The sequence below is a fragment of the Lissotriton helveticus genome, chromosome 1_1 (genome assembly GCF_964261635.1).
Source record: "Lissotriton helveticus chromosome 1_1, aLisHel1.1, whole genome shotgun sequence".
NCBI lineage: Eukaryota > Metazoa > Chordata > Amphibia > Caudata > Salamandridae > Lissotriton > Lissotriton helveticus.
The window spans coordinates 1,423,404,387-1,423,476,475 of record NC_136057.1 but is presented as its reverse complement, the minus strand read 5'-3'; the positions used below and the strand labels follow the sequence as shown (position 1 = coordinate 1,423,476,475).

Here is a 72,089-nt window from a genome sequence, read left to right as displayed (position 1 = left end):
TCAAACTTTTCCTCAAGGTTATGTATTGTTTGAAAGAAATTCATATTTGTTTGCCCGATACTGATCCGGCGAGCCTGTCAATTGTGGCTGTGATTGTGAATATGATCTGGAACCTGGATTCAATGTGGTCTCCTGCCGTTTAGACTTTGACTTTTTAGCAATTTTGTAGGCTCTTTGTTTATGGGCAATGCCTCTTCAAAAAAAATCTTCCTTTTCTTTTAAGGCCCTCAGAATCGGTGACGCTGTATCCTGTATCTTTGCTGCAGTAGCTCTTATGCCGCCACTACTGCCTCTAAAGTAGTATTTTTTTTCTTAAATGGACAACAGCTTTGAAGGATGAACAGCAGAGTTAGCACAGCCTATATTCGAGCTGCAGGTTTCGCACATGCTTATTTTTTAACAGATGCTTCAGCGAAGCCGCATAGCAGCACGAGACTCTTGCAAACTGCAAGGATCCAAATAATACCAATAAAGTGGATACATGTACACCAGTACAAAATCATAAGGCACACTACGACAAACATTCTGAAATATTCATCTGATATGAAGTACCCCACTATAAAAAAAACTCAATGAAAACTCTCATCTTGGCCAGAGTGATCATTAAGCTGCCCCTCTTAACTCGAGAGTTCCATGAAATAACACAAAAAAACTCCTACATTAAGCTAAGACTTAAGAATTAAGGATCACATAAATCTGACCCAAAAAACTGCAATGAACCATTCATAAGAAATTCAACGACAGAGCAACCTTCATACAAATTTCTGATTTTCTTGAACAAAACTGTTATTTTTGACAAACCGGTTGGGTTCCACTCCAGAAGAGAGGGGGAATAAATTGGGGTCAGTTGCAATCTGGGGTGAATTGAGGACTATGGTAGATTCCAACCATATGTTTGCCCTTCTCTTATTGACCTTTTCCTGAGCATTTAACTATGTGGACCAACAGTTATTGATCCAGAGCACTGGCAGTCAAAGTACATACGGTAAAAAAAAAAAAGTGCTCATCGATATGGCTCCACTGTTCTACACCCCACCATTTACTCATCGAGTAGGTGTCCCCCAAGGCTCAATGTTCGCTCCTTAATGTTTTACTCTCTACCTGTCCCTACTCACATTATTCATCTTACATGTTACCGCAACTCTGACAACACCAGATCCTCTTATCAGCCCAGAGGCTATAAGGTAAGTCAGGCCTTCAACAGTTCTTGATGGCATTAGTCTCTGGGATGCTAGAGTCACCAGAGTCTTAAAAAACAGAGATGAAACCGGTGGCCATGAGCATTCTAACCTCTCGCTCAAGCCACACTTCAATGAAGTGACCAAGAACACATTCTTCTCCATCAGAACCCTACGCAGAATAATCCCTCACTCTGGACCTAGGTGTCTGTACAGACTTGCAATCTCAGGGACATGCTTGGAAAAAAAATAGGATGATTAGCAACCATCAAGTTTAGAAAAGCTATATGAAGACCTGGTTGCTTCCAGAAACCCATCAACTGGGCCTAGCTCAGAAGAAATGCTGGTCAGTATATGCACGCTGTGATCCGATCTCACATACTCCTGCTACACGGCTCTCGTAATAATGCTTCTGTACAGCCAGGGTTATAAGTGTGCCTGGTCCCGCCAGGTCTCGCACCCATTAGTAATTCAAAACAAACATTGACCCAAGTCCCTATCAGGCCCAATATTCATGTCCTTAACATTACTGGCTAATAACACTGGTCGTTTTTTTTATCAATTAATGTAAAAAAAGATAAAATATTCCAGGTAAGTTATTTAGTTCTGGTTTATATTTCACGTTTTACTTAATCTTGCCCCAAAACGCGGATCCGGTGGCACTCTCGAGGGAATCACAATTTAGTTAATATGTTTAAGCCATGCTCCTAATAATGCGGGCCACGCCCCCTTTAAAGACCCTCCCACCCCATACTTTCTGCATCCTACTTAAAGCCGTGCTGTACAGCGGCGCTCAATGTACTATTCTCACATCAGGTCTCCACTGCTCACCCAGTACATCTTTTAAGGCCACCACTACAACCAAACCCCTTTCCACAATGCAAGCAGAAGGGCGCTCAGGAACCTGCATCAAATCGGAGTATTTCACGACGTTTGCCGGAGGTAACAAGACGGAGGGCATTGCTGTGGGGAGGGGGGGGAGGAGAAATGCACACGGCGGGCAGGGGAGGGGGCGGAGCGGGGAGAGCGGCATGAGGGTGTGAAGCAGCCGGGGCCTTTGAAGTGAAGCTAAGCTTCACTTCAAAGGTGTGGGAGGAGTGCGGCTGAGGGAACAGACGGCGATTTGGTGATGTGCACGCGCATTTTAGGTCAATGCGCTTGCGCATTGACCTAAAAGCCACGGGCACAGCACCAAATCGCCACAGTTAGGTAAACTTTGTTTAAAGCCCTATAGTCTCGCTTCTCTCAATGCGCATGCGCATTGATAGGTCACGAGACCTAAAAAGTGCTATATAAACTATTCAACCTGCGCAGATACATATCAGACCACCCAGAAAGCTATTAGGCCTCGCAAGGGATAAGAAAATTGTATGTCTTACTTTTCTCTTTATTCCATGTCATATGTTTATATTTTCAGTTATATTTGCATTATAAATGATAATGCGTTTTCTAATTGTATTCTGTCCAACCATAATAAACGTCATTTTTGAAACTTAAAAAAAAAAAAAAAGTTGCAAAATAATTTACTGGGAAATCACAAAAATATACAATAGCTACATGTGTTTTTTTACCACTTTTCAGAAGAATAACATCTAAATTTACAGAACGCTGTATTAAACGTTTAACTAAACTTCGTGAACGCTATTACATCCAGGAAGATTTCCACGTTTAAACAAGCATTGAAAATGCAATAGGTCTCGCAATAGAAGAGTTTGACATTTTTCGTTTTGCATATGGATGAGTGGCGTTGCGTGCATGAGTGGCGTTGCGTGGGTGAGTGGCGTTGCGTGGGTGAGTGGCGTTGCGTGGGCGAGTGGCGTTGCGTGGCTGAGCGGCGTTGCGTGGCTGAGCGGCGTTGCGTGGCTGAGCGGCGTTGCGTGGCTGAGCGGCGTTGCGTGGGTGAGCGGCGTTGCGTGGGTGAGCGGCGTTGCGTGGGTGAGCGGCGTTGCGTGGGTGAGTGGCGTTGCGTGGGTGAGTGGCGTTGCGTGGGTGAGTGGCGTTGCGTGGGTGTGTGGCGTTGCGTGTGTGTGTGGCGTTGCGTGGGTGAGTGGCGTTGCGTGGGTGAGTGGCGTTGCGTGGGTGAGTGGCGTTGCGTGGGTGAGTGGCGTTGCGTGGGTGAGTGGCGTTGCGTGGGTGAGTGGCGTTGCGTGGGTGAGTGGCGTTGCGTGGGTGAGTGGCGTTGCGTGGGTGAGTGGCGTTGCGTGGGTGAGTGGCGTTGCGTGGGTGAGTGGCGTTGCGTGTGTGAGTGGCGTTGCGTGTGTGTGTGGCGTTGCGTGGGTGAGTGGCGTTGCGTGGGTGAGTGGCGTTGCGTGGGTGAGTGGCGTTGCGTGGGTGAGTGGCGTTGCGTGGGTGAGTGGCGTTGCGTGGGTGAGTGGCGTTGCGTGGGTGAGTGGCGTTGCGTGGGTGAGTGGCGTTGCGTGGGTGAGTGGCGTTGCGTGGGTGAGTGGCGTTGCGTGGGTGAGTGGCGTTGCGTGGGTGAGTGGCGTTGCGTGGTTGAGTGGCGTTGCGTGTGTGAGTGGCGTTGCATGTGTGAGTGGCGTTGCATGTGTGAGTGGCGTTGCATGTGTGAGTGGCGTTGCGTGTGTGAGTGGCGTTGCGTGTGTGTGTGGCGTTGCGTGTGTGTGTGGCGTTGCGTGTGTGTGTGGCGTTGCGTGTGTGAGTGGCGTTGCGTGTGTGAGTGGCGTTGCGTGTGTGAGTGGCGTTGCGTGTGTGAGTGGCGTTGCGTGTGTGAGTGGCGTTGCGTGTGTGAGTGGCGTTGCGTGGCTGAGTGGCGTTGCGTGGTTGAGTGGCGTTGCGTGGTTGAGTGGCGTTGCGTGGTTGAGTGGCGTTGCGTGGTTGAGTGGCGTTGCGTGGTTGAGTGGCGTTGCATGTGTGTGTGGCGTTGCATGTGTGTGTGGCGTTGCATGTGTGTGTGGCGTTGCATGTGTGTGTGGCGTTGCATGTGTGTGTGGCGTTGCATGTGTGTGTGGCGTTGCATGTGTGTGTGGCGTTGCATGTGTGTGTGTGGCGTTGCGTGTGTGAGTGGCGTTGCGTGTGTGTGTGAGTGGCGTTGCGTGTGTGAGTGGTGTTGCGTGTGTGAGTGGTGTTGCGTGGGTGAGTGGTGTTGCGTGGGTGAGTGGCGTTGCGTGGGTGAGTGGCGTTGCGTGGGTGAGTGGCGTTGCGTGGGTGAGTGGCGTTGCATGGGTGAGTGGCGTTGCGTGGGTGAGTGAATGGTTAGCTGTTGCTTATGCGACGTATAGCACTTAATACTAAAGTAGGCAGACCTTCTTAGCCTTTGTGAGAATAATAGCAAAATAAAAATAAAAACCAGATCAAGTCAAGGACGCAAACGGCACCATGCTATTGTTTATTTACTCAGATGATTTGCATAAAAATGTAACTTGTGAGCACGTTTCTCTAACTCTCCAATAATCCCATTACAACACTTTGTACAAATGAGATTGGGACTCATCCTTCCGAAGTCGAGAAAAATGTGCAACGCTGTGTTGAAGTTAATTTTTTTAATTAACAAAATGCAAATAATGTGGAGAGATTTCAAGTGATTCAGGAATGGGCGCCCTTGTAAAGAGAAAGTACGGCCGGCCTGGGCAGTGATAGGGGAGGAGGGAGGAGAAATGCGAGTCACGGCAGCAGCAGCCTTTGATGTGCCTGCCGGCCGGCCGTGAATAATTAGGGGGTGAGAAATGCGCTCGGAGGGCTGCCTTTGATGTGGTAATGCGAGGCAGGCAGGCAGGCGGCTGGTGGCATTGTGCACGCGCTTTTTAGGGCTTGCGCAAGCGCAATGACCTAAAAAGCACATGCACTTGAAGGAATCGCCAGTGGAATCGCCAGTGGATAAACACTGGATAAGCCCCTATAGAGCTTCGCCAGCTATGCGCTGAAGCGCATCAGCAGGCGAGCCCTAAAAACAAAAAGAAAAAAAAACACTTCTTCAAATCGTTGAGGAAAAAACTTCCCATAGCCCCCCTACCCGAGTAAGCTGGGCTGCGCCAACTGTACGTCGGTTCAACGGATACTATAAGCTGATAGGACCAAGGGTAATTATCACGTCACCCTCATGTACTCCTGAAGCGCCGGGTAACACTGGGGCATACTTACTCACATGGCAGACATCCCTCTGCAAGAGTGGCACGCACAGCTGACCCGTGTCAACTCTGCATCACTGAGCTTTCAGTAGCATTAACCTTTAGGCATTTAATTGACTTGCTGAGGAGTCGTCGCCTTCCAGCCTCTGAAAGGAAGGGACAAGGGCTCTGCTCTTAAATGAGGATATCATGACACCTAGCGGCTACTCGGGAAAGCACTACTACGCTTAAGAGGGGGTGCATTCTAAAATGTCATTTATTTAACCCCCTGATGCGAAAGCACTTTCGAGATTACGTATTTAACAAAATTATTCAATGCTTAGCCATCGGGGACACCTACAAAATAAAATGTCAAATTCTCTGTAGAATCAATAACTCAATTATCCAACATGCATTTCTTGCCCTCAAAGCACTCCTTAAATATTTGTATTCGACCTAGCGCAAAAAAGCCCTGACCCCAAATAGTCCTGGCTCCTCAAAACGAAAAATTAAAACTTTGCAAATTAAAATGGCTTATCCTTCACTTTAAAATGTTAGCCAAAACACTTTTAATGGTACTCCTTAAAAAAAATGAAACTATATTTCAGAAATCAACCGGTGCTACCCTTGTTTGCCTCCTACACGTCAGAAACACAAAACGAATTGTTCTTCAATGTTGCTCACAAAGAATGAAAGTGACTAAGTTCCCCACAAAACATTCGGTCGCTAGGAGCAGAATGACTACGGAGACCTAAATTCCAGATTTCTACCTAACTCGTTTTTAGCTGCCCGATTAACTTGCCTATCTCCAAACAGGATAGTATTTGGAGGCAGGAAAGGGGGAGATTTTGGGAAATAAATCCACGTAATTTAGTTTTTCCAAAGACTTGTACAGAAATGGAGTCCATTTTAGCGAGAGAAAGCTACAATAAACCCACTTGTGGTGTTTCATGCGGGAATCTCCCGCCTTAATCAGGTGAATTGGTATTATGAGTCTTACATCAATGGGCAGACATGTCAAACGAAAGAGGGCTAGTTTCACTCACTGCCCCTCCGAGGCAGCAGGCATTATGCCCGATCTCCCTTTGTTCACAGCAAATCATAAGGCCAGGATAAGAATGTTTTTTTACAACCCTCCTCTCCCCCCAACCACTTTAGGCATTAAGTATCCTCCTCTGCCACTTCCCCAGTCCTGTCACTGCAATTCCAGCTTCAAGGTGACCGGCGCTTTCTCAATGCCCTACCTAGCGAAGCTCCGAGCAGGGGGTATTTTTATTTCAAATAAATACACTCGACACATCAAACCATCCTCTACCACTCGTAATCAAAGAGCAAGCCAATATGTGTAAAGTGTTACAATGCAGCGCGTAGTAGCATCTGGGCACTTTGTGGCAGATGTATGTACTGGACCATGGCGATAACAGAGTTGATAATCAGGGGAAAACCAAACAACAGAGCAGCTGAAGGACTGCATGTAACTCCAAGAGCCCGCCTACATCATGTTAGGATGAGCAAGCATTCTGGGGGACACCTTCTGGAAGGACCTGGTTGTTCCCCAACCCAACAGTGCACAGGTCACATGAGAGGAAAACATACCGTATCCGCAAGCTTGACTAGCTGACAAGTCCTTTTCATCTCACACACTGCAACTACAGATACAGGATATCTGCAAAATGGCTGAAATACGGATGTATGACACTACAACGCATGCTTTTACCACGCATATCGCTTTGGGGTGCTGGATAGTGAATAGTTTAATATACTATTCCAACTCCAGTCCCCGTGGATAGTAGGGAAGGTGTTGGATAGTAAATGAAATCTATTCCCTATCCTAGAGCGTCCCCCAGTGCAATGCGTTGTAATGGTTTTCGTTGTAAAACCTGCGTTGTAATAGCACTGCGTTGTAAAAGTTTCGTTGTAAAGGATGTTTCCCCTGAAATACATCTCCAAACCTCACACTTGACACGTAATGTTTACCACACAGGCCAAGTACAAACCCAGCCTTACCAATCATGAGGAACATAGCACAGGTACGAATCTCTTGCACGCTTCCCAAGGTTTCCCACATCACACCATAAACTTGGCTTCTACCAAGCACAACACATGTAGTAGGCAGAGGCAGATTACAAGGAGGCTCTTTGGGGCCCTGCATGAAGCACTATATGAATGACACACTACAAACTAAAGCCATAGAGCAGAGGATCCCACTTAACTCTAGAAGGTGGCCCAGAATGGAGTATTCTTAATATTGCAATACAATCCGGTTGCGTGCATTACATAGGTTGTCTGTATTTATTATTGTTTGACCTGGTACTGTTTTTTCCATCAGCTGTGGTGCATCCAGTTTCTGCGACTATCACATTAGAAACACGTTTCAAATATTCTCCTATTTGCTCTTTCTGAGCATCCAAACCGAGCCCTCTTTATGATATCCAAGTATTTAATGATTTCTGGTGGGTTAGTCTGTACTGTGTTGGGTGGGCCCACAAATTGGCACCAGGCCCTTCTGCTTCGCGCCCTCCAGTTATTGTTATGGGCGACAATTGAGTTTAAATTTATAGACTAACACTGGCTGCAGAGGGCGTATTCAGTACATCTACCTTGGACATCAGTGGTCCTGAGCAGACTGTGCATCGTCTCCGTATGTGCAACTGGCAAATGTATTGATTCCTTCTCCGTCCTCAACTTAATTCCCATTTCTCCGGTCATGAACATTCACACAATTCAAGGAGGCGTCTGCCGCTCTTTCGAGTACCCCTCTAGGCCTAGCAAAATTCAACACATTCTCCTCATCCAAGCTCTGAAAATGACTGAAGGACCTCACTGTTAGGGCTGAAACAGCGACATATCCAGGTGGAATTTGAGAAAAAGAAAACATACATAAATAACCTATTCCTGCTTTACACATATATCAAAATATTTCAGCACTTGTTCATAAGGTTTTAATTGGCGTGGAAACTACGCTTGATAAGGTTCTCTCTGTTTGGAGCAGCGCTCAAAGATTGACCTGTAATTCATTTACTTTCCAATTCAACTTATTACAGTACTTTGTATTTCTTTAATTTGCTTACGTCTACGAGGTGTGCTCACTGAAACAATAATCCTTCATAACAAATCGTGTGCTTGCTATAGAAACAAGTCTCATCATTTAAGGAAAGTGAAACCAGACCAACCACTACTCTACTCAGTTCCATGGTATATATATGGAAAGCCTATAACTTGCACCATCTGATTCAAGAATTAACACCAATCATCTATGGAAAAGACTCTACAGTTCTGATATTTAATTCCGCTGATCTAATACTGCTGCAGATACAAAATAGAGGCAGAGAGCGGACAGGCTGCCTCCATCTTGGTACCATCCTCCTGGACATACTCGCCAAGCCCCTTTTGCAGAGCTCTCCATCACATAATTTGCAGGAATCCATCCCACACAAATGACTAATCTTTTAGGGCTGGCATCCTATCATGGCCCCCGTCTCAAACAACAGCTACCGGCAAGAAACCAACCAGAGGATGCATGCCTTACATAAGAGTTAGCTATAACTTAACACTGGTGCAAATGACTATTACAGAAGGAGGCACTCTCAATCTCAGAAGAGAATAGCCAATACATAAAAGTATATCAAATATTACCACCAGTTGTTACCATACTTCCTGAAGTTGTGGTTTCATTTGCAATCACGACGTTGCCACCCAGGAAGTAAAATTTTAAAAAACCACTCCCACTTTGTTGCTATTGTCAAAATATGCTGAGAAGTTATTACAGCGTTAGGTTCCTGCTCCTGTATTCAAATGCTTTTCACTGTGAAATACTAGCACTATACCCAGTGTTCACCATTCCTGCATCTTATTCTGCCTCCCAAAGGGTGTCACAAGGCATGGATCTCATACGAAGGCACAAACCAGTTTTTTCACTGCACAAATACCCAGTTACACGGCTGTATCCAGGACATGCTTCTAGAGGCAATAACTGATTGATAAGATACAATTGTTACTTTAAATTTGCTGGGTGTGCGTACCAGCAAACTGGGGGTATTTTGCTGGGAGGACTGCAATCAGAAGTACTTGAGTGCTATGCAAGGCTTGGTTCTTTGGTATCACAGCCACTGCCCTTTCTACCCCAGGTCATAAAACCATATATAGGGCAAAAAAGAAATAAATAAGGGATGCAATCCTGGTCCTTTTCCCCTAGCCCCAAGACAGCAACAAGCCAATGAAGGGCGGCACGAGTACGGTTATGTGGCCAGGCCTATGACATTGCAGAGAGTCCAACCGGTGTGCGTGTGTGATGTGACTGTACTAAGGATAACCCTGCCACTATTCTTTTAGGTACATCGATGTCCATGTTTGCAGGATGGGGTCAAATGTGGAGGAAACAAGCTCCCGCCCTGGCCTGCTCCAAGGGGTTTGTTGCAAATCGGATCAAAAACACACCATTAAAGGCTTAGCGTGCCCCTCAGTTACACAAGCTACATAAAAGGGATCAAGTGGAGTAGTCCTTTTGTGAGGCCTGAATACGACAAGCATTGGAACAGCCAATAGGTTTCGCAGTCAAATCTACTGGCTGGGCCAATGCATTTGTGTGTGCATATATACTTGTATATTTTTTTACTGGTAAGACAGAAGACACAGCACAGCGGCCATCTCTGAATGGCTTTCCAAAAGCACAAGAAAAAACATCTTCCAAGATGAACACCACATAGCTGTACACACATTGGCCATCTTTAAATGTTTTTTCTAATGCCCATTATAAAAAAAAAATAATGTAAAGAGGGTCACCGGACGTGCGCACATATGTGGAGGTCATCATGTGGTTTTTTAGTTCATTAATAGTTTACTATTCAAGATGGCACGGACTAGTGCATTAAAAAACGTAATCACGCTTTTTGCCGTGCAATATGGAGAACAAGTGTCCCAGTACCTGGGCGGAGCTGCTGAGCCCCCTTGCAAAAAAATAAATAAAAAACCAAATAAAAGCATTAAACCAACAACAGGGAAGGGAAAGTAGGTAAGGGTAGTATGGCTCCAAAACCCATGCAGCTGGCTGTGCAACTATAATAATCACATACACACGTCACTGGAGTTTGAAGGACAGAAAGCAACGTTGGAGAAAGAAGACCAAAGGGGTGAATGGAGGGTGGAGGAAGGGGAGAGCAATGGAGGATTAATAAATGTAAATGAAAATACGCCCAAGGAGTACTGAAAGAGAAAGAAATTGAATAAGCAAATGAGACTGACACAAAAGGCAACCAATGGGCAGACCTAAAAACCACTAAGAATTTGTATTGTCCCAAATACATCTTCCAACAACATGCCACTATAGCGGTCTGTAGGCAAGGGCTACAAACGGGCAACATCAAGAAGCCTTGGCCATATTTTATCTTAAGTAGCAACATTTCAAAAGCAAGGGGGGGTGCACGAGGCAACAGAAGCTAGAAATAGAAACAATAACACATTCTCTCACTATAGCCTGCAACTTAGATTGTTTCTTTCTAAAACCAACCACCACTTTATCAACATCGGACCCATTTTGCTAGATTAGAAGACCCCCCACCCAACCCAACGCCGAACCCGCCCCGGCCCAGCATCCATTTACAGCCTTGCTCCTGTTCCTGTGAGAAACATTTCTCAGTCTGGGACCTTAACCTTGTGAGTGTTGCATGAGGACTAAAAAAAAAAAACCAAAGAGATGGGCGGATTGCTTGAATTAATCTCAGCCGCCTGTAACTACTATGGTCAACAATCCAGGTCATAGTTTTTTTACCCACCAAGCCACTCCAGACAGAAACCTGCCATATGAAAATCCACCTTGGTCATGCTCCAATAGGAATTTCCAGTGCAAACTGCCAAATCAGGTTCCTTCTGAGTGGGAACACAGCAATCCCAGCCCCCCCTCTCAATGAAGCTCGACTCCCATGGCTCTGAGCACAGGACCCATGGCTTGACTACTTTAGAATGCAGCCTTGATCCTGAATTTTCAGGACTAGATAACAGGCCCTCATTGCCCTCAGTGTCCCAAGTGGATCACTCTTGGGATTCCTCACCTCAGATAACTTTGCGCTTGCGCCTCTCAGTCTCAAATGACAGCCACATTGCTGGGCCCTCCTCCCTTCGATCACAGCATCCTAATCGCATATAACAACCTCAGTTGAGGGCCTCTCATGCACATATATCATTCTCACACCTTAGATTAGTCTGGATTTTTGGTCTCCTAGACTCTGACTGCAACATCACACATGGCCCCCCAGTCTAACCCAATAGAAGGCTGTTGACTACTGGTTAACCCAAGCACATATTACAACCTCAGATCAGAGCCTCCATCCTAGACATCCCCAACCAGGCCAACCATTGATTACAGCCTCACTCTCGGGCCTCTCAGCCTCAAATTGCTCCCTTACTCTTTGGCGCAAGTCTTAAATTACACCCTCACTTTTGGTCCTCCCAGCTCAGATAATATACTGTCTCTCGGGCTTCCTGAATTTAGGATTACAGTTTGGCTCTCCAAACTCAGATTACCTCACTTGAGGTCCTTCCACCTCAGATTACAGCCTCACTCCTTGGTTGAACAGCCTCATTTTACAACTCCACCGAGAGACATCTCAGCTGTTGGATCTCAGCCTTTGTCTCACAGCCTTAAGAAATCTACGGTGTCGGGTTTCTCAGCATCAGATTAAAACCTCACCTCTGGGCACCACACTTTTTGATTTTATGGTTTGCAGCACTACTGAACTTTACTAAACTGGGAGATGTACAGCCTCAGCCACCCCTAGATGGTGCCCAATACTCTACCAAACACAGGACTGGCAGGTACTTCACCAAGTCCAGAAACTTACAGAGTGTCTGTGGAAATAAATAACACCGGATCTCAGTATGGATCCAGGGAGACTATCCTCTGTGTGATAGGTGATGTAGCTATGGAGTACCTGGTGAAGTGGGAAAACGACTGGCCACACAGTTGGAGTTCATTGTATGGGAGTGAAGGAGAGACCACCTGAAGGGGGCTCACAGACTAAAAGTGGCACAATCACAAAACTTGCTGCAAGATGAATGCAAACAAAACAACAAGCAAAGCAGAACTAACAAAAGGCAAGAATCCAGGAAGAGTAAAGCAGCACTTTCTTCAAGGCCTAGCCTTGTAGGAGACTATCATCACAGCAGTAAACGCAGGGTGATCACTAAGCATTGAGACTGTTCTCGTGTTTGCAGCTAAGCACGTCAATCGTGGGATAGAGAGTTTGTCATGTTGAGTTAAGTAGATTTGTAGAGAGCACCCTCACCTCGACGGGTGTCTTGGCGATGAAAATCATGCAAGCATGCATCCTGTGCTCTTTCAGGGGCAGGGAGAAAGGCACTTCCTTTCTCCGGGGCAGCCCTCTATCTAGACAAAAGTGATACCTTATGATATGCGCTGGGAGTCTGAATTGGTGCATTTCGAATGGCACTGGACACGGACCGATGGATAAAAAACAAGGACCTCAGGGGCTTAAAGTGCTGAAAATGCACTGATTTTGTGCAGACTCTGGGAGTTCTGCGAAAATAACGCAACCTCCTTGGGAAGGGAAACCAAGTGCTGCTAATGCGCAACGAGCTGGCGACGGCATTGAATGCATCCAAAGTAAGTAAGACCCTTGTAAGGTGCATACAGGATATATGTGTGGCTGCTGAATGCACAATTGATAGCAACATCACAGCCACACAAACAGCTCTCGTGAAAACAGGGAATATTATTCCAATTAATGGGATAATGGGATTGCAGGGAATTGCTGCTGAAAAGAGTTTTTGAGAAGGAGAGTGTGTATTGCCCTACTCTTATAGTGACAATCGCTGAGGTCGCTGCTACAGTAACACTAATGGGACGGGGAGCTACAGGTAACACCGGGAGCCATGAACAGAAAGTACTAATACATGACACTACCGAAAGCTTAGGTGACAAGCAGTATAACCTTTACAGTGACATCTGATTGAAGGGACTAGGAATGCTACTGCATTACCAGCCTATGGGGAGGGGCAGCAATGCATTGCTCTGCTAAATACACCAGAAGGCCAAGCCAATTGGCGTTTGTAAAATAACAGCAGCTTGTGGAAGAGGAGTCCATTACCTGCAGCGACATCTGTTGGCTGGTTCTGGAAGTGCTGCTGAATTTACACAGCCCACTGTGGAGGGTCGGCAAAGCACCACTACACTAAAGTGACACCAAAGCACTTTAAAAAGGAATGAGAATCACACTCAGACTTAGACTGGAAGATACATGCAGACATTTGGGCACACTTCGTTCGGGGAAAACAATCCTTCTGCAAATGGTTTCAGTGATGTAGCTGCAGTGAAAATGAAGGGGAGGGGAAGAAAACTTATCTTAAAAATCTTTTAATCAGACTGGAAACAAAAATGCAAATTCATTTAAAATTGACAAAAATAGGTTTCATACAATAAAAACACCAGGTTGTCTCAGCTCATTCAGCAGTAAAAAGAGCTAGCGGTTAGTAAAGAAAAAACATTAACAGCAAAAACACCTGGAGCACTCGACGGAGCGAAGGGACAACTTCGCCCAGGCAACGTCTGCATGGAATGGGCAAGGTGTTTGTGAGCCAGGGGCATGACAAAAGAAAATGGAACAGGGCAACAGCAGAACAAAACAGAGGCAACAAAAGAGAAAAACAAAGGAGGCAAAAAAAAGTGACAATGCAACAGAAAAAGGTGGTGGAAAGTAGTTGGCTCAGTGCTAAGGTGGTTGGCACCTGAGCTAGGGACAGTCTGCTTGTTTGCCAATGCTACCAGCGTGTCCCCATATCTCACCTCCAAGCTTAATGGCCCGTCTGCCAAGAAGACAGCACGCTCTGGACCAGGACTTTAAGGACATCATTTAGTGTGTCAAAGTGTTAACTGGGACTCAGGGAAGTAAAAGGTGTCAACGGAAGATCTCCAACTAGCTATTTGGAGGGAATGTAAAAAATATATCTACTCTATCAGTCTACTATTTTTTCTACCACATTTTCTTTTTTCTCTCTAAAAATAAAGTCCCTTTTCTTACGCACCTCCCCAAGCTGCAGTGAAGAATACATTGGGCGTTTTGGTGCAGGTCAGCCCAATATACAGGTCACTTGAATACCCTCAAACTAGTGGAGTTCGGAAGATATATCTAATCCACTAAATATCTCGCCTGCATCCTCTCCAGGTCATCAAAGTAAATGACCAGAGAGAAGGTACCATATCCCCTTCTCATGTTGATGAGGGCAGATAATACAACTCCAAAAAATGTGTTAACTGGGAGGAGCGAATGAATTTACAAAGTGTGCAAACTCTTTGCCAAATAAAAACTTTGGTGCTAGTAGGAAAACAAAACGTTCGGAGGACCCCCTAGTAAAACCAGAGCATCACAACCCAACTTCAGTCACAACTACATAAACAGCAACTTATCTTGAAATTCAGTGTAAAGCAAGAAAACGTTCCCGCACTTCTAATTCCCCTTTCCGACCCAAGCAAAAAGTAAAAAAAAAAAAAAATCAGTCAACAAGGCTCCTTCTTGCCCCTCCCTATCCCCCCAAAAAGGTACAAAAATAAAAGCTATCACCCAGCTCTCTGGGAGAAGTTCGATTGCTTACGTTTTTTTTGAAGGCAGACAAAGTCTTTTCAGGAAGAAGTTTAAAAGACGCACATGTTAACATTTTCACATTTTCCCTTTCGGTCTCACTCGCTCTCTGGTGCTTTTTGCCCCAAGGGGTTTATATTTCAGTTTTTTCACTCCACCAGCAAATGCATTTTTTCCCTCCTTATTACGCATTAAAAAAATCTTTTGCATTCAAAAAGCAGTCCACATTTCCAGCCGATGACCAACTTCCCGGAGTGCAAAACGTCCACAGAACAGGGAAGGGGTTGGGGGGTTTGGAGGGGATGTTGGGGCTGGAGCTGCGACCAAAACAACACATTTGAAGGGGGCATCTTCTCTCCACCACTCAGTTTCCAACACACCTCTCTAATGCCTGCAACACCCAGACCACATATTTTTGTTTCTTTTGAAAGGTATGGTGCTCATCTCTCAGACTCTGAGAGAAAACAAAAAATAAATGGAGTAGTGTGACACTGGTGGAGGGGGCGGAGGCACTGCATTGTGCAATGCGATTGTTCTTCTTAAATCGCATTACTGCAGGGCTTCGGCAGCATTGGCCGCTGCGGCGTCCACTTCTGAGCCAGCAGCATCAAAGCTGTGGTCCACACCCATGAGGTCCGGCTCCAACTTGCCAGTGTCGTTGATGAAGCTTGTGTAAGTGTCACCCTCGGCCATCAGAAGCTTCAGTTTAGGGATCCAGCTCTTGCGCACCACGCGCCGCGCATTAGTGCACATATCCGCAGCGATGGCATTCATCTCGCTCTCTTTGAAGTTTTGAGCAAAGTTCTGGCAATAGACTGGAGAAGAGATGGGAAAGTAATAGTGGAAAGGTCAAAAACATCTTCAACTATGTAAATGGGTTAAGAGAAACGAATCTGAAAACAGAACATCCATATGCACTTCATTTTTTTTTTTTATTTTTTTTTTTTACACATTTTGGCGTTTGTATTGCACACAATGCATTAGAATAAAACTCCTATTTCAAAGGGAACAATAACATATGGGGAAATAATTAATTACCGCCTGTAATATAAGAGTGTCATCATCATAATATTAGCTCCCGAATACCGCCCCTGCAGAGCTTTAACACGGTCAGTACTATTTCTATGTGGCACAGTAGACCAAATTATGCTTCAAAGTCATCTAAATTACATGGCTAGAATGCAAATAAGGTACAATCTCTCAGTAGCTTTTTTAAAATCCATTTGAGACTAAACCTTGTGTTGTACAATCTGCATTCTATGTAGCAAATGCAGTAAACCCATAATTATGTAGTGTGCCCTTTCGTCAACGAATCACCTAAATTCATTGACCTCTACCCTTTCCCATTGTTTTATTAACAATTTATTCAAGAATAGCAAAGACTGAACATTCTAATTCCAATCAGTGCCATTGTTAGCTACACTTTAAAGAAAACTGTTTTTGTACCCCGAGTACCTGCCCCCCCCCCTAAAAAAACTGCAACTTAAAAAAAACATACATATCGGGTACCATGTATTGTGTGACATTTACAAACTACTCTGATTTCCGACTTGTGGTTTATGATGCCAACAGAAAACCTAGGAACACAATTTTGAAGACATTTTCTTATTTCCCAAACCAATCAAATACGGGGAAACATGCTAAAAGGCAACATTTACAGTTTTCCCCCAGTTAGCCAATATGTTAAATCAGCAGTACACGTGGCTGAGAAACAACAATTAGAGTTTAAGCTACACAAAATAATATCAGGAAATGGTGCTCCAATATAAGCCAGACAGTACACATAGTAAAATTCAACCCTTTAAGAACCCTGGAACGCTGCTCTATCCCAGCAGAGTGTAAGGCAGACTAGGTGCTGTGGGCACAGGTAGATTGCAGGCAATGCTACTTTAACTATGACAGAAGTACAAGAAATAGCTAGCTTTGCCCAGTGCTTAATTTGAGCCAGTGGTTTTTAGTGCTCAGAACCGGCACTAAATAATCAACACCGGCGCTTCTCATGTGCACCAGTTAAGGACCTGTTCATTCTGTTGCACAAATTTAGATGAACCCTTGTGATCCCAGCCCCTTCTGTTGCACCACTTTAGATGAATGCTTGTGATCCCAGCCCCTTCTGTTGCACAAGTTTAGATGAACGCTTGTGATCCCAGCCCCTTCTGTTGCACCAGTTTATATGAACGCTTGTGATCCCAGCCCCTTCTGTTACACAAGTTTAGATGAACGCTTGTGATCCCAGCCCTTCTGTAACACAAGTTTAGATGAACGCTTGTGATCCCAGGCCCTTCTGTTACACAAGTTTAGATGAACGATTGTGATCCCAGCCCCTTCTGTTACACCAGTTTAGATGAACGCTTGTGATCCCAGTCTCTTCTGTTACACCAGTTTATATGAACGCTTGTGATCCCAGTCCCTTCTGTTACACAAGTTTAGATGAACGCTTGTGATCCCAGCCCCTTCTGTTACACCAGTTTAGATGAACGCTTGTGATCCCAGGCCCTTCTGTTACACAAGTTTAGATGAACGCTTGTGATCCCAGCCCCTTCTGTTACACAAGTTTAGATGAACGCTTGTGATCCCAGCCCCTTCTGTTACACCAGTTTAGATGAACGCTTGTGATCCCAGTCCCTTCTGTTACACAAGTTTAGATGAACGCTTGTGATCCCAGCCCTTCTGTAACACAAGTTTAGATGAACGCTTGTGATCCCAGCCCCTTCTGTTACACCAGTTTATATGAACGCTTGTGATCCCAGTCCCTTCTGTTACACAAGTTTAGATGAACGCTTGTGATCCCAGCCCTTCTGTTGCACCAGTTTATATGAACGCTTGTGATCCCAGTCCCTTCTGTTACACAAGTTTAGATGAACGCTTGTGATCCCAGCCCCTTCTGTTACACAAGTTTAGATGAACGCTTGTGATCCCAGCCCCTTCTGTTGCACCAGTTTAGATGAACGCTTGTGATCCGAGGCCCCTTCAGTTTAGATGAACGCTTGTGATTCCAAGACCCATTCTGTCGCACCAGTTTAGATGAAAGCCTGTTATCCCAGCCCCTTCTGTTGCACAAATTTAGATGAACCCTTGTGATCCCAGCCCCTTCTGTTGCACCAGTTTTGATGAATGCCTGTGATCCCAGCCCCTTCTTTTTTTACAAGTTTAGATGAATGCCTGTGATCCCAGCCCCTTCTTTTTTTTACAAGTTTAGATGAATGCCTGTGATCCCAGCCCCTTCTTTGTACAAGTTTAGATGAATGCATGTGATCCCAGTCCCTTCTTTTTACAAGTTTAGATGAATGACTGTGATCCCAGCCCCTTCTTTTTACAAGTTTAGATGAATGCCTGTGATCCCAGCCCCTTCTTTTTACAAGTTTAGATGAATGCCTGTGATCCCAGCCCCTTCTTTTTACAAGTTTAGATGAATGCCTGTGATCCCAGCCCCTTCTTTTTACAAGTTTAGATGAATGCCTGTGATCCCAGCCCCTTCTTTTTACAAGTTTAGATGAATGCATGTGATCCCAGACCCTTCTTTTTTTACAAGTTTAGATGAATGCCTGTGATCCCAGCCCCTTCTTTTTACAAGTTTAGATGAATGCATGTGATCCCAGACCCTTCTTTTTTTACAAGTTTAGATGAATGCCTGTGATCCCAGCCCCTTCTGTTGCACCAGTTTTGATGAACGCTTGTGATCCCATCCCCTTCTGTTGCACCAGTTTTGATGAATGCCTGTGATCCCAGCCCCTTCTGTTGCACAAGTTTAAATGAACGCTTGTGATCTCAAGACCCATTCTGTTGCACCAGTTTAGATGAATGCCTGTGATCCCAGCCCCTTCTTTTTACAAGTTTAGATGAATGCCTGTGATCCCAGCCCCTTCTTTTTTACAAGTTTAGATGAATGCCTGTGATCCCAGCCCCTTCTTTTTACAAGTTTAGATGAATGCCTGTGATCCCAGCCCCTTCTTTTTACCAGTTTAGATGAATGCCTGTGATCACAGCCCCTTCTGTTGTCCAATACAAAATAATTTTACTGTCGGCCATGTTGCAAACTGTGGAGAAGTCGCTGAGAATCCAGATGCAACTGGCCTGCAGCAAAAGCTGGCAGGTCTCCCTAACCATCAGGCAGGAAGGCGTCCGTGCAAAGCATTTACTGTTGATCATACTGAATGTTTTTAGCTTTCACAGATTATTGAAGCCCTGGATTTGAGATGGACTGAGAGTTCACCAGTTCCAAGTAGTCTGCGATCTACTTCTTTCCTAGTAGCGTTATCATGGCATGCTTTATTGCCCTGGATGCTTTGCCTCTTTTGAAGTATGCATTATTAACCAATGGGATGTCAATAGTAAGAGTGCCAAAGGGGCCACAGACTGCAGTTTATATTATATTGTATTATAACATGTATATAGCGCTTACTACCCCGCTGTGTGGGTGCTGAAGTGCAAGCCCATGCGGGTGCGCAACGTTTTGAAATAATGTGCCACATTACACTTTGACTATAGCAAAAACAAGGGTTTTTTAAATTAGGGGGATGGGCGCTCAGCTACTATCTCCGCCTGGATCAGTAAGAATGTCAGTAGTAGGTGTTGGTGCATATAAGCGAGGGGATAAGCCCTATAGGCTGGCTGCTAAAGATATTAAAGAAGATGATCTTTCACAATTGCGTTCAAGATTTTGTGCTTTCTCCGACAGCTACACTTGTTTAATTTGTTGTTAAAGTGTCCACTGAGACACGAACTTACTTAATAGAGAAGAAATTACTATTTCAGCGACCCTACAAGATAGTTGGGAGCTGAATCGAAATAGACGCGCCTGTATTTTCTTTGAACGTCGCGGTTTCAAGGGAATCTTGGACAACATTGTGTTAATGCCCTCGAAGGGGGTAATCTTGTTTATTTCACGAAGAGGCCTTGCGATGCGTTCTTCGCTGTCACAAGTTCAGCCAGATCAAGGGTTTTGAACAGTCTGTGCTTTCGCTTGGCCACGTGTCTATTATGATCAGTGCAGTTGGCCTTTCTGGCTCTCTGCAATCGCCCGCGTTATTTGCTCTTGGGAGCGTCGGGGTCGGTTTTCGTCCATAAATTCCATGGTCATTCGAGCGTTGTTCTGGTTTCCATCGCAACCGGTTCATAGCAGATAAACCCGTCCCGATTCACCTGTTGGTGCCTTCACATCGCACTTTATCTGATCATGCATGAAAAGAGGAATCAGAACACTTTTACCCAAAGAACACAGAGCTAACAAGAAGGGACAGTCTGCCCAACAGCTTTAAACTACCGGAAGTTAAATATTCAACTTTGCTTGGTCGTCTTTCAACGCTAAACCAATTCTGAGAATGAGATGCTCCTCAATTTCCCTTCTATTTTGAACTGGTCTTTCCTTGATAAACAAATGGAATTTTAGAAGCATAGGTATATTTTTTTTAAATTAAAGATGCGAGTAAACAATTTGCATTTCAACATCCAGGTCCCCTAACACGATCACGGAACGTCCCAGTCAGGCAAACCCATGCCTGTGTAGAGGAGGCAGGGCCTGTTTTGTTCCCATGAATCCTCATGAGGTGCATCAGCTTTTGTGAAATGGCTTGCTACTAAGTAAGACAGTGGGGCAAGGAATACATACAAATGCTTGTTATTCACCCGAGCATATTTCAGCGGGACAATGTGCATGTACTCCGCCTCAGTACTCAAGATATAGATCTACAGATGTACAACTCAGTGGGAGGGAAAATTAACAACATAGCTTTTTGAGCCACAGCCTTAGGATTGTCTTTTCGCCTGCCTCCCTCTTCTTTTCTGACCTCATTTTTGCAGTTTAAGGACTCTGTGCACTGTACCACTGATAACTAGTGCTAAAGTGCATGTGCTCTTGCCATTAAACATGTTATGATTGACTTACACCCGTTGGGTATATTTAATTTACCTGGAAGTCCTTTATAAAGTGGTACACACCATATACCCAGGCCCTGTAAATTAAATGCTAATAGTGGACCTGCAGCGCTGCTAGTGCCACTCACACAAGTAGCCTTTGAAACCGGTCTCAGGCCTGCCATAGCAGGGCCTGTGTGTGCAGTTTACTGCCACTTCGACTTGGCATTTAAAAATAGTTGCCACGCCTTAGACTACTCTTTTATTACATACAAGTCACCCCTCAGGAAGGCCATTGGTAACCCACGGGGCAAGGTGCTATGTAAGTAAAAGATAGGACATGCACTTTTATGTTTACATGTCAGGGTTGTGACAGTCTATTTCATGTTTCACTACTGTGAGGCCTACCCCACTCATAGGCTAGCTAGTGGGAATTCCTTAATACACTGTAAGCTGTAATTCCTGATCAGAGAGCAGTAGCTTTTTCATGTTTCATATGTTTGGAATGGGCTTCATAAATCCTCTTTACTTGTTAAGTTAGATTTAATATTGGGGTTTTAAAAATGCCACTTTTAGAAAGTGGACATTTCTCTGCTCCTAGGTCTTTTGTGCCTTACAGCTTGCCTCCAATACATGTCTGGGTTTGGCAACAGCTACACTTTGTGCATACCCTCTAGATAACCACAAACAAGGTGAGGCTCAGCTGCATTCTGATGGGTCTTCCTGGGCAGGAAGGAATGGGAGGGGCTGACACTTCAATAGGTAGTATCTTGTCTAAACTCACTTCCTTAGGTAGTACCATGTCCACACACAAAGCGCCGCACTGATACCCACCCAGCCACCCCCCGCCCCCTCCCACCCAGGTTAGCCTGACAGACAGGGCTGGGCTGAAAGGGATTGTGTGCACTTCAAATGCCAGCCTTTGATGTCACCTCCATTTCAAGGGCACTTTTTGGGTATAAGTAATGGATTTATGACTCACAAAATCAGACACTTCTGGACCTACCTGTAGCTGGGGTGTGCGCCATCGCAGTCTGTCCGAACTTGGTCTTTGCCCTGGTCCAGAGCAACCTAAAGTAACTTTTTTTGCGCTACGTGTTCTAAGCGATTTACTGCATTTATTTCTTCATAATTCAATATCTTAAGTTCTATACAATGGACTTTTGTTGTTTTGGTCTTTTTTTTATTTATAAAGTCATACTTAATTTTGTGTGCACTGTTGTGGAGTCTTTTTCTGCTGTTTTCACTGGGTGAATTATTACACAAATACATCACACATTGTCTTCTAAGTTAAATCTGCCTGCTCGGTGCCACCTATCAGAGGGTGAGCACAGGATAATTTAGATTGTGTTGTGACTTACCTTGCATAGGACTGTGGTCCCTACTTGGGCAGAGTGCATACCTCTGCCAACTAGAGACTCACATTCTAACAATAGTCTTGCATTTAACTTCAAAGTATCAACATATTTGAAAAAGCCAACCCCTGCATGATAGAAGCAAACTCTTCATTCAGACTCTGCATCAGTCATAGACCAGGTCAAGAAGACAGCCGTCCTCAGTCTTTGCCTACACAAATATTCCATCTGTCTCACCTTGTGCTCCTTTTAAAACCAACACATGCTAGCAGCCTCAGCCCACTCGGTCTCCTCCTCTTGGTTATGGGTTGACCAGCAACTAGAGAAAAATTGCATCTTCTGCAAATGGCCTTCTCATACCATTCAAGGCTCAAAGTATTACGAATACTTCACTTTAGTCCCATATTTCTACACTAGGTTATCAGCAACAAACCAAAGTAAACCTCTAACTAAGAGAACTCCAGGTACCTCCAATTATTAAATGCCCCTGTACTCCTAGAGTCCATTAAGCATCACTGCTGCACTAAACATCGGCACTCTCACCCCACAGACAATGCACATCCCAATAGGGCCATATGTGTCTGCTCCGGCCGCCATGAGGTTGAGGTGGCTACTCCAGGCAGCTCATATTTGAACCATGAGATGCTATTTCACTTTTCCTGTGCTTAATATCTTCCACTCGTCAGACTCCATTTTAACCTAAAACACCACTACACGTGATGGCAAAAGCGGGAGTAAGCCAGCATTAAACTACAATTGTTTAAATAGAGCAGGACTTAAGCCATGCGGTAGAAAGGGCAGATGTCTCTGGGATAATGCGGAGGCAACCCATTATGAGAGATCTGAGTAGTCAGTGGTTTGGCATCCACTCTGGTCTCACTGAAAATCCGCCACACAAACAATACACTAACAAACCTTTGGGACCAGAGTTAATGTAGCCAAAGAGGGTATATTCCGGGTGGTCTAAGCAATAGAAACAAGAATCCAGAATGATGTAAACTCTGCCTCCAAGGCGAAGCTAGAAAAAAAAAAAACCAAAGTGGACAGACAAGAGGAGAATGGGATTACAAAACACTAAGTGGCTCAGTGGTTAGAGGCGGCAGACCCCGAAGCTGAGATCGGCCGTGGACCAGGGTTCGGTTCCCCGCCTCGGCGGGTCTCAGGCTCAAAAATTCCACAGACTCGACAATTCTCGCTCCGGTGCCTACTCGACTCACGGGGTCACACTCTGCGACTCTGGGCAATAGCTTGCTTAATCTCCACTACGGCCCCTCGCGGCGGGATGCCTGGCTTTCACCTTGTGGATACCCTGCCGGGGTATCGCACAGGGGAATACCAGGACGGGTTCCCTAAGCAAGCGCCTTGATACCTTTGGGTGATACGTGCGCTATATAAGTCGCAATACATTTACATTTTTAGCCCAGATGGTTTCTATGAAATCAGATAAGGATTATACGTCGCAGAATACTTCACTTTATAAAATATAAGTCCACTACTGGACTCGTCTATTGCTGAAATGAAGAATTGTGGCAACCAGATTACAGGCAAATATGCAAAAGTAATACACATGAGATGAGCTTAGGTAGATGGAAGGGAAAGGGCACAGGAGATAATGATGTGAAGTGTGTAGTGTTAGAGACGTGCAAAGCAGAGAAAAGCTGCAGATGATTCACGTTTGCAGAAATGTGGTAGGACAATCTAGTTTACTACACAATATGCTAACAAAGTGCCCATAAACAAATACGACAGGAAGATAGACCCTCCCCTTCTCAAACTCTATTCCGCAATACTTACACTTCACAGCATGTAGAACCCGACTATCCAGGGGCTTCCGGCTTGGGTCATTTGTAGAGGAGCGGATACCCGTTCCGCAACTGTTCGCCAGCGTGTTCCTGTAAAGAACAAAAAGAGAAAAAAAAACATTCAGTACCGGCTGCAACATCACTTAATCACTTACTCAAACCTTGACATTCTGCAGCTTAACTGTCAACAACCATGCCGAAAGAAGCCTTAGACTATTTGCGGTTATAGTAATGCACATCATATTCTTCTACTGAAGGATTTACTCAACAATGGACAGGATCCACTGCTTCTCCGAACCCCAGCAGAGAGGAGCAATGAACTTATTTACTCTACAATTATACTCATCACATCTCGTGATATTCGATGCAGCCTGTCATCCCCATACTTCCAAAGTCATGTTTAAGAGTGGGTTACATTACCAGTGATCCGCTTAATATCTCCAGTAGCATTTCCTCCATACTTCACAGGGGTCTGCAGCTACAAAACCCCTATTGAAGTGGAGCAGTACATCGCTCCTGAGGTTAGGCAAAGCATTTTCATGGTCTCAAAAACACATTTCTAGACACCTCTTGGAAGGGCTTGAACAATTTAACCTGACGATTATATCACCACTGCTAAAAGCAATCTTCACACTCATAACCCACAAAGTTTCTCTATTGAGGTAGATGTCAATTCTAACCAGCGATGTGATCCAAAGGTACACCCTGGCATGCCCCAGATGAAAGGAGTCTTGGAAGATCTATGCTGCCAGTAACGCACATCACAACTAAAGTGAAGAGATTCAGACTAGCAATCCAGCACCAGTCACCATATCTACTATGACAACACGGATTCAATTATTCTAAGGAAAAAACACCTAATTAACAGTTTTTCACGAACGTTTCATTAATGAGCTTGACTTCTAATACTCAGGTCACTAGTATTTTGAAAGTCATGTATGTGCCCAATTACTGTTGGGACTTCAACTTCAGATGGTCAGTAACTGGTTCTTAAATCTAATCCCTTATGCCTCCTTCACAGACAGCAGATTTCTTTGGCTTGTAGACCAGGGCCCAAGCTACTCAATGAATCTTTCAGAAATTAAAACATATTTACCACTGCACTACAAAAAAGGAAGGAAACTAGGATTGTATTTTGCTAGGAATAATTTGTTACTTGTATCTAGAACACAGTCGCTGCCTAGAGAAAAACTGTATTATTTTAAAATGTGAATGAAACGTTTCTGGAGGAAGCAATCGGATATCTTAAAATATTTTACAAAATTGTACACATTATCCAACATTCCCAATAATTATAAATGTCCTGCTATATTTTAACTAGTTTTGACTAAAAAAAATGTGAACATAATTTAAAATGAAAAAATGTTTTAGAATTTAAAGGAAAATACTTGCCATTGCCTAAGCTATTTACCACAGAATTCAGAAGTGAAACATGCCCCAGCCATTTGACCCTCTGCAGTAGCTCAGGGACCTGCTGTATGGGCCTCCAGAAGAATAGGCCTCCTTTCCTTCGCCATAAAAGCTTGTTTATTTCAAGGTCTGTACATACAACCTTTACTGTTTGGTCATTAGTCATACCCCAGCTAAAATTAACTTACTTCTGTGCTTTTGCAGATAAGCTGCGAGGGGTGGGAAGCAACACAGAGTACAGAAGGGGGTTGCGAGGACTATGGGAGAAAACATTCAACACCAGAAGCAAGGAATAAAAAACTGTTTATGTGAATAACTAAGATCTTTTCTTCAAATAATACAAAAGGAAGTCAAGCGCTATTATGTGAATCCAATTAACGAAATATGAAAATATAACCTGCAAAAACTGTTCTCTGAGAACAAACAAAACATCCTGTTCTGCAGAGAAATTGTCTGCTCGTTCATCCCCTGTTCAGTTTTGTGCATGTAACCCAATTTAAAGACAACCTAAGCTCTTTACATAAAATCTTCAAGAAACTGCTTTAGAAGATTCCAAAGTTTCAGGGCTCTGAAGCTGAAGTCCAGTCCTCTATATTAGGAACTAACTCAGGGGTCTCCAACCTTTTCTGTACTGAGAGCTACTTATGTTCAATGAAATGCATTGAGGCATACTAATATTATTAGTGTTGTATAATCTCTATTTTTTTTATATGTGTATTAATTCACCAACCAAAAGCCTTCTAATTTAATAAGCCGGCTTCACCCAGGTGAGCTACTCCGAGGTAACTGGAAAGCTACTGGTTGGAGACCCCTGTACTAACCCCCTATCAATTTTAGGTAAACAAAAACCTGGAGGAAAAATTAAAGACATCAAAAACTCAGTCTAGAATTTTGCATGTCTGTAGCCAAATGATTGAACAAGAACACATTTCAATGTATGATTTATAATTGGTACGTTTTATCTGATATCAAGGTCAAGAAGTTGCCAAAATGACATGTTCTATATTTATTAAAAATGCTATTTTGAACACTGAAATTCATTTTAATAACATAGCCCCCACAAGAGTGTGACTAAGCAAAGAGGGAAACGATCATATCATTCTGGATTGGCTTCTTCTCAAATTAATGTACAGTGCATTGTCAATTAACTTGGTAAAAGGCATGATCTTATTCTGGTAAATAGCCAGCCTAATTACAAAAAAATAGGAAATACAAAGATCTATATACAATGACATTAGATTCAATGGCATTTCTTTATAATGATGCATTTGCTACCTGTAAGCCTCGGAGCAGCCCTGGACCATACCATGCCTCGGTTATGATTGGATAATCTGTTTTCATGGTATATTTAACATAATATTGCTAATAATATTGCTAATAGACATTGGTGTGGAAGAGCCATCAACAATGGTTAAATTCCTTTTTTTCTAAAATGGGATCCAACACCAATGGAGGACAGCCCTCAGGTGGCTATTAACCTTCATAGTCAATAGTTTATGGATGCTTGGTCGATCGGAATGAAATGCGATACAGCCATCTTAGTAAAATTTGGAAAACAGTAATACGGATCGCTTTACGGCAGATTAGTAGCAATTCTTATACTGAATCTGGAGGCTGAAATTTGGGCAGAGATTTTAATCCATCTATGGTTGCTGAGGTGCCACAGGAGATAATATCCGTAATTAACATCCTTAATGTAGATTTTACTAAATAGGTCAAACTCTTTTGCCTTAGAAACAAAGGGCTCTTTTTTTTTTTACAACTCAATTTTATTGTTGAAAACCAATACAGATTCGACGTCATATGGAACGCCAAAAGAAGATCATGACAAACAGCATTGAATTCAACATTTTCCAAAATAATATATCTGTGTTGATGTAGAAAACACATGAAAGGGAAAAGAAAAAATAAAGTTTTAACAACAAACAATAGTGCTCTTTTAAAAGAAAATAATTTGTATGGAAGATCCTGTCATGATACAAATGCTTTAAAAAAATTGTCAATGAAGGTACCACTCAGATTTCTACTAGTTGCTTATGTCTGAGAAAATGTTCAGAAGTTTATCAATTTTTCAATACAGGTAAAAACAGGTGGTGATCACCATTCTCTTGGTAGCAGAGAGATAGCATATTTAGAAGAGGGCTTCACTATTTTTCAGCAGTGTATGCAATGATTACAGGCTTAAATGGATGAAAGTACACTTGAGAAATTAAAAGCTATTCAACTATATAGATCAAAAATATGAATCTTGTGAATAACTAATTAATCCACTAGTACATTATAGAGATATGACAGGTTTTATCCAATTAGGAATAGCATTGAGTGAGCGAAGCAAATACACAGAATCCCAATATCAAGATAAATAGTGGGTAAGATCAGATCAGGAGTGTTCAATAGTGAAAATGTACTCAAAAGGAAAGAACAGAGTTATAGCATGGTACTTGGTTAAAGGCTGAAAAGGTTAGGCAAAAAAAAAAATCTCTTCGAAGAGAAAAGAGAATAGAAAATACAATTTTCATTTTAAAAAAACCAAGTTGAGAATGTCTGAAGAGTTAGCTAAAAATAAAACAAATATTTTGTATCCTATTTAAGAATTGTATGCCATAAACTACTATTCAGTAGTTTATGGTCAGTCTTACAAACAAGTTGGATATCTTTTTTAAATGGTGCTTACGGCTCAAATGGCAACCTACTGAGGCCAGGTAAACTTCACTGTGATTAAACGGACAGTTTTATTAATGTCACCATTGACGAAAATTATCAGAGATGCAATTTTGACAATGAAATTATTGAGAGCAACTGGTTCTGATGAGATTCTGTGTATCCTTTTACAGTAATGTGTACCGGTAGTCAGAGCTTCTAACTCAGTTTTTAGGTCTTGCCTACAGGCACTTTTTAGATGCTTGCTGTTGGAAGACCTATTGGGGATAATACCAATACTTACAGTGGGCTAGGGCCTGCCCACTTCTTAACACCAACTGGCCTTCTTGTTATCATTTGTTTGCTTCTTATTCAATGGCTTTCCTTCCGCCTATTATTTGCCACTCCTTTGAAGCATATCTTTATAATCATAGTTTGGATAGGATAATTTGTACGCTTCCGAAGCTCACAGAGAGCTACTTTATACTTTTTCATTCAGAACTCCATCAGAATGCATGCGGTTTCAATTGTTCCCCCTTGTGCGCTGCTTCCACCTCAAATACCCCTAAGTGCTCATCGTTGAACCCCTCCCTAGCTCATACATTTCTTTAAAAAAAAAATTCATCCCTACCCAACAATTTTCTGTTGCTCTCCTGCGCCTCAACTTCATATTGCTTGCCCTACTCCTCCTCTGCTCCCTCAACTTGTTCCTTCATTGTTAAAGTGCACCACACACCTAAATCATTTTGAAAAATAAAAAAATTCCCCCAAAAATTTGGTGGGTCTGGCAGTCGTAATTTCCTGCCAGGCCTCTCTTTTTACAAGCTTTGATTTTGCGCATGTCATCTAATTTTTTTTTATTTACCACACCAAGATTTCCTAAAAATATTCCAGTACTGGAGATAGAATTGTAAATAAGCCTCCTGGCAGGGGTGTGGAATTTAATAATATATCTACTGGTCCATGGGGCATGTGGCTTCATAAATCAACTTGTCCTGTAACAAAATCCACTTGTCCCTTTTGTGCTATGTAATGCGGCGACAAATTATGGTGACAATATCATTATATAAGAGCTCTGAAATAGCCTCCCTGATTATGCCACGGTTCCTTCCATAGTAGGGTTTGAATACTAGCAGTTACCTTATGTTGCCACGTTTCCGAAGATCTACATACCGGGGCTGAAGTTATTGGTAAGCAACAGTTCCAGGGTTGGAATGCCCTTCTGGGTCTGTGCAAACCTTGCTTGCATGTTTTAACTAAATGATGCTGCAAAGAAATGCTACCTACATGTTTTCAGTAGTTAGCGAAATGTTTTGGCATTTTGTGTGTGAACATTTTATTTTGAAAGCAAAGTATCATCAATCTTGCTTCTGTAAATATTTGCATCTTATCAGAGAGCATTCTGGGAGCAATTCACATAGCCTCATATTGCTAAACATTGAAAACTTGTGCACCCATTTTTACACTCTAACCACTGTCAGTAGTGCAGTCGTGAGTTTACAACATTTACTTGGAGCGCTCACCCTAATAATAAAGCCATTGCATCAAAGAACGATAAATAAAAGTTTGACCAGCGTTAACACAGACACAGACACAAATATTACCATAACTGCAAGCAATGCCTTTCCCTGATCCATAATGTGGTACTGAAAACTGGCAGCCAAAGGGTTTATGCTGTAGGGGGTTGGGCCTACTTGTCCAAAGGACAAAATACTCATGAAAACGTGTTGCCCTAGACCCCAAACAATAGGTCCTGGGTCGGGCTACAGAATTCCACATCCCTGTTCCTGGAATATTTGGACGAAAATTGCTCTTTCCCCAAGTGATCTCAGAAGGGCACCAGGCTCTAGCCAAAAGATGCATTTTGCAGATAACAGTGCTTTGTTTTCAGAAGACAAAATGAGAGCAGCTGTAAGCCGCTCTGTAATGGGCCATCACTAAAATCTTTTGCCATTTATATTCTGGCTGGGAGAAGGTGTCAAAACCCCACCCCCATTTGTAATAGTCATATTGTTGATACTTTTACAGGTTAGTAAGGCCAGCCTGGCCGAATAGTATATTTGGCAATCATAAATTTGATTACATTTTTAAAATTGAACAGAACTTATCTGCAATGTTTAAATAATTTTGACATAATTAAGCATGATTGTGAACCTTGGGGGGGGGGGGGGCGATCATAATTTTTTGGGGGTGAGTGACAGCATTAAAAAGTTTGAAGACTGCTGGTTTAGATGAAAAGCCAAAAGGAACCTTAAGAACATTTTTTTTAAATGATTACGCTTACATTGTCTTTCGTGAAGTGGAAGAAAGGTTCGGCGATTGTGAAAACTTGAGGATCTTCTACTGAACTGATTTTAGAGTCCCGAGAGTGATTTCTTCCAAGGGAGATGCTAGACGTTGGGAGCCTGGAAATATAATATGGGACAACAGAATTTTTCCTGAGCACCATACCAAGTTAAGGTGAGGCTTGTTTCCCACCACTAACTGGGACCACCAGTGAATCCCTCTAAAAATCTAAGACTGACTTAGGAGCACGGGATGGTTTTGTATAAATGTCACTTTTTTGATCATTCACATAATACATTTTCTTGAGCAGAAGCTCTGGTTGGTCCTGAAGAAAGCTGAAAGCTGCTACATCTCTATGTGAGGGTTACTAGGCTGAAACATGCCCGCCACCTTTTGACACTAACTGCGGGTATATGCTCCTCCTGCTAGTGCCCTATTTTTAATCCTGGTCCAGAGGCGTTCATATAAAGGAATATTAGAACATTGGAATGTGGAGCACTCCATTGAAGACAGTGTAGTGCTCTGTGCTTCTACGGGCCGGTAAAGGCCCGCAGATGATCATTCCAATTTTGTTTAAACAAAGGCCTCTCGGAGCCCAAGGGATTTCAATCCCCTTGGGCTCCGAGAGGCCTTTGTTTAATTTGTTAGAACATTCTGCCCTCTAGTGGCAGAATCTTTTAATCGCCTTATAGCCCTTCGTAGTTGGGCTATACCAGCTATTAGAGTCCCTCTCCCTTTAACATTGGGGATACAAAAGGGGATGATGGACGGAGCGTTTGAGCAAATCAAACACTCACCCCCAGTCAACTGATCTGGGTTTAATCCATCACCATTCTTTAGCTCACTCCGCCACCCCAGTTCAGACATGGCCATATGCAAATCAGTCTGACCCTGTGCCTCTTGGGAACAGTCCAGCCCGAACTGCCAAGCCATGTCTTCCCTGGACCAGAAACAAGCATCCTGGGACCCGTTTCTGGCTAATCAGCCGTCATCAGCCAGGCTAGCTTGAATCCAGTGGCAAAGTGAGCAAGAGGCCCCGGCATACCCTTTAACACTGGAGCGGGCTTTAATAGCCGGCACAGGCTGCTATGGCAGGCTATACGGCCATATTACGTACTCTGGAGCTAGTTTTACTCTTGCTTACCTTTTCTTTGTGCTGCGGTCCCCACTGACCTTGAACTCATCATAGTCGTGTTTAGTATACCTTTTCTCCATACAAAACATTCCTGAGCTCCTCCCTCTCATTGAGGGGGTTGTAGCCCGTGCCGTAAGTAGGCATCATGGCATGAGGAGATTCCAAAATTGCATGTATCACGAAAGAGACAAGAATGTTTTTTTTTTGTACGCTCAGTGCAGAGATTAAAGAGAGGCTTTTCTGAAGAAGCAGCGAGATTAACGAGAAGGGAATCACAGATTTATTTCTGGGAATTAGCCGGCTGCTTGGTAAAAAGGAAGGGCAGAATGATGCTAGTCCTGGAGACTTATTTTACTAGGAGTCCCAGCACTGCATGTTTGTCGAAATATTTGCAACAGTCTCCGCGACCGACTGTCTGCACTTCCCTGCAGCGTGTACAGGGATAAAAGCACTGGCAAGTGGGGAAATGGAACTATACATACTCTTATTCATTCACAGAGAATGAAACAGATGTCCAATGGCATGGCAAGTAGCAGTCTAGAATTGCAACAAATACTGTTGTCTGTACTCATAATACACATCTCCATTTACTGAGCATTGGCATACTGAAGAATTACAGCAGAACAAGGAGGAATAGTGTTATTTTCGTGAAATCTGGCCTTCAATGTAAACTTCCCGACCGAAGTACCCATCTAAGAAGGCCTGAGGCGGTCAGTCATTACCACAGTAAAAGTCCTCAACCCATTGTCGGACCGCGACCTATGCTCTCTCCTACGCTCTTATGGCTCAGGTCCGGTAAAACAAATATCCAACACACACATCCCCATACCGACAATTCTTACAAACCCTCTGAGGCTCCCAACACTCAACAACAGAGGCTCCGTCCCTAACAACCTTAGAAAAGTTCCCCTCACACTAGAAAGCTCGACCACCCTTCTCTCTCCCAAACTCAAATGCATCCTACTAAACTGCAGATCGGCCCAGAGACACTCCTCTGACATAGCTGATCTCGTCTCAGCTAGGGATCTGGACCTAGCCATTCTAACGGAAACATGGCTCACTGAAGCCTCTACCCCGATTATGGACATACTAGTCCCCCCCAATTATCACATCATTAGGCTGGACAGGTCTCCTGGCAAGACGGGCGGGGGAATTGCATGCATTTTTAGGAGCAACCTCTCCGTTACTAAAGTCACCTCCCCCTCCCTTTCCTCCTGTGAACTCCTCTGCCTCGACATCACCAGCGAGGGCAAACAAGTTTGTGCTTTACATCTCATCTATCACCCGCCTGGTGACAATCTCATATTCACCCAACAACTCATGGACCTCATCACTTCCAATGCCGGTCGGCAGACCACCCAAGTCTATCTGGGTGACTTCAATCTCCACTGGAACGATCAGAAAGCCACAGTGGTGAATAGTCTCAAAACTTTCCTTAATGCGCTCGACCTCACCCAAATATGCGATAAACCAACACACGACAAAGGCTCGATACTCGATCTCATCATTGCCAAAGAGAACTCTACACAACTGGAGGCGATTCTACCCTGCGATTGGTCAGATCACCACATTATCACCTTCCTTATCAATGAAAAAGTTAAACCTAATCCGACTCAACCAATCAAATCCAAAACATGGAAAAGGGATATGAAGAAACTTAACCCCTCTTCCCTGCCTCCCCACATCGGCAACCTCCTCCTTCCCCCTTCAGGTGCCTCGGATGTTCAATCACTGACTGACCACTACCTTACCTCTATGAATACAATAGTCAATGAAGTCGCCCCTCTGCAACTAAAAAGAGTCTCCACCAAAATTTCTAACCCCTGGTATGATGATAGACTCAATGACGACAGGCGTACTATGCGAATGGCAGAGCGCACCTGGAGATCGGACCCTTCAGCACTGCATCTCAAAAGGCTTAAGAACAAGAGAAATGCCTATTTCAGGAAAATAAAGCGCACAAAGTCGGACTTCTTCAGCCGCCAGTTGGACCAAGCAAAGAACAGGCCAAGAAAGCTATTCGAACTAATCAAGACCCAAACAAAGGCACAACTAATACAATCAAACAGCACAACAAATGACACCCCACACTGCGAAGCCTTCTCTGCTTTCTTTAAGCTAAAGACTGACAACATAAGAAATGACCTCATCAAGGATGTAAGCCGATACCCCAACCACACCAGAATGGCTGACAATCAACCTAAAAACAAGGCATCTTGGATGTACTTCGATACCTATTCGGAAGAAGCAATACACAAACTGCTCTGCACCTTGAAGCCCTCTAATCACCTCACAGACCCTCTACCTGCTAATGCTGTAAAAGACTTCATCCCCTTGCTCCTCCTCCCTCTGGACCAAAATCATCAACAGCTCTTTGCAACAAGGCCACATTCCAGACTCCCTTAAGGTGGGGCAAGTCACGCCTATACTCAAGAAACCTACAGCTGATCCGTCTGACCTAAACAATTATCGGCCCATCACCAATATCCCCACCCTGGCCAAACTGCTGGAGAAATGTGTCCAACTCCAACTAACAAAACACATTGACCAATTTGACCTCCTCAACCCTCATCAATCAGGCTTCCGAGCGAAACATAGCACGGAAACAGCTATGACACACATCATTGATGACGCCCTCCAAATTCTTGATCGCAATGAGTCCTGCCTCCTCATCCTTCTTGACCTCTCGTCAGCATTTGACACGGTCAAACATGAGAACTTGCTGGAGCTGCTAAGCACTAGAATGGGGCTATCGGGAACTGTTCTCAATTGGTTTTCGTCCTTCCTTCACAACCGGTCTCAGAGGTTCAAGATCGACAATGTGCTATCTACTCCTGTGCCTGCAGATCTAGGTGTTCCACAAGGATCCTCCCTCTCCCCAACACTATTCAACCTCGTCATGGAACCGCTCGCCACCTTGCTCCAAGCATCCAATGTTCAATTCCATATGTACGCCGATGACACACAACTTTACCTAAAGTTACAATCCCCGGAAGATATCAAACATCTGAATTCCACGCTTATTAACACTCAATCTTGGCTGGCCGATAATCACCTCAAACTAAATGCTCTGAAAACTGAGTTCCTACTCATCTCACCCCCGGCGAAAATTTCCTCCACCCAAACCTGGCTCAACAACCTAACAGCACTCAATGTCCAACCTACCATCGTGGACTCGGCGAAATCCCTAGGCATCACACTCGACGCCAAGCTCAACATGCAGCAGCACGTTAGCAAAGCCACAAAAGCAGCTAACTTCCAAATTAACACACTGAGGAAAATTAAACCCTTCCTCCCTGCCAAAGACTTCCAAACTGCTGTACAAGCTTTAGTCATCCCTCGAATAGACTACGGAATTGCAGCCCTCAGCGGACTCCCGCTATCCACAACAGCACCCTTAAGAGCCTCCCTGAACGCTGCCGCGAGACTCATTACTGGCTCAAGAAAGCATTCGCACATATCCCCAGACTTAAAGTCTCTAAAATGGCTGCCTTTTGAAGCCAGAATACAGCTAAAAATTGCAGTTATGACACACGCGGCCGTGCACCACAAGGCACCAAACTACCTCGCTCAAAAGTTGTCTATATCGGGAGGTTCGAGATCCAATAGGAGTACAAAAAATCTACTCCTGAAACCTCGTAGATTCCGGAAAGTGAAAACATACAAGCGCTCCTTCTCAGGAATGGCACCCAGGATCTGGAATGTGCTCCCTCCTGAAAACAGGCTTATCTCCTCCACTGCACTCTTCAAGAAAGAGGTGAAAACCATCCTTCTGGCCAAGATCTCCTGAACCTTATAGGTGTTGGATCAGAGACTATGCATTGCCTTGTATCACTGCTCACCCTGTCCTTTGGCACTATACTTCTACTTGATGGGGGCACTACTACGCTACTCTCTTACTACCGACCAAGATATGATACACGTTGGTTTACTGATCCACTCTCCCGATGCCCCACTCATTATTCTCTCTATACTAAAACATTGGTATAAGCCACCCACACACCCAAGGGGTACCTGAAGACATCTGTAGTGGGATCAATGACTTGTGCTGTCCTATACTACTTCTTTACCTGATTGTATATTGATTTGTTTTATGTATGTTATTACTATCCCTGTTATTACCATGTTATTGACTAATATACTGTTCCCATTATCTCTGTTGACTCCTACTGCCCCTACCCTATCTTTGTGAAGCGCTCTGATATCTGTAAGGATCCTGTTCGCGCTATATAAAACTTTGAATAAATAAATAAATAAATAAAAGGTTCGGGACACACAGATAAAGATAGGTAAAAGCAGTTTAATTCTACAAAGCGATATGACCTAAGAATGGGAAACAAATACAGTTATTTTTCCAACAGGCATGTGAACAAACAGAACATGTTGCACGAGGATGGTAGACAAAAATTAAACCAAAAATACCTACCGATCAAAAAACGATGCCAGGAGTCGCCTCAGGAGCACCTTGTGACGTGTTCCTGCGCTGACATGGCAATTCATCAGTTGAGCACGTGTGATAAACACATTGGTACCTATTGGAATAAGCAGGTGGTTACTGATCAATACAGTTATTCAGCCTATTCCCCCAGCCAAAAGCATATGTTCTGCATGTTTTAGAAAGCTTGCACTGCTTCTATGATGTACCTGTTCTATGTGAGAGTGAAGATTTTGCCTTTGATCCATGTGCTGTTGTGGCTGAATTGTGTACCTGAGCTGCTGCAAGCATCCGTGCTCATGTGCAGAGTGTGAAGCTTACTACTCGTGCTGCATCTTTTAGGCATAAACAAAGGGCGGTTTACCTGCACCCCAATGATGTTGCGACTTTGGTTCCGGGGTAAGCCTGGACTGCTCCTCTGCCGTTTGCACAGCTACCAATTCTGCACTGTTCAGCTGGAGTGAAACTTTTACCCTTTATTCCTAGGATGTAGCTGTTCTGGTTGAACTGTACTAGCTAACTAATGCCAAGTGTGTGAGATTAGGATGTACGTGAAGCTTGCCCTTTTGCACCTGTTCTGGGTGCAAGCGAAGCTTCATCAGCGATGCTGGTAGTGTAGTGGTTCTGGTTCCATGGTAAGCCTGGACTCCTCCAGTCCGCAGTATCCATGTGTTTTCCTTCCACTGATGCTGCTCGTGCTGCACCCATCATGCACTGTGCACGAGTGAAGCTTTCACCTCTGATGCCTGTGCTGTAGCTCTCTGGCTGCAAGGCAAGCCAGCCTCCTGCTGTCTGCAGAGGTTGGTGTTTAGCTATCACTGTTGCTACCCATTTTGCTGCAGTTGTGAAGTCTTCCCCGCTCTTGCCCATGCATCCCGACCTGCCTGCAAAGGAAGCTTTAACTTCTGTCGATGCCGCACCCTATCTTTATATGCAATGTTAGCTTTTAGAAAAAAACAGGTAAAAACACTGTGGTCTGAACTTGGCAGTGCTTGCTAATGAGGTTGGTATATACACATTATATTTTGATTAACATGTGCCTACGATTTTGCCGGTAAAGACGAACAGAGGCAAACAAAACTAAGGCCAATCAATTAGAGGAAAGCCAAAAATACTTTCTAAGTAAAGTTCAGTGAGACAGGGGAAGGAGATTGCTTACCTTTTCATTTTTTGGCACATCTATAAGCTATATATTAATAAAAACAGAAGTGTAACTCTGCACCCCAGTTTCCACCAGCCCCAAGTGGTAATGCCACAGTTCCGGCACGTACCTATAACAAGCTCAAGCTTCTCAGCAGGATCTCCCTCCTCATACAGTTTCGGGTGGCACCGGTTCCCAATCTGGCTAATGAGCTCTGCCGGCAGAGAGGCCAAGTCTTGCCGGACCCGTATTCGATTCCTGGAGTCAGAACCGGAACTCTGCTCTGGCAAGGCCTCCACTTTCTCTGCTGTGGTTAAAGAGCACAAGAAGGGATTATTAGGGCTGGGGAAGGCATTATCAAGGGGACATTATTTCCATGCACCCCACTCCAATGAAACACAGGACCAGTCAACAGATTACTTCAAAACTAGAATCCAGTCAAGAGTAATGCTCGGACTCCTGTGTGTGACCAGGACGCCTGCGAAGATCATGAATGAAATGTATTACTTGGATCAACTTGGAGCTGCTACATCTATCCATCTTTCAGGGTCATTCCCTGAATTGTTGTACTGCATGCATACTCGTACTTAGTCTTGTGTAATAATAATACTTTGCGTGTTTCAACATTTTCACTTTCTCAAAAGATTGATTTTCCATCCTGCCATTCACCACTTCACTGGAAGGTCACCCTTTCCTAATGGAGCACCTACTCCAGTGGGCAATCAGCCTGCATGCCTCCACTGGTATAGCAGTAAATCATCAACCACTGTGCCCATTAGCAGACAGGCAATCTGCCTGCATCTGGTTTTCATCTATGTAAATAAAGACATACGCAAGATCTACCAACTCTAACCCACCAGGCACCAGGTCTGCATCTCAAAGTATGCCCGATAGGAGCATCTACTTCTATTTGGTGTCCTTCCATGGCTGAAGAAGTGTTGGTGCAGAAAGCAGTACTTTAGACCTCCAGGAATGACAGATCTATTGCTTCAATCACATACAGCCAGAATATTTTTAGGTTTTGGATACAGATCTTTTTATTGAAGTTGGCATCAGGTTGATGTGAAGCACTGCAACTGCATGAAAGAAAGGGGTATAGTTGTGCACTTGCAGTGAAGAAAACTGTGTAAGAGTCAGAGAATGGAGAGGAACTATCGCCAACGTAGAACCAAGCAGCCAGGTCTTTTGGAAGGGGGAGGGATATAGTGTACTACACACAGTCACGCACAAGGTAGAAGACCAGAACTCCAACAAAACCTCTTCGTGTTGGAGGAAACTGGCATAGAAAAGATGAGCATCCCTAATGTTGGGGCTGTCATACACGTGGGATCTAAGGGTAAAATAAACAATACACGGGATAACAAAACTATGGGAAAACAGTAGAGATCAGTAGACGTTGCCTGACAGTTAAAATGGCATGCCTTTGAGTGATCTGCACTCCCAGAGCCAACGAGTTAGTATCTGTGTGCAAAACTAGAATATGATAAAGGTGAACACATTTCTACAATGATCTTATATACACCTTACATTTCAGACACGGTCATGCATTGACTTATGGTCCTGGATGTGTCAGTTCGACAGAAGTCGTCACGCTGCATCGTGCTTTGGATCTCCGACTAGCTGCATCCATTCTTGGAGATTTTATCCATAAGCATCTTGTCTTGGATCATCAGAGCAGGTGTTTTATGTCTTGAAAAATCATATCAGGTAAGCTGGCTGGACAAATGGTTCAGGCCTTGCATTAAGAGAAGAGTTTCATCAGATCTAAGCAGTGGATTTGGCTTGGTGCAACACATCTTGGACAATCAGACCAGATGAGTTTGGTCTTGGGGAAACTGTCCAAATGTACCAAGTATTGGATTGTTACATCAGTGTCATCGTGTCTTGGAGGGTCAGGATATCAGATCAGTTGCTTGCTATATTGGAAGGCAAGTACGAAGTTGGATTTTCATTATGAAATGAGGTGTGTCATATCAATGACAGTGAGGTTACATTAAAACAAGACAACAAAAATTAAAAACAGGCACATGTGCCAACCAAGTAAAAGCTCCCAAACACAACCACAGTTTGTTCCAAATATTTTAATACTAGGTTAAACTACCATTTCAAAACTACTCCTGGCAGGTTTGAGAGCAAGTGATTGATTGTGGAATTGGGTGAAATCAGTTAATATGGTAGATAGCAACTTTTGTTTGGTCTTCATATTTCCTGTTATGTTGTTTTAAACGCCATATTTTTATAGCTATTTGCAGGTTACTAGATTTCCCCATATGGCTGCATGGGATACATGGAGATGTGTAGAGATGCATCCAGTCACTGATTATCAGAGCAGATGCGGTCTATCTCAGAAGAAATCTCAAGTCTTGGATTATTAAAGCAAATCCTTCAAATCGTCAATGATTTGTGGAGATTGGTCTGGTCTTTGATTATCAAAACAGTTGTGTCAGTTTTGAAGGGATATGTTGAGATATGCCAGAACTTGAAAGATATGTTCAGTTGCTTCAAGTCTAGCGATTGAAGCAAAAGCATCAGATCTTCATTTATTGAGGTACATCACTCCTTGGAGAACTTTTTGGAGGAAAAGTCTGAAATGAGTCTTGAAGGAATGGTGAAGATGCCTCATTTCTTTGACAAATTATCTTGGATGACTTGTTAAAAAGCACCAACATGTTGGTGGATGGAACCATATCGTCCAGGGGGAAAACCCAAATGTGTCAACTCGCAAAAGACTGGAGCACATGCACTTGGTTTCTAATTATAATTATATGTCAAAAGAGGTAATGTATTGCGCTACTGCACCAGCCGCAACAGGCCAGGGTGATTGAATGGCCATAATTGATGAACATAGTGATCATCTGTCCGGACAAATGTTGGCTTGCACGTGCTCAGATGCGCCATGTTTTGGGTGAAGGGGCATATGGAATTATTCTTGCTTGCTTACACCAGTAGCATCCCATATTGAAATAATCATGTTTCGGTGATTGGATGAGTTGGGTCCATGCATGAACTGACTGAGAGGATACAACATATCTCGAGTGGTAACTGTGCATGCAGAGTTTCTTGAATAACTGACATTTAAATGCCAAACTGAAAATACAACTTTACGATTCTGAACAAGCACTTACTATATTTTATAACAATAATCCAGAAACAGCTAGGCTTGCAGCACAACACTGACAGTGGTCCCACAAACTCTCAACACCCCTCACCCAACTCCAACCATACACCAAAGCAGCATTTAATCACAAAACCCACCATTCCACAGTGTACTCACGATGACCCTTCTCAATGGGGATAAGCTTGGTCTTCCTACAGTCCCCACTGTGTAAAATGCCGGTGCCCGGCACGGTTTGCCTTACCTGCCTGGTTCACGTTCATCATACTGTACATTGTGTACATGTTACAGATCTGCCGGTACTGCTCGTCTGTACCTTCCTCTGCTATGTCTTCCTCCTCATCCTCCTCGTTGTGGTACGAGCTGGGACTGTCACTTGTGTAGGCACTGGAGGTACCAGGGCTCGTCCTATCCGATGTGCTTGGCCCACTGCCAGCTGCTGGGGCAGCCACAGATGCCGCTGCTGCCACCGCCTGCCGGTTTCCACTGGCCGGCTCCTGGGAAAAGCGGGGCATTTTCCGGTTTCCATTGCCCTCCTTCTGTCCACTGTCCCACAGCCGCTTTGCCACAGGTGTGCACTGGACAGAGTCTGAAGTCTCATGCTGCTCAGTCTTGACACGGGACACTAAGGGTAAGGGAGTAGTGCTAGAGGTCCGTGAGGAAGTCTGAGCTACAGGACTCTGTGGCTCTGAACAGGGAGTTTCCTCTCCGTGCAAGCCCTGGGAGTCACAGCTAGGGGAACTGACCTTCAGGAAGAACTCGGTGCCCTTCTCCATGATCTCCTGGATCTGAAGGAAGCCAGCTGTGTACATCAGCAGGAACTGGTCCCCAACATTCATGCTGAGACGGCCGGTGTAACAGAAGGTCAAAATCTGCTGGAAGGACTGAGGCTGCACTGCGGCTGGTAGCTCCACCACCGCGCTCTTACTGCTGTTGAAAATGTCCCGGAAGTAGGAGCTGCTGGCTGCCAACACAGCTCGGTGGGCTTTGAAGGCATGGCCCTTCACCACCACAGACACATCACAGTATAGACCCTGCAGACGCTGCTCATTCAGACACTCAAGGATGCTGTTACCGAAGTTCGGTATCTCCATCTGAAGCGTCTGAGCCATGGTGGCCTCACGAGAGACAGCCTCGGAGCTGGAGAGGGAAGGGGTAAGGGAGAAGAAAGAAAAGAGTTAGACATGCCCTTACCACATACGAAGAAACTTACACCAACCCCATGTCTCCTTAGAACCCAATGGCTCAATATTTGTTCTCAAACCTTCGGATCTATTAGACAGAAGCTAAGCCAAGAGAAGAAAATACTTTCAAAGTCTCTTGGAGGAAGTTTGGCAGAATATGCAGCTAGAACTTAAACGTACACAAATCACTGTTATGTTTCCCAGTGATCACAGAACAGAGTAGTTTGGAGGACTGTTTACTAAAGAGAAGGTCAAGACAAGTGGGTTTTTTCATGCTGGTAATTGCAGAAGATGGGCAACGGCACTCGTTTTTGAGACTGGGGCTTATTTCCATCATCAGACTTTGATTCTGTGCAACAGATCGTGAAGAAAGGAAGAGAATAAAAGGAAAACAGTGACAAGCTGTGAAATCAGAGATGAGAAAAGAACATGCAAGAGATAAAAGGGATTGTAAGTGTATGATGGTGAAAGAAAGAGGCTTGATGTTGAATCAAAACCGGGCAAACTTGATAATCCGCAACCAGAGAATTTAGCAGCGGACTCCTAAGAAACCTTTTGGCCCCTGTCGCTTATAGGCATTTATTTATTTGATCAAATTAAGTACTGGGTGAAGCAAGGTGAAAAACATTTCTCAAGGAGTCAGAGTAGCCACCCACAATATCATACCAGGATACCACATTTGGAAAGGCTATGCTAATTGTGAGTCGTGGTGGGCATTGGGGAATCAGAGGACAAATGGCAGAAAACAATATTTGAGAAGTGGAAGCTGAGAGTTGAACCTAGAAGAATCTGTAAATAGGTTAACAGCCATGTATTGACTCCAGGAACAGTAGTGTAGGTGGCATATATCACACCTACCTCGTTTGCAGAAAATGTCTCTAGTGGTTAACAGCTCAGCATAGTTTTTAACAGTACACAGGGAAAGAATGTACTCATTCTGTAATACTATCTATCTACTACAGGGCGATGTTCATGACCCATACTACATGTTATATCGTCAAGCAGCAACAACATGCATCAGCACAAAGGATAGATTTCACCTCTTCAATAAGTAAGGTCTGCACAATCCACATGATATGTCTTGTGAGCGGTGCTTCTATCCACAAAGCAAATTACTTGCATAGTGACTGTAATATGTGCCAGTGGAACTGTACTGTTGCAGGGATCATGTCTGGAACAGAACTGTGCTTGGGACCCTAGAACACCAGTATGTAGGGACTGAACCACCATACCACCTCAGGATCCATTGGGCAGAGCCGGACTAGTTATAGTGCCACACTTGCCCTCCTAACCTTACCAGAGAAACAAGTGAATTGACACCCCAGAACACAACACTCTCAACCCTCTCAGGAATCGCGGTAATAGGACACACCCCTTTGCTCTCTCACTCGTATTTGCCCACAATAAGATAACCAAGAGATGCAAAGGAAGTTTAGAATATTTATCGAAACTATTATACTCTGAAATGCAGTATTCGTGCCACAATTAGAAAACAAATGCATACTAAAAATATTGGTAGCATGGTTAATAACCGTATACCATTAAAAGCACTGTCATTATATCGGACAGAGTAACCTACTCAACTCTCCTCCCCTGCTACTGAAGATAAATGGTTATACAACTTTAGACCGGTATCTAACCTTCCTCTCTTATCCAAAATTCTAGAAAGATGTGTTCTTCCACAGCTAACCCAACACCTAGAGAACATCAAACTACTAGACCCACTCCAATCAGGATTCAGAAAATGTTGCAGCACCGAAACCGCAATCTTAAATGTCTTGGACGATCTTCACATATCACTTGACTCTGACCAATGTAGCCTTCTCATCCTTCTAAACCTTTCGGCCGCGTTCGACACAGTTGACCACTCCCTGCTCCTCGAAGTCCTCCAGGAGAGAGCGGGCATTGAAACGACGGTACTAAAATGGTTCTCCTCTTTTTTCCACAACCGCACATAATGAATAAAAATCAATAACTTTGAGTCTGACCCCCTTCCCGTTAGCAGAGGAGTTCCACAAGGGTTCGTACACTCTCCACAACTTTTCAACATCTACATGGAACCCCTCACCACACTTCTAAGGAACTCCAACATCCCCTTCCACCTCTATGCAGACGATACACAACTTTATCTGGAAACCACCTTGATCGCAGACATACACAGACTAAATGTCACGCTCATTGAGGTCCAACATTGGCTCTCAACTAACCACCTCAAACTCAACCAAGAGAAAACAGAAGTGCTCCTCATCTCTAATAGAGACGAAAACCCTCAAATCGAAGAATGGCTCAAAGCCATAGACGCCCTCAATGGTGCCCTTGCGCCAACGGACTCGGTGAAATCCCTAGGGATTACTCTCGACCCCAAACTGGACTTGAAAAAACATCTCAAAAGCCACCAAAAGTGCGTTCCTAAATCTGAAACTGCTTTACAAAATAAAACCCTTCCTCCCCATGAAAGATCTTAAACAGGCCATTCAGGCATTGGTGCTCTCCAGAATTGACTATGGTATCGCAGCACTGACCGGGACAGCAAAATCTCACCTAGGTCCTCTTACCACTACCCTCAACGCCGCAGCAAGAATGGTCACAGGAACGAAAAATATGAGCACATTTCACCGGCACTCAAGGAACTGAAGTGGCGCCCTATTGACCAACGAGCCAGCTTCCGTACAGCTTGTCTCACGCACAAAGCCCTGCACACAGGCAAACCAGAATATCTGTCTGCCAAACTCAAAAGGGACGGTCAGTCCAGGAACCTCAGAAGTAAAAACACACTTCTACTCATCCCACTGAAATCACGGAAACACAAAACCACAAATAAATCCTTTGCGGGAAATGCACCCAAGATTTGGAACTCCATCCCCCCCCCCACATCAGAATGACCACCTCCTTCCCGAAATTCAAGAACCTACTCAAAGCCCTCTTCCTAGAGCGCTCTCGACCGTAACGAGAAATCCACAATTGACTGGGGGAAGGACATCCATCTCCCCTTTTCGAAACCACATAGCCTGAAGTTGTGCTCTCGAACTCTGTTCCATATTGCTCTTAAGTTGGAAAACTGCAGATTATTATTTTTCTTTTTGTTCTCTGTTCTTGTTTTCCGCCCAAAATTTCTTGTTCATAACTGTACATGCTGTGAAGTGCTCCGATACCCTCGGGTCCAGCTAGCGCTATACAAAACTTCAATAAATAAATAAATAAAATATATTTAAAGATATCTGGTATTTTTGACGGACCCCTTACCTTAGCATACCAGAGGGACGCTCTACATCTCAGCAGACGCAGTAATCTTGCCTCTGAACTCTCATTCCATGTGTGTGTTTTTGGCTGCTGTGCTCATGTATATGACAAGACATGTGTGCACATAAACAACAGCTGCATTTCTGTGTTATGTCTAGGTACCCTGGCCAGAAAGAATAACAAGGGACATTGTTGTTTGACCTTGTCTATGACGTTCAGACCAAATCCCAGGAAAAGAACAGAACACGAAGACATATACAGGTTCCGTGTGAAAGTACAATATGGCACAAAAGCCAGCCTGTTTATATAGTAACGTGTGCAAAAGAAAATGAGGCCCATAACGAGCATCTTTAGGCTAACCCAGGGAAAACTACAATGGGCCGTGCATGAAACTCACAACACTGTTAGTGCATATGTATGGAGACTAGTGGATAAGATATTTCTAACGGTATTCTTTTTTATTAAATATTTTTATTCGAATTTTGCATTGTAAAACATAACTTTACAGTGGAATCAGTAAGCAATTTTTCACTAAAACACATTGTATGACGTGACAAGTCTGTGGTTAGCCCTACTTTCCTTGTGGCCCTGGTTACACGTTTCCAAAATAATTTAACTGGGCAGCAACGCTGTGTAATTTTATACACTGTACTAACCTCTCTCATAACTTCATGCAACGTTAGATTCTTGAGGTCCAGCTACTTTGTCCAGGCTATGCCGAGACGGATGGAGGTTAGCATCAGCAGAGTAAGGTTTATGGCAGTACTTGCCCATCCCGGAAGGAGAAGTAAACTTTGGACCATTCACTACAAAATCTGTGCAGCACCCATCTCCTACTTCCTACCAAGTACGTGTATTGGGTACTTTTTGTGTGTTTCTTGTACAACTCCTGCCCATCAGGTTGTTTCTGTCCTTCCTTTACGTCATGACGACCTACGCGCTCTTGCCACTGCAGTCTGCCTCCAAGACCATTTTGCAGACTGCTGGGTTGGAAGAATATTGTCTGCCAGCCACAGTCTGCCTTCCCCATATGTGTTACGTTGAGCAGTGCCTTGCTTACCTGAATGAGTCTAGTTACTGTCAAAGCTAATCAGCTCATCTTGACTAATTGCCATCAGCCTCTTCTTGGTCTTTCCAGAAACAACGTAAATTACCCAGAAAAAGTACTCTGTTCTGAGTGGATGAGTTTTGAACAAGGCTCGCTTTTTGGTTGCACATGGCTTCCCACCACTGCAATCAAATGAGGATAAACACTAGTTACTGTATGGTAAACTTCAAAACGAGACTATTTATCAGCCCGGAGAACCATTTACCAGAGACAGGACTCTGCTGGTTGTCATTTCCCTCTTTAAAAAAAGGGACCAGGCCTAGGAACATGGGAAGACCTGCTACTGAGACGAGTCTTTAAAGATTTGGAAGCTGCAGTACGAGATGTGTGAGGAGATGCAGGTGTTCGGTCTGGAGGACACAAGAAAAGGCCTCACTCCCTGTAGTCTTTTGACAAATTAATCCAGCCAGGACTTCAAGGTTTTTGAAAATCAACAAAACAGAATAAACTGAAGAACATATGTCGAGGTCGAGGACTTGAATAGAAGTGCTCCTGGCCTTAGAGGGTGAAAGAGGGAAGAAGAGGATGTGGCATTTACTGAGCAGGCCAGGAATAATGCAGGGTCTTCAGATGGACACAAGTGGCTTTCACCTTCAATTTCAGGCCTTACGACAGTGTTCTTTTACTGTACATGGTCACCCTGTAAATCATGAATCTTTTTAATATTGTATCTAGCCAGTTTCAGATATATTGTCTATGTGCCGTTGCCTAGAGTGGTGCAGTGGGCGAAAAACAATGTGTTGGAACCCTACCCCAAGCAATTTCCAGTAGTTAAGACTATTTAAAATCATTCCTTCCATCAACCTTTATGTGGTCGATGTCATGCCCCAAGTGCCCACCGGTATGCCCAGAGATGGGTCCCTTGCTCATTATGCCATAGGATCCAAGCTGTATGTGACTGGCGAGTGCTTTCTGGAGGGGGTTCATTTGTCAGTTCGGGACAGGCTGTAGGAGCAAGATCAGTACTGATTTACATAAGGCGGTCTAGAGTGGTACAATGGGTGAAAACGACAGATTGTACTGCTACCCAGAGCAGTTGCCAGTGGTTAGACTATTTGCAAGAATTCTCCCCATCACCTTTGTGTGATTAAAGTTGTGCCTGGCCCTACACTACAAATCCCAGTTCTTCCGTTCTAACAAGTGAACCATTAGGTCCAGGTGGTGCTCTCACTCCCTTGGGATGACAACTGAAAACCTTAACGACCACTGGTTTCAGCCCTACACCCACTCCCGCACCAGCAGTCTTCCTGAGTTTGACTATATACTCTTGAAACAGTGTAGACGAAAAACGTGCCACTCAGCACACTAAACCACCACCACTGACCTTTATGGGCCCACCATCCTTGCACAGAGAATCGCAAAGAAATTAGGAAAGGGGGCGGTGGGGTTGTATCATGGCCAGCATAATACACAGCAGCAAGCCTGACAAGTCTCCCCTTTTGACTGGCTAAACAGGTCTTGCTACACCCGAATGTTCACAAATATAGCAGAGGTCTCCTTGGATTAGCTCCGAGCATAACGCTCAATGCTAGTCACATTGCAGGGCTCTCAGTCGTATCTCAGCCGTAGGGGATGCTAGGATCTTCTGGCTTCTGTATTGTCCATGATTTTAGCTACCCAGCTTTCCTACATTCAAATTGAAGTAATCTCCATAGTAAACTAAGGGCCAGATACATCAAAGGGTTTTGCCCATTCTGTGTCTATGGGAAAATGTGTTCATGCTTATGGCCTGCTCTGTCTGGACAACGCGCTCCTTAAGTGTAACTCCTTGCGTCATCGAGTGTCTCAGATCCAAACACTTTCCGACGACCAACATCGACGCCTTAAAGGGTGCCCTCCCCACCTTCAGGTAGGCAAGTCACCAAAGGGAGGAAGGACTGTGGTTCTCCAACATTGTGTCAGTGGGATACTAGTGGTAAACGACGGCCCCATCGGGTTTACAACCCAGAAGCAGCAACTGCGCCCCATGATGCACAGAAAAGGCCACAAAAGCAACGCCAGCTGTGTCAATATTAGCACCTACAGCACTTTCGGCAATTCAGTTATTGGCAGTCACCCTCGGCTCCGCCAACGCATCTCAACGCAGACCCCTGCAGCGCCCCCTGCTGTTCAAGCAGAGGGCTCGCAGCTCCTGCTATGGGTCTCGCCCGTCGTTTCTCCGCCAGCGTACTGGTAACGTCAAAGCGCTCTCCCAATGTACCTCCATCTGGGTCTGGTGACCGCTGACGCAAGACTTCAATTGTTATTAGGACTGAGAGGGGCAGCGCCTGCCCCTTGAAGGGGGTACAGACGAACTTCCACCTATGGAAAATGTACGCAGACCCTCTATATTCTCACATTTGCATGGATAGAAAAACTGCTCAAATAACATAAAAAAGGCATTCAAGGCTTTTTGGCGTACACATTTTCTCTAATTTGGGGGTGGGGTCTGCCTCCGAGCCAGGAGGAGAAGCTTAAAACCCAGACATGTGTGGGGTATGGTGCAGTGGTGTTCTAGCGAGCAGTGGGGGAGGCGCGCTCCTCGCAGAGTCAGCAGACAGACACAAAAGCAGGCAGCTGCAGTGTGTCTGGGCAGGGCTGTGCCACAGACCGAGTAAACAGTGGCAGCAGAATTAAGTATTCCGAAAGGCAGCTCGGGAGGTAACCAAGGAGCTACTGACACACGAGACAGGGAGGGAGACACTGCAGTGCGGGGCAGGGGCGGGGGGAGGCGCCAGGCCTCCAGAGCGAGGGGTTAACGGGGGTGAAGGAGGCCAGACGCCCCCGCCAGCACCCAGCAGACACTGCACCTCTCTGCTGCACCAGCCAGACTGCCTTTGTTTTGCAGTTATGCTAATGAGCCGCCTGCTTCAAACACTCAGACTGCGGGAGGCTCCAGCCCCAGATTTCACTCACAGGCAGTGGACCACGAGCACCAGTCGGCGGCATGGGGCAGAGAGTGCAGAGTGGGCATAGGAGCAGCACCGACAGGGGGCTAACATCAAGGCGCCCGACAAGGGCTCCTAAAAAAAATCCGAAGTGGAAACTTAGATACAGGGATCATTCACCTAACCTGCAGCACACCCAATTCTCCCAGCACTGGGGCATACGCACAGTACTGCCACTACACTTCCATCCGAACTAGCAACACACCCGTTCTTTCAGGATGGTAACCAAACATGTACCCTCAAATGCATGCAAGCTCTATCCTGAAGCACACCTGTTATTCCAGTACCGTAACGAGCACGAATATGGCAGTGCACACTCAGCCTGACTACCAGCAAACCTGCTGCTCCAGCACTGCGGCCACCATAGATAACCCTGTCAATGCACCTCAATACCCCCGTGCAAGACACCTGTTATTTAAGCAGTGACCAACGCCGCTCTGCCAGCTCACCGAAACCTCTAGACTCGGGAGGAGACTGGACAATCCACAGCAAGAATCAACGACATTGAGGGCCTGCCACAAGCACACAAAGTCTACCAGCTCACATGCCCTTGAATACATTTATACAGACCCTTGAATAGTGGCACAGTGGTGCCCAGATTTCTGAGGGTTGAAAAAAAGGGTAGCACCTCACTTCCAAATGTACGCGTACACAGGACCAATACATATCTGTGATGCTTAAGCATACATTGCTCCAATTCCAGGGCACACTTGCCCCCACATAAACACCTGCACAGATACAAAGCATTCTTACAAATACCATGAAACTACATACACGCTTTCCACGCGTATTATTCCGTGAACACCCCAACAAATCATATATCATGTTAGCCTACACCTGCAAAACACCTGCTCACAACTTAAGACAATGCAAAATATGTTAATTACCTAATCTGATAAAGAGGCTTTTTTGACAGGCTGTAATGTATCCCTTCAACCTATCCGCAACCCACTTTCAATAAATGAATTTCACCTACTCGTCAAATTGTTTTGCCAAACTAAATGAACATCCGTCTCTAGACTGATGCGCATTGAGGCAAAGTTATAAAAGTGAGTTTCCATACGTATGTGTTCAAACCTTCTTTCACAGATGACTCTGAAAGGGCTATAATAAGCAGCACTGCTATAGCCTTTAACTCCCGCTCGAGGAACCTACTGGATTTGACAATGCTTGTTCTTACCATTCTGAGATGGCTGATTGCTATCTAGATAAATTAGGAATAAAATGAATAATACATTTATTTTAAAAAAAGTCCCTGACATATGTGTACGTACACACATGCATTGAGGCCATCTTGGATTATTTATTTTTTAAAGCAAAATAGAATTACTTCCAGGTGGCCACCATGCATGTGCATGTTGCATGGCAGCCACCTTTGACTGGTTTTTATTATGCTTTTAAAAAATTAATTCCAAGATAGCACATGGTCACCTCAGAAAAAAACATACAAATAACGCACATGGAGGGAAAGTAAGCTGCAGGGCCCAGAGGTGTGGAATTTAATCAAATATCTACTTGTCCATGGGACAGGTTGCAAATCTACTTGTCCCGTAACAAAATCCACTTGCCGCGTTGGCGACATGTAGTGCGGAGAGAAATTATGGGAGCAATGTCATTATGTAAGAGCTTGGATAATAGCCTCTCTGATCATCACAACGGCCCCCACAATGCTAAGGATGCCTGGCCTCCACCTTGGGGGTGCCCAGGAGTGGACACCTCACAGGGAAAGCCAGGATGGGTTCCACAGTGGTATTCGTACAAGCGCCTCGAGACCCTTGCGGGTGAGTAGTGCGCTATACAAGTATCAATTTACATTACATTACATTATGCCTGGGTTCATACTATTGTAGAGTCTGAATACTAGCAAGTCCCATATTTTGCCACTTTTCCCCAAATTTGCATACTGGCATTGGGAGGTAGCAGTAAACAATAGTTCCAGGGTTAGAATGCCCTTTGGGTATGTGCAAACCTACTAACTAGCATGTTTTAGGGGTTTTCACCAACTCTTCTGTAATCTTTTTCCATTCTGAGAAAGGTTGGAAATGTACTCCTTGACAAGGGCAGAAGTAAAACTTACTCCAGGGATGGAAAAAAGAAGTTTGCGAGATAGTGAACTTGTAAACGCTCAACAGATTCCCGCATGAGACCTGCATATTTGCTCGTGCTAAAATGGAGTTCCCAAATATTTTTTAGGAGTATGTTTCCCAGGCCTACTTCCGAAAATTCTTGGGAACTCATGAAAGGAGTAAATCCGAACGAATGCAAGGGCATATATCGTGGATGCACCTTTGTGACTTTATTTAAGAAAAGGGCATCTAATTAGGTCTGGTGCTAACCGGCACCTAATTTGGCCAGGTGCTAACCAAGATCTGTTGCTTTTATTGAAAGTGTATTTCTTTATCTATCGCCTGGCTTCATTGTGACAGCATTCTGCTCTTTCACAAGAAGCATATCAGCACACAAATTTTGTTAAGTGTCACAAACAACAGTCGCAATGTATGCTTGTTCAGACCCAAAAATATGTTTGCATTTTGCCATTTGCTATAATGGCGAGGGAAAGGTAGCTCCTACAACAATGTTTTACAAAAACTATGCCAGAACAAGACACGCATTGACAAAACCAAGAGGCTGACCACCAATGTCAGACTTGATGGCTTTGCCAACACTTGTTTATTTTCATGTTTCCCATAATCTTGTTGAACCTGATTACACTGATTTCCCATTATGGACATTTGTGGGAAATACTAGCATGTCTAAACACATTTTACTTACTGATGCTTTAAAGAAATGGAACCTAAAATTTCAAAATCATTTTGCAAAACTTTTTTTCCTACTTGCATTCATTTGTGAACATATTATTTTGAAAGCAAAGACTCATGAATCTTTCCTTCAAGCTTCTGCAAATATCTGCATCTAATCATTCTGGGAGCATTATAAGTACCCACATATTGTTAAACTTTCCAAACAGATACACATTTTTATACTGGAGCCACGGTCATTGGTGCAGTCCGAGCTTACAATATTTCCTTATAGTACTCACCCTAATAATAAAGGCTTTGCATTAATGAACCATAAATACAATTTCGAATAGCATTACAATACGGACACAAATATTACCTTAGCAGCAGCCAATTTCCACACCTGATACATAATTGGTTTCTGTAAACTTGCAGCTAAAGGTTTTGTGCTGCAGGGGGGTGGGCCTACTTGTCACAAGGACAAAATAAACATAAAAAACAGTTTTCCTTTTCAAGCTATAGGAATTCCACACCCCTGTTGTCTAAGGCAAAAAAAAAACATTTTAAAATATCAACACAAAAAAGCAGGGGGGATTGATGTGGAGAAGGTGGCGATTATGGGAATGGGTGGCGATTAATGGATTGTGAAAAAGGGAGGTTGTAAAGACAGTATGGGAGCAGGCTTCCAACAGCAAGCATCCAAGTAGACCAGTGTAGAAAATACAATAAAAATACATTAAAATAGGAGAATGCCTGAAAGCAAGCTACCAATGTGCAGCTACCAGTTCACAAAAAAAAAAAAAACAGCGTGCTATGGTCTGAAGTTGGCTGGAGCAATTTTTTTTTACTGCAAGTATAACTCACAAAAAGAAAAAAATATATATATCCCTCCCACAAACATGGCCACCATATGCTTTCAATAAAAAAATGGAATTATACACAAATATTTTGTAATGTTGCTGTTTTACTAGTAATGATTAATTATAAAAAAAAATTAAAAAAATTACAAAAAAATCCTTCCAGGTGCTCTATGACATTTTTTGTATTATTGTCTGGAATGGATACAAGAATAACTCACAACCCAACCAAGCTCTCAAATTCTCAAATCACAGCCAGCTGCAATGACACAATGTCATTTAAACAATATATAACAGCAATTTAAACAAATAAGTAGATGGAAAATAAATTCCCCGTCTAAACAGGAAGCAGAAAAGCAGTCAAAATACATAGCTGGATTTTAATGTTAAAATAAATAGCACACTTTGAACGAGCTTTGTCACTGAAGAGAAAGGATCAACTTTTAGGTGGCTGTGAACAATGTGCACAAGCTTTGTGCAGTCAATCAAAGTGAAGGGAGCCAATCAGTACTGTGGGATCACCTGTTGCCCCATACTATATGCTATGGTAGGTAGAAGCAAAATGTGAATGACATTTTATTCGACCACTGGATAAAGCCTGCGGACTAAAAGCTTCTTTTTGCACGTATATTATGTATTACGTTTTTGAAAGATCAATAGTTTAGAGGAATGGCTAAAATTGTCTCAAAGGACAGACCTAAAAAGTTGATAAATAAAATAAATGAAGAGTGTGAGGGCAACGAAGAGAGCATGGAACACAATGCGCTCCCGTGGAGTGCAACAAGCAAAATAAAAAGGTGTTTCCTTATGTCACTTCTGGAAGGCTACAAGCGAGCTAAACAAAACTATGGCAAAAACAAGCTAAGCTTCAGAGGTGATATCAGCAGAAAAACACCAAGCAATGCCATCAAACAAGTACAATGGAACTGAAAGAGAAGAACTGCATCTAATCACGAGCAACAGGCTGACCCCAAGCCCACTCCATGTGCTGCATTGTAGACAAGAGGTCTTTCGCAAAAGACGACAATCTGTAGGTCGCGATCTAAATTCAGAAGGCTGATCTCATTTGCAATCATTCCATATGTGTTGTATGACAAGTGAAATGTTTTGGTCAGTGATGTTCAAATTACTCCATATAAATGACAAATATGTTCACAATGTTATAACAAATCAATGGTGATTTAATTATTGAAATATATCAGTTTAAACTTTGTTTAACACATTAGTTTGGCAACACTTTAGTTGTCCTACCTTTATACATCGAGGGACAGCCTTGAAGCTAGCCTGGGCTACAATTGTAGTTCCTCAGAGTTTCAAAACTAATTTGGGTGAGCATAACTCATAATCAGTACCCAATGCATGGTCTCTGTGGCAATAATAAGCTTCACATAGAGCCCATATCTACTACCATGATGAGGAATACCCAAGAACGAAACCCAAATGTGATCCATCAGTAGCCTGTAGGGATGGGTGCTCGGAACCCTACCTACGAATTTGGCTTGCTGGGCTGAGCTGAGAATGCTGTTTGATGCTCCTTTGTATCTGCTTAGCCTGGCTGTGATTTTATTAGCTAAAAACAATAATTTAAGTGCTGCGATCTCCTAGAATCTTTGGAGCCTTCAAACGCTCAATAGCTGGGCTCAAAGCAGCTGCCTGCTCTACTCCTTAAAGTGTCTGAGCAAGCAGAACTCCATGGAACTAAATAGTGAAGCAGCAAGATTCAATAGACAGCCACCTGAATTTACTCCCTGAAGCACTGGCCACAGAGCTGTACAAGCACTCTAGGCGCAAGGTTGCGTGGTTAGGCTGCTTACCCCATGACCTCTCAAGACCAAACAGATGTTACCAGCAGCACCATAAAACCTTTTCGCAACATAGTGGAAGGAGGGCATATACTTAAGCTACCTACACAGATATACTCTCATAAAGCCATGCTCAAAAATCCCCTTTATCTCCTCTGAGAGTGCCAATCCCTGTACAGCAACAGTGCAGACTCCTTCCTCGTCCCCAAACTTCTAGAGAATTTGAAACACACATGAAGGTTGGTGCAGGAGACTGCTAAGTACCAGTCACTGCTAGGATGGTGAAAGAGGCCACAAAACTGATTGGGTAGGCATTCCCCGAGCATCTCTAGGACAAGGAACAATATAGTACTAAAAACTTGAGGATCAACGGTAGTCTCATGTACTGTGCTGGAACGATCCTGCATGCAGATTCCTACTGGATGCATGTGCCTAGAGTCCGCTGGACTCTAGAGAGTCCTAGCATCTTGCGCCTGCCTTTCTGTCATACCAATCAACAGTATCACTGCTTCTACAGCAGAAGATTACCATGCATGAAGCCAAAAGCCAATAAAGGATGATCGAGGAAAAGGATTGCCAATTGAGATACAAGCATTGCTCTATACCACTAATACGCAACTGTCAAGGTAAAGCCACCTTGCTCTTTATGTACCTAGGTTTACTCTGGCAAGACTTGTTAGGCCAATAAACTAAAATTATTTTGACTTTCTGACTTTGTTGGAAACAGTGTTCTAAACACAAAATTCAGGTGCTTCAAGTCTGTCCTCTTGCTTCTGTCTCATAAACACTCTAACCAAAAGTGCAGAGTTCTACACCTTACACCCCAGGCATGAGCTTCACTCACTGTCCATGGCAGAGTCATGCCCCGCTTCCCTCAGAAACTTAAGATCCCCAATCTTACTTTCAAAAGCCGAAAGGAAAATACATCTATTAAGAGAGGCTGTATAAGAGAACAGACTGTAAACATTAGGGGAGTGAACTGGGACTGAAAGGATAATCATCTGTCTCTCAATGGCCATCTGTGCATGCCTTAGTATCTCTCTCAGTGTAACATTTCTATCTTCCATCATGCACTCATTCCTCTCACGGTCACTGTTCATATTACATTTGTCCCCAAACCATCCTCATAGTTCAGGAGCTATCAAGCTTGCATCTTTCACTACTACTTTTCCTTCATTCCTGCAGGCCAGGTACCGAGAGCCATATAGCCCCACTGCACAATAGCTCCGTCAAGTGAGAAAATAGTTTTAAGGGAGTGCACTCTGTTCACAAAGGCCTTTGCTATTTCCTTGTTTCTGTCATCTTATTCTAGTTCTTAGTCCCCTTTACCATTTCTCCTATCCAATTTGAAGGCTGTGAGACAATATAAAGTGAAAAACTGCTACAAATCCAAACTAACAAATACTCTGCCCTCTTCAGAACCGTACTGCAACAAATGATGGACGGAATGCTGAGTAAATCAAACATGCACCCCCAATCAAGATATCTGGGTTAGATCCATTGTTCTTTTGCTCAATATGCCACTCCAGTTTAGACCCAGCCATATGCAATTCAGTCTTGACCCAGCTCCTCATAGGAACACTCCAGCCCGAACTGCCAAGCTGGGTCCTCACTGGACCAGAAAACAAGCACCCTGGGACCTGTTTCGGGGTTTCACCCCTCATCGGCCAGGCTAGCTTGAATCCGGGCACAGCGAGCAAGGGACCCACGTCTGGGCATACCCATCCCACTTAGGGCGAAAAGTGCTACAGCATCAAATGATGGGACGGAATGCTGAGTTCATTTGTTTGCGGAAAACTTTTCGTCCAAGTGGGATGGGTATGCCCAGACGTGGGTCCCTTGATTGTTGAGCCCCTGGATTCAAGCTGATGAGGGTTGAAACTCCGAAACCGGTACCAGGATGCTTGTTTCTGGTCCAGGGAGGACCTGGCTTGGCAGTTCGGACTGGACTGTTCTCATGAGGAGCAGGGTCAAGACTGATTTGCATACGGCTGGGTCTAAACTGGGGTGGCATGGCGAGCAAAAGAACGATGGATTTAACTCAGATCTCTTGGCTGGGTTGAATGTTAGATTCATTCAGCATTCCGTCCATCATTTGTTTGCGCTGCACTTTACGTACAGAGCTGGGCTCATCTAATCCACTAACCATCTATTCCAGTACACACATATAAGGGCTCCTCACTGTAGCGCATACAGGATTGCCTACCCTTCCACATATATACAATGTCCTTTACCAACATTACCTCAATAGTACCTTGCTACTCCAGTAACTCATTACAGTGTCCTCTCTCTAAAGAGCAAAGGTCCTGTGTGATATTAATCCAAAATATATATTTCAATGATAAGCCTTTTTACGGTTTGATTAAGACAAACTGGGCAAGGGGAATTCAGTAGGCAAACCTACACGGATATGGAGTGTATGTCATAAAGCTTAAAAACATCTGTAATTGCCATGTTAACTTACTGGTGCAACCTCAGCTCCTCTTGGTCACGCAAGTGTGAATAGGAGATTGCAAGGTTGCAAGTCTAAATGATCGATGACTAACAGCAGTGAGTCAGTAATGAAAGGATGAGGAAATTGAGCAATATAGTTTGATCCTCATTGTAAGCATTGTGTTTGTTCACTGAAACGGTTTGAACATATCATATACTTACAACACTCTGCAAATAAAAGTGACGTCTTCGAAGTTGTCATAGACAACGCCATGGGTGTCATAAGGAGTACTATAGGGGGTAGGGGACAAGGTTGTGTTGGTAACCCAAAGGAAACATTTTAGGGGGAAATTTATCAGTGTTGGGTTGACCTTTCACTACGCAAAAGGGCGCAAGGGCAATGCAACACTAAAGTTAGATTTATCAAGGCACACGAGGCCACCTTGCATGGCCCGGAGTGATTTAATAAATCTAGAGTAACACAATGCAGCACAAATAGCTGAGTTACGGTACTCTGCCTGAGGGTGGCGTTCCATGGGTGGAGTGTGGGTGTTCCCACACATTCACCTATGAATTGTGGCGTATTCCCATATTTACCATTACTGGTGGACCTGGGACTGCGTGAAAACGTTATACATCCCCAGGGAGGTGCCCCAGGGAGGTGTAACAAACGAAATATCTTTATTTCTCATTGTTTTTTCTCTTTTTATGAGTGATGAATTTTGCAGCACACAAAGAAAGAGGAAAATGCCTCAGAGGATTGTTTTTGTGCAGGAATGTGACCCTTCCAGCTCAAAAAACAATCCTGTCTGCAACAAAGGAACCCTTTGCACCACGGTGCAAGGGGGCCTGCATTGGCACTAGACAGCACATAGTGCGCTACCACAAAGAAAAGACAGGAATGCACTGTATAATGTTAAATACGGCGCATTCCCGCCCTTTCACGCAGCGCAGCAAGGTGGCTTGCTGTTCTGCGCTGCCTGAAAGTTTGATAAATCTGCCCCTAAGTGTTTTAAGTTTTGTGTTTTTCAGAGGATTTCAAAGGGATTGTGATGTCATACCAACTTCTGACATTTTCCTGGCCTCCAGCACTCTCAACATGCCCCCAAAACAGTGATTGTGGTCCATTACACTTCAAACACTTTTATAACAAGACTGTTTAGATTCCCTATTTGGGCACAGATTGGGCGGGGGAGTTGCACAGGCCAATGTCAATTTAAGCTGTTAACAAAACAATTGATGCTAGTGACCGCTATCACGAAACCAAAATGGCAGCCATACAATGATCAAGATCATTAATGGCAGCCATACAATGATCAAGATCATTTAGATATCAAACACCTCCATAAAAAGGCAAATAATTGATATTAAATGTGTGCACAAGAGGAGAAGCAAGCAGGTCCCTGTGTTACAGGTTCGCATCAAGTTCAAACTAATTATGATCCAAAACACAGACAAGATCCGATAAGATCACTGTTTAGAAAATAGAACGGCTCACCAACTAAAAACAGGCGGCAATGTCCAGATTGGTCGGCACATCCAGCTATTGACTAACATTACCAAATGTTAACCAAACAAAGCAGAATTTAGCATTTTTAGAAGATATATAACATTGTATAATATATATATATACATATCATGGAGATTAAAGACATTTTCTTAACATCTAAATGAAAATCTATCAAAGGATCCAAGGGGATCGAATACATCCAACTACCTTGCGCCTGCCGAATATGGTGCACTGCCGGGCAGCTATTTTTCAGAAAAAAAGTGTAGTATATATCTGTTGTTGTGCAAGATGGCACTTTTGGGGTTCCCTTGTAACGGTGCCCCCTCTACAGCTGGAGGGAGAGGAACGATAGGTATAAATTGGGAAAATATTAGTAGGCATGGGACGAAGTTATTAGAGAACCAGAAGTGGACTTTCCTATAAAAAACACATTTCATTTTTAACAGAAGCGCAAATCATCTAGACAGTCCCCTGAAATATATATGATTAACCCCTCAAGGCAAACCACTATCGAGCCATCCCACGTTGCTATATACAATTATAGTTGGACAGTGATGAAAATTCCAACCGAGATGTGATGATGTAAATGAAGTATGGATTTGATGGAGAAAGCCAATGCAGTTATACTTGGAGAAAAAAAAGTTTTCGAACAAAATTTACATATAGTTCAAGCAGTAGTTAAACGTTTGATCAGTTTAACAGAAGAATCTTCTGGCCAAAGTGTTAACTAAACTGTTTTGCATTTCTTTATTGCTCGTTTTTTTCTTCCCCCAACCTCAGTAATTTCTCTAGAATGTTTATTAAGCTCTAGCTTAAGAATGTATAATGTTGGCGTGCAGACAGCTTCAGATCTCGGCACCCTCGTGTAATCAAAATGAATCAAATTAAAAATGTGCACTTTATTATCTTTTCACTATTTGTGTCCTCTGTATTGTTTATGTGAACCGATGCATGTTTCAATAAAAAAAATTCCAACAAAAAAAATGTACACTTTGATACACACATAGAGGGCTTGTGTATCAAAACTCTTAAACCATTGGTCCAATTGGCTTTCAGATTTTGCTTCCACACACCCAAGCGTGGAAGCCATGGGTCTGCAAACTTCAGCCACTAGCTGTATTGCAACTGTGAGTGTTGACATGAGGAACACACGGGCACATCCACCTAAAAGAAGAGGGCACTTCTGTCCCATGCCTGAAGGGCAAGAGTTTACTAATGAACTTTTCTTGCCATTCTTTATCTTTTTTATAGTCATTCTTGTGTGTTAATACTTTGCCTTCAGCTTTCAGGAACTCGAAGCCAAGGGCACCCTCAACAAGACTCACTTTATCATGATGTCTATGAAAATAAATCAGGGTTTCGATTGCTAGTATAGGTACCCGTGCCTACTAGTAAGCACCGGTACTGTTATACTAAAAGTATAAACAATGGTTATATATTTTCAAATGTTTAATGCAAACGTATGGCGGTCGCGTTTAGAACCATATGACATTCTTATTATTTGTACTGCTTATGCTTGCAATGAAAACATTTTAAAAATGAACCATTGCACCAGCTTGCCTATACCACACCTATCGACTTTGTGAATGCTTGTTGCTCTTTGCAATGGTTTACCGAGTTTTGGTTATCACAAATGCCTTGTGTTAAGGGTCCTAACAACCCTTTTAGTTAAGAGTTCCTGTATATCGTGAACCTAAATGAAATATGTTTCTGTGTCTAAATGCTACGTTTTGCAGAAGTTTTTAAATATTTTTTCGAACGTGCTTACATCTGAAATGGGAGTACTCCGAACAAAAATATTTTATAGTCAGTAAATAATTCTACACACCCAACTCTCTCTTTCCAGGACATATACGATGGGATCTCCCTCTGTAGCACCTACATACATGACCCGCCCTCTCGGTGCTCGGTCTCTCCGAAACATTAATGCTGCTGGAGGCGCCGATTCGGGTAGTTTGTCTCATAGGAAACCTGCTGCCAGTTTAGTAAACAGGACGGGGGCTGGGGGCTCGGCTCTCGACTATGAGGCTGGCGTCCCCTTTTCGAGATATGTGGCCACAAACTTACTTTTTTTTCGCCGTCTGTTTTGTGGCCCTTCTCTTCACTCGGGGACCTCAGGTGGGGTCTTTAGTTCGGTATGAAGCCGTTAGGGACCCTTGTTTTCACGATCTAGTCTCCGGGGGGCTGCCCTTTATGCCCTGACCTTTCTGGGCCCTGTTCCGGGTATTGGCCCTGCTCTTCATTCTGGACAGTCAACAGGTTTCAAAGGCCGGTCTCTCCGAAACATTAATGCTGCTGAAGCCTCCCAATCCATTCCTACTTAGGTAACGCGGTACATTCCGCCTGGGCTCCCACCTATGTATACTGAAATTAAAGGATATACCAATTACCCTGTCCCTAGAGCATATGTTTGCAGGACACTTCCGTCCACATAAATAGGATTGTCAAGCTTCACAGCAAACACAAGGCCCTTCCTCCCAGTGTACACAAAACTAGGCCCTCTCACTCAAAGCAGACATATAAACCGGGAGCTACCAAAACAGTAAATGTATACAGGCTCTTCCTTACTATTAAATGCAATATAGGTTTCCCTAATTCCAGGAACTACATTCAAATCTTCCACAGAAGTGCATACATAAGTGGTCCACTAATCCCATTTGCAACAAAAGAGCACCTAAATTGAGTGGCACCCGCCCCACAACACCGAACATGTAAATCCACTTCAGCACAGACAATGAGTGGGCTCTTCTACCCTGGAGAACATAAACCAAGTTTTCCATACATCATACGTATATACTACCCACTCACATTCCAGGGACAGTGCGTGCCCTGTCCCTCCATTTCATGTACACACAGTCTGCCCATTCAACATGTACGTAAGGGGCACAATAACCCCGCAAAGCGCACACAAAGGTTGTCTATGCTTTCCTGGTATGATGTGCGTATTCCCTATTCACCACAAGTGGTTTCTCACCTGTCTGGTTCACAGATGTTTGAAGCTCTTGGGGGCCCTTGGCCGGGCTGTTTGGCCCTGGGATGCACAGTTCTCGTTGATGGGGCCCTTGGGGCTGTATTTCAGTAGGCTTCAATAACAGTGTAGCCAGTAAGGGGTGTGGGCAAAGCTCTGTGGTTCTTGTGAGTCCAGTGTAAATATCCGATGCTGTAAGGCACTGTGTGGCCCTTTTGGGCCTTCTCTTGTCCACGTGAACCTAGGGTCAGCACAGTGGCTCTCAGGGGTACTGCTCTTCAACTAGGGGCCCAAGGTGATTCAGGTCCCTCGAGAGGTGCCCGTTTCTCTATTGACATCCAGTGATCCTATTACTTTCTGTACTTCAATGACTCGTGCTCTTCACTCAGTGACCCTCTTTCAAGTTTGTGGCCCTCGTAAGCCCTCTTCTCAACTCTGGAGCGCTGATTCGGGTAGCGTGTCTCACAGGAAATCTGCTCCCAGTTTAGTCAACAGGACGGGGTCTGGGGTCTCGGCTCTCGACTAAAAGTCTGGCGTCCCCTTTTCGAGCTGTGTGGCCACCAAGTTACCTTTTTTCCGCCGGCTGGATTCAGTGTCCCTTCACTTAGGGCCCTCAGGTGGGGTCTTTTCTTCGGTATAAAGCCTTTAGGGACCCTTGCTTTCACGATCTAGTCTCCGGGGGCCTGCCCTTTATACCCTGATCTGTTTGGGCCCTTTTCCGGGTATGGGCCCTCAAGGGCCCTGCTCTCTCTTCTGGACAGTAAACAGGTTTCAATGGCCGGGCTTCAGAACTCGAAGTCCTAAAAGACCTTGCTGTCGTGTTGTGGCCCTTTGGGGCCCCTTTTTGGACTCCGGCCCTGTTTTTTTCCACTCCAGGGGACTACTCAAGACTGTGTGGCCCTAAAGGGCCCTGGAACCTTCTGAGGCACCTTCCTTTTCTCGGCCCGCCACCGGAGCGTCCTAGCTCGACTCCAGGGCCCAGCCTCCCGCCCGCTTTCAGCGGCACCACCTCCGGCTCCAGCCGCCGCGGCCATTCATTGTCAGCCAGGGAGCAGTGCCGCGCACCGAGCGCCGCCAGCCCAGACAGAGCAGCCCAGACTCGGCCCCAGAGGGGCGGCGGATAGGAAAAGCAAGCAAACGCTGAGTGAGCGAGCCAGACAGCAACTGCCAATGAAAGAGGACTGATAAACCAGCCATCGTAGATCGGGAGGAAACTGGAGAAAATGTACAAAGATAGCCGTCTTTCATTTCAATGAACGTAACTGCTAGAGGTTATCTTAAATGAGTCACCTTAAAAGTCATATTAGAACGGCACAAAGTTCACGGGATATACAAGAAACTGCAGCATAGATTACATTTCCGAAAAGGCAAACAAATGAATTAAATCAGCAACGTAATGACGCAGGCGGTTGATTGTGGCGCCCCAATACATAGCCGGTCAGTTCATGAATCCCGTCGACCATCTTGAAACGGGGCTTCTCCCATTCGTTTCTGGAAGAAATCTGCTGATATTAACGATGGGAATTATAGAATTTCGAACTCATTTCACTCATTCTTATCAATGTTAAGGAAAAGGTTCTCACAAGTTTTACTTACAGTAACTGAATATTTTGGAAACGCTTCAATTAAGGAATTTAAGGACGGTCAAGTAAAAGAAACCTCACGGTTAGAACACGCTGATCTAAAGTCGTGATACATTTAGTGCTTCTTTCTATTCATGGAAGCTCTTGGAAGCTGGAAAGACGACTCTCTACAACTTAGGTGGGTAGGAAGCGTCTTTATTGTAAGAGGTAGTCCCTGCAGTACAAACGTGACTGCCCATCGGCCAGCCAACTGACCCGTTTGGAACTTAAAAGTCACCAGCTAAGTGATAAGTAGTAAGTCAACAATAACTTTGCTAACATGGAAAAAAATCATGGTATAAAAATATAACCTAGAAAATATGAAATTGAAATTGTATACAAATATGAACCAGAAGACATTTAAGCACACATATTAATCATTGAGATATACTGGAGGATGACGACCCCTTCTAAACCTCGTCTCCCCTCCACCAGGATTAAGACATTCAAAGTCAGTGAGTGGGAGAGTCTCCACTGCCTTGAGTGCTTCCACATGCACCCAAGCCCATTTGTCAGGAAGGAGTCAAATCGTAATCAAACATCAACATAAAAATATTGCTGAGAAACTGATCAGTGGTTTTCAACAACACCATCACCAACACTCCCTTTCTGATAGAGTGCTACACTCCATTTGTATCCATTCTCCAGTACCACTGCATGAGGGAAAGTACGTGTAACTTTGAAAGGCCCCTTGAATTTGGACAAGCCTCCACCACACCTGTCGTGACGCAGTTTCACCCAATCACCAGAGCAGATGGGTATGAATCAATCAATCATCCATTTGTAAAGCGCACTACTCACCCGTGAGGGTCTCAAGGCGTTGGAGTGGGGGGGGGGGGGGGGTTGCTGCTACTGCCTGCTCGAACAGTCAGGTCTTGAGGAGTCTCCTGAAGGTCAGCAGGTCCTGGGTCTGCCACAGGTGGATGAGGAGGATGTTCCAAGTCTTGGCGGCGAGGTGGGAGAATGATCTGCCGCCGGCAGTCGCTCTTCGGATGCGGGGGACAGTGGTGAGGGCGAGGTCTGCGGAACGAAGCTGGCAGTTCGGTGTGTAGAAGGTGAGTCGTTTGTTGAGGTATGCTGGTTCGGCAATGTGGAGTGCTTTGTGAGCGTGGGTGAGGAGCTTGAAGGTGATCCTCTTGTTGACGGGGAGCCAGTGCAGGTCTCTCAGATGGGATGTGATGTGGCTGTGGCAGGGGATGTCGAGGATGAGGTCTGTAGAGGTGTTCTGTATGCATTGTAGTAATTTCTGCAGTTTGGCCGAGGTTCCCGTGTTGAGGGCGTTGCCGTAGTCCAGTCTGATGCTGACGAGGGCCTGGGTGATCGTCCTTCTGGTTCCAGTGGGGATCCATCTGTAGATCTTGCAGAGCATGCAGAGGGTGTTGAAGCAGGAGGAGGAGACAGCGTTGATTTGCTGTGTCATTATAGCGATGAGTCTAGGATGAACCCCATGGTGCGTGCTTGGTCGGTGCAGCTCCCAGTGTGGCCGGCCACTAGGAGTCGTTCCAGGCGGAGGGGGTGGTGCTGAGGATGAGGACCTCCGTCTTGTCCGAGTTCAGTTTCAGGCGGCTGTTCTTCATCCATTCGGCGACGGCCTTCATTCCTTCTTGGAGGTTGGTTTTGGCAGTGGTGGGGGCCTTGGTGAGGGAGAGGATCAGCTGGTTGTCGTCGGTGTATGATATGATGTTGAGGTCGTGCGATCGGGCTGAGTGTCGGGCTGAGGGATGATCCTTGAGGTATGCCGAAGATGATCTTGGTGGCTTTAGATCGGAATGGAGGGAGGCGGACACTCTGGGTTCTGCCGGTGAGGAAGGAGGTGGTCCAGTCCAGGGCTTTGTCGCTGATCCCTGCGTTGTGGAGGCGTGTGCGTAGGGTGCGGTCGCAGACGCTGTCGAAGGCGGCAGAGAGGTCCAGGAGGATGAGAGTTGCGGTTTCTCCGTTGTCCAGCACGGTCTTGATGTCGTCGGTGACAGATATTAGGGCAGTTTCAGTGCTGTGGTTGCTGCGGAATACGGATTGGTACGGGTCCAGGATGTTGTTCTCCTTGAGGGAGCTGGTCAGTTGCCTCTTGACAATCTTCTCGATGACTTTCGCCGGGAACAGGAGTAGGGAGATGTGCCGGAAGTTCTTGAGGTCCTTGGGGTCCGCCTTGGGTTTCTTGAGTAAGGCGCTGATCTCGCCGTGCTTCCAGCTCTCCTGGAAGGTGGCGGTCTCGAAGGAGTTGTTGATGATCTTGCGGAGATGGGGTGAAATGGTGGGGCTTGCTTTGTTGAAGATGTGGTGCGGGCAGGGGTCTGATGGTGAGCCGGAGTGGATGGTGTTCATGATTTTGATGGTGTCATTGACGTTGGTCTAGGAGAGCAGGTGATTGGTGTGGCTGAGAGGTGGTGATTCTGAAGTGTCAGTGGCTGTTGGGGGGGGCCTGGTTGTTGAAGCTGTTGTGGATGTCTGCGATCTTGCGGAGGAAGAAGGTGGCTAGGAAGTCGCAGAGGTCTTGCGATGGCAGGATGTCGTTGGAGTTAGAGCTGAGGTTGGAGAGTTCCTTCACAATGTTGAAGAGATCTTTGCTGTTGTGAGCGTTGTTGTCGATGCGTTCCTTGAAGGAGGTCCTTTTAGCGGTTCAGATGAGTTGGTGGTGTCCGCGGATGGCGTTCTTGTGGGCTGCATTGCTGTCCGGTGTCTGTTCGTGGTGCTACTTCTTCTCGAGTCTTCGGCAGGTCTGCTTGGATGCCTGGAGGTTGGCGGGGAACCTGATGGCTTTTCTGTCGGTGCGGCTGTTTGAGGGTTTCTTGATCGGGGCAAGAGTGTTGGCGCAGTCGTCGATCCATTGCCACAGGTTGCGGGCGGCAGTGTCGGTGTCGGCGGTGTCAGTTGGTGGCTTTCGGGCGAGGGTGGCGATTAGCTCGTCTTCGGTGACCTTGTTCCAGCTGCGGCGGAGCGGTCCGTTGTGTGGTGGGTTTCTCAAATGTGAAGTGGAGGCATCGGTGGTCGGTCCAGTGGAGATCGGTGGTGTGGCTAAAGGTGACGTGGTAGCTGGCGGAGAAGATGGGGTCGAGCGTGTGTCCGGCGGAGTGGGTGGGAGTCATGATGAGCTGTTTGAGTCAGAGGTTGGCGAGGTTGATGGAGTTGCTGTTGTTGGTGTTCTCGAGTTGGAATTTCAGATCTCCGAGGAGGATGTAGTCCGTGGATGCAAGAGCTTGCGTGCTGACGAAGTCGACAATGGAGTCGCTGAACTGTGGCCAGGGGTCTGTAGATGAGGGTTCCTCTGAGGGTGGTGTTGGGGTCGATGTTTATCTGGAAGTGCAGGTGTTCGGCGGTGCTGAAGGTGTCATAGGTGCTGGTCGAGATTCTGAGGGTGTTCCTGTGGATGATGACGATTCCTCCTCCTGTTCTGTGGGTGCGGTCCCTGCGGGTGATCTTGCAGCCATCCGGCATGGTTCTGGCAATGTCGGGTGCCGAGGAGGGGTTCCTCCAGCTCTCCTGTTTGGGGGGTTTTGACTTCCACAAATGACCAAGGAAAATTACTTCTTTGTATAACACGTACAACTTCCCTTATCCAAGTAGGAACAAGCTTGGTATTTGGCAACCTCCCACGAATCATTTTAAAAGGTGTTTTCCCAGTCATCCTATACATGCTTGAGCGATACACCCAAAACATGTCAGAAACCATGCAACCCACATCACCTCCACAAGTCAGCACCATCTGAATGGTTCCTGTGACCAAGCGGTTCGCTCTCTCAACCATACCATTACCATGGGGGTTGTAAAGCGAAGTGCAGGTGTGTTTAACCCCAGAGTCGTTAAAAAATACTCGCATTTCTGCTGAAGTTAGTTGCGTGCCATTGTCAGTGATAGCCACTGAGGGTAGTCCCTCCTCACACCATATCTCCTTCAAGATATTCACAGTTGCCTTTGTTGTAATTTCTTTCATACATTTTACAGTTAACCCTTTAGTGTAAACGTCTACCACCACCATGGTAAATCTATAATCACTTTTGAGTTAATTCACAGGACCAATAAAATCTAAGTAGATGGTGAGCCAGGGTTGCTTTGGATCTGCTATTTGTCCCATTACCGCTTGTACTCCCACTCTCAAACGTTTTTCACCTCTTTACAAACATGACACTTCTCCACCTCAGCATCCATCCTAGGCCACCACCAATTCATCCCCAACCTTTTTTTGATTCTGGTTTGGCCTAAATGCCCCTCGTGTGCAAGTCTGATAAGTTTGTTCCTCACACCTTGAGGAGGAATAAATAGTTCCCCTCTCATAACGAAAACATCACCACATACAGACAATTCGTCCCAAATAGTTAAGTAAGGTCTAACACATGGAGACCTTGTACTTTCCCTCTTGCTACCTTGCAGAACTAAGCACTTAACTTCCTGCATTGCAATGTCAGAGTCTGTTTCTTTAATCGACTCCCCTTCAGTGATAGCTTGTGCTTCAACCACACATAATGGGTATGCTCAGACGTGAGTCCCAGGCTCTCCACACCACTGGAGTCAAGCTATCCAGGCTGATGAAGGCTGATAGCCAGAAACCGGTCCTTGGATGCTTGATTCCGGTCTGGGAAAGACATGGCTTGGTAGTTCGGACTGGACTGTTCCCATGAGGCACAGGGTCAGAGCTGATTTGCATATAGCCAGTGTCTAACCCAGGGTGGTGTGGAGTGCAAAAAAACGATGGATTTAGGCCCAGATCCTTGTACTGGGGTGAATGTATGACATTGTTCTACATTCTGTCCATCAACTGTGTTTTTTGCAATTTTCACCCCGAGTGGGCTGGGTATGCTCAGACGTGAGTCCCAGGCTCTCCACACCACTGGAGTCAAGCTATCCAGGCTGATGAAGGCTGATAGCCAGAAACCGGTCCTTGGATGCTTGATTCCGGTCTGGGAAAGACATGGCTTGGTAGTTCGGACTGGACTGTTCCCATGAGGCACAGGGTCAGAGCTGATTTGCATATAGCCAGTGTCTAACCCAGGGTGGTGTGGAGTGCAAAAAAACCGATGGATTTAGGCCCAGATCCTTGTACTGGGGTGAATGTATGACATTGTTCTACATTCTGTCCATCAACTGTGTTTTTTGCAATTTTCACCCCGAGTGGGCTGGGTATGCTCAGACGTGAGTCCCAGTCTCTCCACACCACTGGAGTCAAGCTATCCAGGCTGATGAAGGCTGATAGCCAGAAACCTGTCCTTGGATGCTTGATTCTGGTCTGTGAAAGACATGGCTTGGTAGTTCGGACTGGACTGTTCCCATGAGGCACAGGGTCAGAGCTGATTTGCATATAGCCAGTGTCTAACCCAGGGTGGTGTGGAGTGCAAAAAAACAATGGATTTAGGCCCAGATCCTTGTACTGGGGTGAATGTATGACATTGTTCTACATTCTGTCCATCATCTGTGTTTTTTGCAATTTTCAACCACACTTAGCACATCTTGCACAGAAGCTACTGCTCCTTCACCCTCTTTCGCCAAAACAGATGCCCTGTCAACACCCTCCCAATCAAAGGATAATCTTGACAAGCAATCAGCCTGAACATTTCTCCACCGTTGTATATGTTCAACATTGTAACAGTAAAATGCAGACGAGAAGCTAACCTGGCCAGCCTTGCTGAGCAATTACTAGTTTCACCTGGCAATAACACTTTGACTAAAGGTTTATGATCAGATTTCAACTTAAACTTGGAACCCCACATGTAAGTTCTGAAGTATTCACAACCCCAGGCTGCTGCCAGAGTCTCTTGTTAAATGACCGAATAATTCGTTTCTGAATTAGTTGGCATCCTAGATGCGCATGCCACAGTCTTTTCATGTCCATTATGTACCTGAGCAAGGATTGCTCCGAGGCCTGTGGCACTGGCGTCAACAGTGAGGACAGATTCTAGCTTAGTGTTAAAAGGGGTAAGGATGCCAGCCTCACAAATATTTTTTTGATGTTATCAAAACATAGCTGTTGCTGCTCCTCCCACACAAAGGTAGCCCCCTTCCTTAAAAGTAATCTGAGAACCTCTGTTTTTTCAGAAAATCTTTGTACAAATTTGGAGTAATACTCAATGAGACCCAATAAGGATCTTAACTTGACCTTATCAGAGGGTGCAGGAGGCAACCTGATGGCATTCACAAGATTTCCCTTATGACTCACACCTTCAGCAGAGATTTCATTACCTAAGTATTCAACTTTGTCAACCAAAAATTAAAACATTTTCACGTCTAAGAGTTAACCCAGATTCCTTTATCTTATGAAGGGCTTGTCTGAAGGTTTGATTATGTTGGTCAATAGTGTCCCCAAATACAAAAATGAAATCTTGAAAGTACACAATGTTTTTAACATCTTTAACTCGCTCATCATGGGTTGAAAAATGCTCGCAGCTGAACAAAGACCAAAAGGCATCCCTGTGCATTGAAAGATAGCATCCATGGTGGTGAGTGTTGTGAGAGGCTTGGACTGTTCATGAAGTTTAATTTGATGGTATGCATTATTTAAGTCCAACTTAGAGAAATGTTTTCCCTCACTCAAGGCTAGTATCAGTTCATTTATGTTAGGTACTGATTTAGTATCTACAACCGTCGCTAAAGAGAGTCACAGTTCCTAAGATGGAAGTAAGAAAGAGGGAGGAAGTGTCATTCTTATAAAGGAGTCGGAGAGACCTTTACTTGATGCCCTCACACACCTTGAAGATGTCATGCTTCATCATGGGGCGGTGCTCCCCGTCAGGCCGGGCTGCAATGCCCGATGGGTCCCCCAAAGGGTCGCTTTGTCGGAGATCTTTTTAGTGATCTAGCCGTTAGGTGTGTACGAGTCTGAGTGCAAATTGTATGAAGTGTGAATGTTAAAAGGTGACTATAGGGAAGCTAAGGTAGATTCATTTAATGAAAAAGATCCCTCTCTCATCATTAAAAGACCAAAAGGTTGTGTGCTGCTCAAGGGTAATTATGACCCTCAGTAGCTAGACAAGTGCAGAGTTTGTTTAAAATGGGGAAAGGGTCGACATGTTTTGCGCTGTGGTGTGGTCTCAGGAGGAGATCCTTCGTGCTTCTTCAGGACCAAGGGGAAGTGAACTAAGTGGTGGGGTTGTGTGGTGTATTTAAAAATGCGCTGACCTTCTTTACCTAAATTATATAGTAAAAGTTCTTTTTTCCTGGCAGCACTACAACAAGCACCATCCATGGCTGCCAGGTAATTTTTGAACATTGGTAACCAAGTGGACCTGGAGAAGGCAGGAAAATCGGGGGAGAAACAATTACTCCTTGTGATTGCATGTTGTAATGAATAGAGAGTAATGAATTATGAGGAAGAAATAAGAAACAATGAAAATTACTGAAATAATAATAATATGTAAGTGGCTCAAAGCACAGAATATGGGTGTGTGAATCACTGTGACTCACTGTGGTGTTTCAGTAAAGTTGATGGGTGTGCGAGTCACCAGTAGGTTGACTCGTTGCAGTTGTAAATACTGTGACAGACTGTAGCACTAGAGGTGTGTGCATCCCCGGTAAAACGACTCGGTTGAAGCAAAAGATCAACTACTGCGGCAACAAGGACTAAAATACTGTGTCAGACTGTAGCGCTTCCACGAACTGAAGAGGTGTGCAAATCACCAGTAAAATGACTTGATTGAAACAACAATCAACTGGTGCGTCAACAAGGACTATAACGTTGATGTGTATGCCCAATACAGAACGATTCATCTAAAATGGCCTCCCACGTCGTGTTTCAGCATGCTTTCTAGAGGCCGTGGGGTTTGTTTCGGAAACCTACTGTGTGCGGTGTGCGTGACCAGGTGTGCATTCGCTGTATAGGGGCAAGAAGACTTGGAATGACGCAAGCATCCGGTGGATCTCCGAACGCTGCTCACTCGGAGGTCTCGAGGCAGTACTCAAAGCAACGCTCAAGCGCTTTCACCCCCAGATTATCCACACTCAATTCAAAATTTGCGAACATATGTGACAAGAATTTCAATTCTATTAAGGACACGGAGCCGAGGATTATGCTTTCTCATTTCTTTATTAGAAATGCTCAGCAGCCAATTAGAAACTAGTAAAAGAAAAAACTACAATACACATGAGTACTAGGGTATCACATGACAACCATATAGTAACTAGTATAAAATGCCCCACAGAGAATACCATATTGTCTTTTTTTGGGGACTAACACAGTTCAAATGAAAAAATGGCCAGTCCAATATGTAGATCGTGGAAGAAGGAAGAAACCAGCCCCAAACAGAAATCCACTCCGAAGGAAAAACCGGGTGCCTGCATCTGTAGAAGGAACAGGAACCTGAAGGCGAAGGTTAGGCAGACCAACCATGCTGGAGAGGAACCTTTACTTGGGATCAGAACCTGAAAAGAAAGATAGAATCGTAATATAATATCCACTTTCCTTATTGTGGAAAGAGATCACCAAATAGGGGGGGGGGGGACAAGAAGAAACCAATACAATATGCAAATTGCAACAATCAAGAATAAAGCAAACAGATGAAAACAGAAATATGGGTGGGATAATCCTCGTCTCCGTGTCCTAAATAGAATTGAAAATTCTTGTCACGTATTTTCGCAAATTTTGAATTCTATGTCAGGACAGGAGGCTCCGATTATGCTTGTTTAAAGCGGATCCACCACAACAGAAGCAATATTAGCAATTGGTTTATAATAAAAAGACTTAAACGTAGAGTCAGATGACCAATCGGCGGCTTTCATGATGTCAAGTAAAGTCACTCCCATAGAAAAAGCTTTGGAAGCCATAGCTCCACGTGCTGAGTGAGCACCAAATTTGGAAACATCAATGCCAGCCTCATTCATGAGCCAACGCACCCAACGGGCCAACGTAGCTGGGGTCACAGGGCGAAAAGGCTTTTGTAGAGCAATCAACAATTGACCCCGCATATCCTGACGAAAAGGAGCAGTACTCATCTCATAATCTTTAACACATTGAACCACACAAAGTTTTGGGTTGGTGGGAATAGCAGGATAGGTGACTGAAGATGTATTACATTTAGTGCGTCTGGAGATAGCAAAAGTTACACCCTCAGGCGAGAAACTACGACCTGCCAGGTCCAGAGCGCGAACATCTGACACGCGTTTACAAGAGACAAGACAAAGTAACATAGTCAATTTCGCTGACAGTTGTTTCCGGGATAAAGAAGAATTAGACGGCCAGGTCTCGAAGAAACGCAAAACCACTGAAACATCCCATAAGTCAACATATTTTGGAGAAGGTGGTTTCACCAGACGAATACCCTTAAGCAATTTGGAAATTAAAGGATGCTCACCAACAGGTTTGCCATCAATAATGGTATGGCTCGCAGAGATGGCAGAGCGGAAATCATTAACCGCCCGGTAAGCAAGGCCAGACGAAGTGAGAGAGGCCAGAAAGTTCACAATAAGAGAGACATCCGCTGAAGCGGGATCCACCTCCCGTTGAGCACACCAGCCACACCATCGTTTCCAAGCCCCTGCATAACGTTTGTGTGTATTGGGGGCCCAAGCATTGCTGATAAATCTGGAAGCTTCGCTCGAAAGACTTGGCACTTGCCAGCGGTCCCCCGAAACTCGCCTCGCCAGTAGGAGAAGATGACCTGAGTCTATCAGGGGATGTGAATTGCGGAAAAGGTCCAGCAAGAGATTCCAGAGTTGGGGAAGAAGGAGCGGCACCGCACAACTCTTTTCCAGAAAAACTGGGAACCACGCTTGAGC

General features: G+C 44.6%; 1 protein-coding gene across 1 annotated transcript; it reads right to left on the bottom strand.

Moving 5' to 3' along the window:
- Positions 1-13,594: 13,594 nt before the first annotated feature.
- NACC1 (nucleus accumbens associated 1) lies at positions 13,595-61,902 on the bottom strand. Its single transcript, XM_078685309.1, has 6 exons — positions 60,778-61,902; positions 40,249-41,144; positions 37,020-37,196; positions 35,740-35,845; positions 23,835-23,932; positions 13,595-15,647 (listed from the first exon to the last, which is right to left on the bottom strand). The coding sequence occupies exons 2-6, from the start codon at positions 41,114-41,116 to the stop codon at positions 15,382-15,384; spliced, it is 1,515 nt and encodes a 504-aa protein (XP_078541435.1). The 5' UTR covers positions 41,117-41,144; positions 60,778-61,902; the 3' UTR covers positions 13,595-15,381.
- Positions 61,903-72,089: the final 10,187 nt, after the last annotated feature.

What these genes read in the sequence shown, in the direction of transcription:
- NACC1 (XM_078685309.1), bottom strand. Translation starts at nt 41,116, where the DNA reads ATGGCTCAGACGCTTCAGATGGAGATACCGAACTTCGGTAACAGCATC. An exon ending in GAAGCTTGAGCTTGTTATAG is followed by an intron (nt 35,846 to 37,019) that starts GTACGTGCCGGA and finishes TTATTCCAATAG; the next exon opens with GTACCAATGTGTTTATCACA. An exon ending in CTGGCATCGTTTTTTGATCG is followed by an intron (nt 23,933 to 35,739) that starts GTAGGTATTTTT and finishes TGTTCTTTACAG; the next exon opens with GAACACGCTGGCGAACAGTT.